The 72,089-nt window shown below is 36.2% G+C and overlaps 2 protein-coding genes and 1 long non-coding RNA gene across 4 annotated transcripts; 1 reads left to right on the plus strand and 2 right to left on the minus strand.

The window, feature by feature from the left end:
- Positions 1–26,117: 26,117 nt before the first annotated feature.
- Positions 26,118–33,959, minus strand: LOC129882614 (peptidyl-prolyl cis-trans isomerase FKBP15-1-like). Its single transcript, XM_055956996.1, has 6 exons — positions 33,825–33,959; positions 33,644–33,693; positions 29,241–29,303; positions 28,400–28,490; positions 27,398–27,502; positions 26,118–26,542 (listed from the first exon to the last, which is right to left on the minus strand). Exons 1-6 carry the CDS (start codon positions 33,886–33,888, stop codon positions 26,466–26,468), a joined length of 450 nt encoding a protein of 149 aa, XP_055812971.1. The 5' UTR covers positions 33,889–33,959; the 3' UTR covers positions 26,118–26,465.
- Positions 33,960–34,202: 243 nt separating this feature from the next.
- On the plus strand, positions 34,203–37,603 carry LOC129882613 (receptor-like kinase TMK4). Its single transcript, XM_055956995.1, has 2 exons — positions 34,203–36,654; positions 36,930–37,603. The coding sequence occupies exons 1-2, from the start codon at positions 34,362–34,364 to the stop codon at positions 37,469–37,471; spliced, it is 2,835 nt and encodes a 944-aa protein (XP_055812970.1). The 5' UTR covers positions 34,203–34,361; the 3' UTR covers positions 37,472–37,603.
- Positions 37,604–54,121: 16,518 nt separating this feature from the next.
- LOC129882615 (uncharacterized) lies at positions 54,122–62,326 on the minus strand. Of its 2 annotated transcripts, XR_008765808.1 has the most exons (5): positions 60,280–62,326; positions 60,089–60,174; positions 59,905–59,995; positions 59,244–59,290; positions 54,122–54,367 (listed from the first exon to the last, which is right to left on the minus strand). It is a non-coding gene; the product is annotated as an uncharacterized LOC129882615 (long non-coding RNA). The 2 variants fall into 2 exon arrangements; XR_008765809.1 differs by lacking the exon at positions 60,280–62,326 and having other exon boundaries at positions 60,089–60,262.
- Between the last annotated feature and the right edge of the window lie 9,763 nt (positions 62,327–72,089).

Below are 72,089 nucleotides of genomic sequence, written 5' to 3' on the forward strand. Positions count from 1 at the left end.
CACCAAAATTGAAGGTCTAAAACTCAAGTTATAAGGTTTGAAGTTGGGGGATGAGGCCTAATCAATCTAGTTTTTAATTAAAAGGCCAGGCCAAAATGACCATCGCGAACGCGGCCACCGTGGCTTGTGAATGCGGAGGTCTGAAGACTTTCCCTTCGCGAAGGTGACTAGAGGCCTGCGCACTCTAAGGAAAGAGGGGAACTGCTCCGCGAATGCAACTTTTAGCCCGTGAATGCAGAGAGGAAGAGGCTAGACCTCCGCAAATGTGGCATGGCCCCCGCGAATGCGAAGGGTCCACTGTCTGAGATCCACAAATATGTCCCCTTGGATCCGCAAACATGAAGGCCAAAAGTGTCCTGCATTAGAACTGTTGCAACAATAACTTTGGGCATTGTCCAAGTGTCCGCCAAGGTGCTCGGAATTCATTCGGAATCTCATGCGCACAAAGGACATATGCTACCCCATAAAATTCAATGTTCCAAACTTAATGACTTAGTAAAAATTTCCATCTGAGTTCAAATTGACAAAATGTGGGTCCCACACCCCAGTTCCACTTTTAGCCAATTCTATAAAGGGACGCGGGATTAGATCATAAGCCTCGAAAAGCACACAAAGGGTCATTCTAGAAAACTTAGAATTCCAGAAATAACCGCTCTAACAGAAGTTTCATCCGAGTGTGTTTTCTAAAAATATTGGCCAAGGTCAAACTAAGCCAAATTTCAAAGGCTAAAATACCTAATGGTACAAACTCGTATTGAAAGCCTCGGGACTCGTGCCGACCATTCTACTAGTATAAAATGACCGATACGGAGCTGATGGAATCATCAAAATTTTGTTTTGAGGTTGTTTACCAAATTATTTGATCGAAATCAACTTTTTAAGTTTCTAAAACTCCAAAATGGGGAAACTGACATAAATTATAAATGAACGACTAGGCAATCGAACAATCAATTCCTGCAATTCATAAAGGACTTGGGTAGCTATACAAATTCTCTATATGATGACAAGAGGGAATTACACAAAAATAACCTGGAGTGTCATTACAAAACCCTAACTTTGATCGTAATAATTGAAATCATATTTTATACTTGTTTTTTTTCAATTTAGCTACGGCTTCTTGTCAAGTTATAACTTACTTGAATAGGACTAGTATAGGTTATTTTCTTTTATTACTCTTGTAAGGAGAGAGTATTCCTTATTTATGTTTTCTTAGTCGCTATGTATCAAGAGGAGTCCTCTCACATAGGTGCATAATTACTAGGTTTACATTTTCATAGTATTGGGGATAATCGACTAACCTTAGTTAGTTAGTCGACTAATGAACCACCATAGGATCGAAGGTAAGGTTTATGTTCCCCTCTTTAAACTTTTTGTGTTTATTTATGTTAAGGCTTAGGGGGTTTGTGGCTCAACCCCTGACCGCCACGAGGGGTGAGATCCTTGGGTTAGGTCAGTTTAATAAAAGAAAATTGAAATCATATACGTAGGGCGTGAGAAAGAACTAAGTTCCTTACTTCGATAATATTACATACCTTTAAAGCTCTATAAATATTGAAGAAAAACCCTAACTTGAAGAAAAATGGTCTAGAAATTCTTTCTTGAGATTTTTGAATTCATTTCTTGAAAATCCTACGGTCAATGACTAATGTTTCTATTAATGATTCGTGATTATATGAAAAACTTTGAATCGGAAAGACTAAAATCCTTGGAGAAGAACTTACCTTAAAGAAGAATTTTGAAAATGATTTGGAAGAACCTTGCTTGGAAGTCTTATGCTTTGATTTTCCTAAGAATTTTGTCTTGGGGTTTGAGAAAGGAGGAGGAATTAAAAGATGAAAATCTGATTGTTTAGGGATTTATAGGAGTTAAGAAGTCCTTTTTAGGGTTTTCTTATAAGGACAAAAATGATATTTTTTAGTATTTTCCCTCGGCCAAAACGTAATTGCACTGCATCATGTTAGTAAAATAATCATAACTCTTTCATCCAGACTCCAAATGATGCAAACTTTGTGTTGTTGAAGACTCATTCACCTTTAATTTGTTAGGTTATGCGCCATGTAACTCTTAATGTTCTAAGAGATATGGTCATTTGAGGTTGACCCAAAATAAAATCTTAAATCGAAACTCAATCGACAACAAAGCTTGCAACTCAACTTTATGTTAAAGGATTCTTATGACCTTAACTAATCTACAAATCTCTTCCCACACTAAAGAATTGACCTTAACACCTATGCACAATTAATAATCGCTCGGTAGAATCCTAAACACATATGCACAATTAATAATCGCTCGGTATGATCCTACTCACTATCACTTCACATAAGTCTAAGGGCAAGTTCATCTCAAAGTGGGATGGACCATATGTCATACAAGAAGTGTATTCAAATGACGCTTACAAGCTTATTGATGTAGATGGCATGAGGATCCGTCCTATTAATGCAAAATTCCTTAAGAGGTACTACCTTTGAGGAAAGATGATGCTCCTTAACCCATGAGCATAAAATATATGTTACTCGTGGAAATCATGAGTATAAATTGTGTATGGCTCAAAAAAAACATCTTCTATGTTGAAAGCCTAGAAAGAGGCGGCCAAGTCAAAAGTTCGGACATAAAAAAAGAATACTCTTTCAAAAATATATTATGACTTGATCCTCTTCACTGAGGTACATATGCGATTAGCGTTACATTATAAGTTCAATGGCATGAGTGTCAAAAATATATGTTCCTATTTGATCTTTCACATGAAAGTTAAAGCTACGAGTATCTTTCATCTATCTTAAGCCTTGCACCAAGTATTGGTGGCTCGATGGGAGCAAACCCCTATGAAATATATATGAGCTTCTTTAACATAAGTTGAAATCTTCAAATTCTTTAGGTCTGCAAGTTGAAGTCTCAAATTAGCCAAGTTTTCTAGTTGAAGTCATCAAAATACTTAAATTCTATAAATTGAAGCATTAAAATTTGCAAGTAAATTTTTTTTAATGCGCAAACTTAAAGAAAGAAAGAATTGTCACGACCCAAAACCGAGTATGATGGCATTTGTCCTATCCCACAAACACAAGTTAGCCTAAACTCAACTATCATAGCAAATAATTCGGAAATATTTAAAATATCAAATAAATTAAAGAAGAAGTCTTAATTGAACTAGAATAATCCCCAACTTCTAGTTGTCACATGTAAAGCCACTAATAATTATTAAATAAAAGATAAATACAAGTATCAAATGTCTTTATATCGCAAATAGAATAAAGCATAAAAAAGGGACAAGGGAGATCATTAGGTGTCAATCAGCTACCTCTCAAAGTCGCCTCAAAGCCTCGGAGGATAAGTGATAACTCAAACTCACTGTTCGGGCTCAGAACCTACACAAGTGTAAAAGCAAGGGGAATAAAAATAGGCAAATCTAATAAAATTTAGGAAGTACTTTCATCCCAACTGAACCTCCATAATTACAACCTACACAGAAAATCAGCCCAACCTAGAGTTGACAATACATAGTTCATATGAGTTCCACAATCACAGGTAAGCTATCATAAGACAAAATCACAAGTATCACATGGACCACACATAAAAGTCAATACAACACAGATAATTATGCAAGGATGCTCTTACACAATCAATAATCGAGCATCAGTCACACTCGCCGAAAATAACCTCGGCATCACACTCTCGCCGAAAGTGACGTTAGCATCACACTCTTGCCGAAAATGACCTCGATAACACAATCCTGCCGGAAATGACCTTGGTATCACACTCTCACCGAAAATGACTTATGCATCACAACATATCCATTTCCTCACAGTATTTAGGGGAAAATGCAATTGGCATGTTCACACAATAAGTAAGAACGACAAGTTCAAGAAATTCACAATCACAATGAAACTATCAAAGTATTTCATCAAATACACATTCATATGAAAATTAAGGCATTTCACACTTTCTCATCACTAGATTAACACATATTCCATTTTATTAACCTATTCTTTTAACTTGAGTTAATTCATGTAACAAAATAACCCACAATCTCATTCCCATTACTCCCCAGCATATACAAGAAATGGAATTCAAGAACTCTACAAGATTTAACGGAGTTTGAAATGTTCACTTGCCTTAGTCAAATTACGATCAGTTAACCACTAGAGCCTTCCTTTTCTGAATAGTATCCAAAATACAATAATCTATTTAAATAATGATTCACAATAAGATTTCAGAACCAACAACACCAAAATCATGATATTCTAGCAAAAGGGTCAAAATGGCTCAAAAGTTTGATTCTGAAAACAAGGTTCAATTCTGGAAATTGTTAGATGAAAATGTTCCTTAAAGCATTTGAAATCCATTAGACAAAACCATTTCAAAAATGGAGTTGAATTAAACTCAAAATCACTATTTTTCATTTGAAAACCCAAGTTCTTGAAAATCTCAAACTTGCCAATAAAAATCTCAATTTTTGATGTTAGAATCACATTTGATAATAGAGAATTGAAGTTCTAGGGTCAAAGACACTTACCCAATTGATTCACAGAAAAACCCTCTTAAAAAATCACCCCAAAAAGGTGTTTACATAACTCAAAATAGTGAAAATGGTGTTTAACCCCGTAATTAGTCCCACTGCTTGCGATCGCGACAACTGCTCACTAAAGCAAAACCCGCAAAAGGGACGACCCTCGCAAAAGTGGACCAGGGTCGCTTTTGCAAGCTTAACTTTCGCGACCCCCATCTAAATGTCGGCCCTCACTTATGTGATAGTTTCTTTCACGACTGGCCCCTCGCGATCGTGAGGCCAACGTAAAGTCGCAGCAACATCACTTAGAAATATTCTTTGAAAATACCCTCGAGATTAGATCGAACCCCGTACACACAAACCACACTTGCTACCCCACTAAATTTGATATTTCAGACTCAATAGAATCCTCTAAATGTGGATTCGAGGTCTCCTTGACACAAATACATTTAGTCGTAACTAAACTAAACTTTAGGCTCAAAATAGAAAATCAAGCTCAAAACCTCTGAAAAATTCACCAAGACCTCACTTAGGCCTAAAATAACCTCTCAAATCCAATAGAATTGTCTAAAAACCATTACGAGCTTCCAAACTCCAGATGTTGACCAAAGTCAATTCTAAGGCCAAAAACTCATCAATTTCCAACTTAGGACCAAAAATCCACGTTACAACTACAAACCTACTTTTGAAAATTCTCCTATACTAATTTCTATATTTTGAAGCTGATGAAATTGATGGAATTCCATTTCGAGATTCAAAACTCTGAAAGACACCAAAAACCACTATTTCACAACTTAAGCTTCTTAAAACTCAAAACGTCCAAAAATCACAACTTTTCAAAGAATTTCTAAAATCAATGTCACAAACTGATCAAATAAGACTCGGAGCAAGCATCGAAAGGTGTAAAATAATCATTTTATGAAAATTTCCAAATATAAATTTCAAGGTCATTACAGGAACTTCCATTGTTTTCCTGCTTATTGGCGTACAAAACATGGTTGAATTTGAATTATTATGTCTTGAAACTCAAAAAAATAAAGAATAACTTCAAGTTGGAGAGTTTAATAAAAGTCACAAAATTCATAATATAAGAAAATAAAAGAATTTTATTACCATAAAATCATCTAATGTATCAATCAAATTCTAAAGGAAATGAATGAAAGAGGACAATAAAGAGAAATCTAATCTATGTATAATTTATAATTAATTAAGTCTTGATGCATAGCGTACAAATGCTCCTTCTTCTCTCTAAAATATTCGATAAGTTTGCGTCAAAGCATGCATTAAATTCTTAGACTACAACTGAGGTTCCTAGCTTGTATCTATTGTCTTCATCCTCGGTAGCTTCTAAATGGACTTTCAATTCCTTCGCTTTTCTGCTCAACTCTTCTATCATCTTCTTCACCTTATCTAATGACTGATGAAGGGAGGACACCATTTTAACTTTCGTATTCTCTTCAAGCATAACATTTGAGAGCCATGCTCCTGCTACTAGAAATGACTCTTTTCTTACAGCTTCCATATTCATATAATATAAGGTTGATCGTGATTGATTATATAAAGTATCAAGCTCAGAGAATGAGTTCAATAACTTTCTCAAAGATGAGATATTCACATCCTTGCAATTCATATCCTTGATAATTACTTAGACTTCATCTTCAAAAGAAGAAGTGCAATCTACATCACTCTTAGAAAGTTTGTCCTGAATGACGCTCCAAAGAATAGAGATAAAATTCTTTTGAGAATCTAGGATGACTTTATTATTATCAAACATGGACACAATGGATGTTGAATGGATGTTTGCGTACATCAGACTCCAAACTTGCTTTGGCTTTGTCACGACAAAAATAATTTGTCCATTTTCCCACTTTAGCCATAAAATGAGGTTTCATTAGATTTGTCCCAGATATAGACTCACCATTATCTTGTGACTTTTTCTGCTGCAGTGCTGCAATATTTTTCATTTGCATTGAAAAAAAAGGATAAATGATGAGTAAAAACATAAATAAAAAATGATGAAGATATACTCGGTAGAGTGAAGATCTTAATCACACCTATTTCATAAGAATTGTTCTAGTTCTCGAAGGGATATTTGTATCATCACACAGTTCAACCACATATGAAGTAGTATCTCTCAAATTTCTTGGACATTATTTTACTCTCTTGCAACAATAGTCCCCACTGCTACTCTCATTCTCATCTTGAGATAACTTGAGTATGTGTGTTCTCTTTTAATACCGGTAGAGGCAGTTAAGACCTCTTTTTTCTATGTTGTTGGGAAAACTTGGCATCAAAAAGAGGAGGCAATCAGTATGAAGGACTTCGTTCATACATACTTCATCAGAGCCCTCCAAATGTGTGATCGAATTCATTTCAGAAACATTCACTAAAGTCTGCAAGTGATCGTTATAGAAATTCACATGAGTTTTCTTCCATCAAGTTTGATAGTTAGTTCTAGAGGAGTTTTACGCATTAGGTGTGATTGAAGAAAAGGTTTCTCATGACGTAAATTGACTCATAGAGCAAATTCATCAAAATGCGAGTTCCTTGTTCAAAGAAGCACTATGAATGTCATTCCTTATGATACCGAAAAATATTCTGGTAAAATCCAAATTGATGACTAAAGTGATGTGGACTATATGGCATAATGATAAATGAAGTTTTACATTTAAGAAGGATATAGTTGAAGTGAATACTCATGAAATAGATTGATTCCAACACTGATGCATTATCATTATCCACATAAAAATATCGATATGTCTTATCTAGAATGGTAGATGTTCAAGAAACATTCGCCCCACCATGGATGTATTTTCTCGAATAATATTTGTCAAAATACTTTGTGCCACTCTCTCTGGAGTATTCCAACATAGTGGAAACAAAATGTCTATTGATAAATACATAATGAGTCTTGAAATAATGAGCAAGTCAATCATAAACGTAGTGCATGAGAATCATACTTTAAGTTGATCCAGCTGAAATGAAGATGTGATATTATTGAGGTCGTTGTAGATATTATCCAATACCAAAATTTCAAGGATGGCCTTCCTCTCACATGCCATCTTGAAAGCCCCTGGATGAATGAAGTCACCTTTCTATTGGGTAGAACAAAAGTGCAACACCAACAAGATAAAAGAGTTGACAGATATGTGTCATCTCTTTTATCATATTTCACCTCAAGATTAGGGATTTTAGAATATGACCATCTTGTTGTATCAATAAGCCCCGCTAGGGTTATGTGTCAATTCAGGGCGAGCAGATTTATTTTCATGTCTCAATAGAGCAAGTCTGTATCTTAAAGGTTTCTTGCACCAAAATTTTATTCACTTGCTAAAAAATATTTCTTGGTTAGCATCCCAAAAAGAATGAAAGGCACAATCAAATATTCACAAGTTTGAGAAATGTATTTTTCCCTTTTTTCATCTAATCTTCTAAGTTCCCTGGCCTAGGCACCATTTCTTCATAAAAAATACCCCACATTGGTAATTCTCCAAGAGTATGTAAACCGCATAGAGAAACAAATAGTTTCCCTGATGGATGCCACAAAGAAAGCCACAAACTTGCATACTAACATGCTAGTGGAGTATGAGTCAAAAGTCTAGTTAGCTCCATCACATCTTCAGTTTCAACTACAAGATGCCTAAGTTTGATGGAGGGGAGGTGAATTGTCTAAAAATCACCTTCCTTCAAACTACAAAGGATAGAAGAAGTCATTAGGGACAAAACTTGGGCATAATAATAAGCAAAAAAATAAAAATAAAAAAATCTTGTCAAGTGAACTTTTTGTCATTCTTAAGATGAGGACAAGTACCCACCCCTTTGTGCCATAAGATCACCTTTAAATTTACCTTTCTTAGGAAGGGGACGGGGATGGGTATTCATCCCTTTGCACCATAAGATTACTTTTAAATACCTTTCATAGGATGGGGATGAGTATCCATCCCTTTGTGCCATTAGAATACTTGTAAATTTACCTTTCTTAATGCGGAGATAAGTACCCATCCCTTTGCACCATAAAATTACTTTAAATTTATCTTTCTTAAGGCAGGGATGAGTATACATCCCTTTGTGACGTAAGATTACCTTTAAATTAATCTTTCTTAGGGTGGGGATGAGTATCCATATCATTACACCCTAAGATTACCTTGAAATTTACCTTTCTTAGGACGGAAGTAAGTACCCATTCCTTTGCTCCATAATACTACCTTTAAATTTACCTTCTTTAATGTGGGAATAAGTATCCATCTCTTCACACCTCAAAATTAAATTTTCGTGTACGATAAAGCTCTCCAGTAGCCTCCACAAAATATAAATATTGCATCTGTTGGTCTATTAAAAAAATACAAAAGGAAAGGAATAAGACAAAACACACACGAAAATATGTATACCTAGCACTTTGATGCTTGCACATCGAACTCAAGGAATGTTCGTAGAAACGAGCTCAAGAATTTCTAATGTTGAAAATGAAAAAAAAGAAGACAAACATCTACTTATAGATGCTAAGTGGCGGTGACAGGAATCCTTCTCCTAGAATGACTATAATTCATTTCTGACTAGGACTCTGAAATAATACAAAAATTTGAAATCTAGTGGAAATTTGTTTTTTTCATGTTCCAATTGGTCTATTCGTTGTTACAGACCAAGTATCTATTTCTTGTTCTTTTCCTATTTTAATTGGGAAAGGCTAGTGGAAAGTGGCAGCAATATGGTTAAGTGAATCAAATAAAGTGAGGTCTTTTTTTTATTATTAAAGGGACCTAACTGAAGGATCCCCGTGGAGGTCAGGGATTGAGTCACACACCCTCAAGCCTTAAAATAAATTAAAAAGAAAATTCAAGGAAGGGGCCATAAAACCTTACCTCCGACTCTATGGTGGTTCATAAGTCAGCCAACCTACTAAGACCGGCCAACTCATCCCCAATATTACTAAAAATGCAACCTAAAAATCTATGCACCTATGAGAGGACTCCTCTTGATACAAAGAATCTAGGAAAGCAATAAACAAGGGAGACTCTCCCTTTACAAAATAGTCCTAACTACTACTAACTACAAATTCTTCAAAGAAGCTATAACAAATAGATAGAGATATCCAAATAGAAAAATCATTAGCAGCATCAAGACAATAAAAAGAGAGAGTTTATGGTGGTTTCTTGATTCTTAAGTCTTCTTCTTCTGAAATTTGCAAGTCCTATTTTGTCTAATTCAAAGTAATCTTTTGCTTCTCGAGGGAGTTGTTCTGTGAAGTACAAATCAGGAACACTACACTTACGACTATGCTTGGACAAGAAATCAGCTATGAAGTATGTTTCTCTATAGATGTGGTTACACTTGAATACTTGGAACTGTCTGAGGATATTGTTGAGTTTATCAACATGCTGACTGACTGATCAAGAAGGTTTAGCAAGCTGTTTTACCCACCTGATTAACAATTCTGAATCCACCTCCACGATTACCATCTTGTAGCCTAAGTTTAAACACCAGCAAAACCCAAAGATTGCAGCCTCCATTTCTGCCTGATTGTTAGTTCCATCCTCCATAGGTACTGCATAAGTAAAGATTAGATCACCTCTTCTGAGGATCCCCCGGCTCCTATTTTGCCTAGATTTTCTAGAGCACTTTCATTCAAATTCAATTTCACCATGTTATCTGGTGGTTTAGTCCAATAAACAATAATCACCTTCATCTCATGAGTACATTTATCCAACATAAGGATCAGGTCCTTCCAACTACTAGGCCACTTAATGTAAGGAAAACAGTGTTAAGAAGATTAAGAGTGTCCTTATAGACTGAATACTTGACTCTGGCAAGATTGGACTTTTTCCCTCATACTTGCAAGCACACCTATTCTTCCATAAGTTCCAACATATAAATATAAGGACAAGCTTTTGAGCTTGATTTTTGTACTTTGCAGACCACTATCTCATTATTAGATTTCTGAAAGGAGTATATTCTTTAGCAATACAAAAAGAATCTAAAAAAACACTCCACACATGCTTAGAAAAATGTCCAGTAGTAAAGATATGCTTTATGTTATCCAGTCCAGGTCTATAACAACAATAACACTCAACTGGATTGTGCCCAAAGGTGATAAGTTTTTTATTTGTGGGGAGATTTCCTCTAAGTGTTCTCTACGGGTGAAAGGAGCACTTAAAGGGAATGCATTTATGCCAGGCATATGAATTGATAATGGTCCTTTTCCTTTTATCCCTTATCAAGTTACAAGCAGAAGAGCAGCTAAACTCTACATTACAATTTGATTTCCAGATTGGTGTATTAGAATTTTGAGGTTGATTCTGAATATGAATGGTAGAGACAAACTGTGAAGGGACCATCTGAGTGATCTTGTCCACATCCCATTGGCTATCTATGAGAAAAGATGACACTTTGGTGTTGTTTAATCTATAGCTTTCAGTTCTGAAATTGGCTAGGGGACCAGTTCCCAACCAATTGTTCCACCAAAACAAACAAGAGCTAGAGTGAATATTCCATTGGATGAAAGGTTCAATCTTTTGCTTATTTTTCATCAACTGCTTCCACACCAAACATTGACCAGTATGCCATTTTTTTTAGTGATAGGATTGGATCTCTTATAGTACTTTACTTTTAAGAATTCACCCTATAAGGTACTTCTAGTTCTGAAAATGCACCACTATTTGTATTGGAAAGAAAGAGTCACATCAGCAATCTGTCTTAATCCTATCCCTCCTTCCTCAAATGGATAGCTTAGGTTCTTCCAGGATGACCAGTGATACTTTCTTTAATCATTTTTCCAACCCCCAAAAAAATTAGCAGTGATGAATTGGATTTGCTTGATAGTAGTTGTAGGAGGAGACATAGCAGAGAGGAGGTGAATAGGGAGAGGTTGTATCAGATGCTTAACAAGAGTAGCTCTTCCCCTAAAAGTCAATATTTTAGCTTGCCATTCAATGATCCTAGAAACCACTTTAGTAATTAAATAAGAGTAGTAGATAACTCTTTGTCTACTAATATACGAAGGGAATCCAAGGTATATAATTGGACTATTCTTTTGGTTGAAACCAGTGATCTGCTTGATCTAAAAATTGTTGACTTAAATGCGTTGGATGGAACCATTAAATGACTCTTATCTATATTGATAAGTTGTCCAGATACCTTTTCATAGGCATCCAAAGTCTTCATGATAAGATTCAATGTAACTTTCCTCCCAAAAGAGAAGATAATTACATCATCTGCAAAACAAAGGTGATTGATCTGGGGACCTTTCTTCTCCATATAAAAACCATAATATTGAGGATTCTGATGAAGATTATTCAAGAGTCTTGACAAATCTTCATCTCCTAGAATAAAAAGTGTAGGGAAAAGGGTATTTATAATAAATTAATTAAATGTATCCATCGTAAACTTTAAGATACATGACATACAATTATCGTTTAATTAATACTTCAAGCCTAATTTTCAAAAAATATCTCGACAAGACTTGAAGTAAGGTGTAATCATTTAATATTTATTGAATATAAATTCATAAAATGATTCAAATTATTTTAAATTCAAGATATATTAGTCCAAATAAATATTGTGCAATAATATAATTGAATTAATTTTTTATATCTAATAAATATAGATTTAATTAAATTTCAATTTTATTGGATTAATCCATTAATTTGGGTTACAAAGGATGAGCCCACTTTGCTGAGCCCAATATGTCATCACATCCTAGAGGCCTAGTTTGGTATCATGTGTAAATGATATGGCATGTCAAGTCAAATGAAGAATCCAATAGAATCATGTCACGTGTCAAACTGACCTGGCATGGCTAGCCAAATCAAAGGCCAATAAAAATGATCCACATGTGTATCTTTGCTTCTTTTATTACCTTCACAGTAAACTTTATAGGCAACACATTGATGTTCATGAATTCTTTGTTGTCACCCATCGGTACAAATTTTCTCCATCTCTGGGTTCCTGCCTGTCTTTTCCTTTGCGAGGATCATAAATAGGCATCAAACCTTTTTCAACAAAAGACGTGCTCAACTCTATATCGTGAGCACGAGTAGTTAGATCTTCGAAGGACTTTGGCTTAATTCCATGTAATATGTAGAGAAGATTCCAGTGCATTTCTAGGATACACATTTCTATTGCAAAAGCTTCATTGAGCCCATCTTTGTAGTTTAGGCTTGCGTTTCTCCACTGATTGATGAAGTCGATAACTGGTTCATTCTTCCTTCGGGGAGTATTTGTGAGTTATATCATGCTCATCGTATGCCTTATGCTATAGAAGTGATTAAGAAACCCATGCTCTAGTTACTCCTAGCTATTGATTGAATTAGGTTCAAGATTTGTGTACCAATTAAAAGCATTTTCTTTTAAGGAGTGAATGAACTACTTGACAAGATAGTCTTCATAGGTCCCAGCATTATTACATGTCTCCAAAAAGTTGAACATGTTGCTTTGGATTTTTTTTGGCCTCAAACTATTGAATTTAGGGGGTTGTTAACCGGCAGGCATCTTGAAGCTATCAGTCCTTGTAGTATACAACTTGACATACACAAGGGAAGACTTGGCAAAGACTTCATACTTGTCTTTGATGGTCCCTTCGATTAACTCTTTCAATTGATCAGGTGGGATCATCCCTTCAAAAGATACTAGCATCTCCTTGGCAGGCAGTGCGTTCTTCACAAGATGTTTAGTCTCTTGAACTTCTATACCCTTTCTAGGCTCATGGCTAGATTCTCCATCCATTAAGCCATCCATCTTGTCTATAAACTTATCGATCTGAGACTCTTAATTGTGCATATTCTAGGTCAATCCTTCAACCATCTTCTCTAGGTTTCCAAGTTGTTCCTTCATGGATGAAGCATCAGTTACTATCAGTTGTATGATTGTTGGGGATGTTGGAGAGTAGCAAGGGTTTTTGCGTAAATTGATCTTTAAAGGGCTCACATCACGCGATGTACGTGGAGAGAATCTATTGGTTGAATTATATTCTTTCTTTGTGGTCTCTCAAGTAGAGCTAGAGTCCTCATGATTTTCTCAACAACACTCCTTCCTCCTTCTAAAAAGCATTTGTAGAGGATCTTTCTCCTATTGGGTTGAAGATCCAAAAGCATGAGTTGATGTGAGAGACACTTGAAGTTTATATTTCCCCATCATGGTGGTCTTTCTCCTTGTAATCTCTATACCGAGGATCCTTTTCACTTCAGTAGAGAACAGGGAGTCCATAGACTTAGAGGAAGTACATTAGGAATTGAACATCTTAGAAGTTATTTTGATGTTCTTTGATGATTGAAAAGTTGAGATGAGAGGTAGAGATTGTCCCACCGGACATGGTAGAATTTGTAGACAATAAAAATTACTTCAAGAAAATAATAATCAAGACTGAGAAATATTACAACAATTGTAGTATTTATTTCACATGTAATTTTACAATCTCTATGAATTCGACAAAAGGGAGTTGCCCAGATGATATGCATCCCTCACTTCCAACCATAAAATTGTGAGTCTAAGTCACCAAGAAAGCAAAAAGATGGGAGCTAATCGGGAAGGGTAAAAAAGATCTCTATGAATACTCAGATATTTTTTAGGAATATAAATTCATGTGGCTTTGACCTTGATTTTGAATTAGGTAAACTTATTCTTGACTTGTACTTGGATTTAAGAGCCTTTGAGTTTGATCTTGAATTTCATGAATTTGATTTTGACTTGTACTTAAATTCAAGGGATTTTGAGTTTATTCTTAAACCTGGGGGTCTTGATTTAGTTATATTTTGAACTTATAGATGTAAAGAAATTTGTTGTGTATGATTCACGATCTCTCTTTGACTTCTTGTTAGAATTCTGGTAGATTTTCTGAATTATGAGGACCCTTATTTATAATTGTAGAATGGAAGAGTTGTGACGAGGACAAGCTTCCATTGGGCCAACCAGATTTAAGTGACATGTGGAGGAGTTGTGATGAGGATAGATTTATTTCGACCAATCAAATTTAAGTGTTATACTGATATTTAATTGGTCGTAACATGTCTTTTATACACATGTGACATATTATTATCACATCTCTTTTCCATTCAAGAGTTCTTATGCGTTTCGGTCTTTGATTCGGCTAATCATGTTATGTCATGTTATTTTGACATATGGTATGATCCTATTGGATTCTTCATTTGACTTAGCATGCCATGTCATTTGATACATGGTACCAAACTGGGCCTCTAAAATGAGATGACTATTGGGCTTAGCGAAGTGGGTTCATCATTTGTAGCCCAAATTATTGATCTAGTCCAATGAAATTGAACTTTACTTAAGGGAACTATCCCACCAGTTTAGGAGCTAAGTACTTAGATACACACTATTTTGCAATATTATGAATCTTACTAGATTTTGGTGCATCTAAATACATGTATCTTGGATTACATGATGTCAAAATTAGGTGTAATTTGTTCTAGATACACTTTATCCAAGTGGATTTGCATGTATCTGTGATACATAAACAAATCTCGTTCACCTCCCTCCCATCTCGCTCTCTACTCTCCCATGTATCTGATATCATAGATACAAGTGAGTTACACCAGGTACATACAGATACATGTATCTAGTGTGTATCTAGTGTGATTCACATATATTTGGGATACATGACTATCTTGCTCGCCTCCATCTCCATCTCGCTCACCTCCCTCCCCATGTCGCTCGCCTCCCTCCCTCCTTTTAGTATCTTGTAGCAAAAATACGTGTATCCAAGTGTATCTTCCTCAATATATGGTAGAAAACTCTTAATTAGTGGTAAGATACATAATTATTTGAAAGTATATGTAAAGTTAGTATATATGGTACAGATGTATGTCTAATAAGGTAGTTTTTCTTTTAATTAAATTTACATTTCTTGAACTTAAATAATTTATCTAATTATATTATATTTTCCATAATATTTATTTAGACTAATAATTTTAGATAAATATAATTCAAATTATTTTATGAATTTATATCCAATAAATTGTAAATGATTATAGCATCATAATACACACAACTTTATTATACCACTAGTGTCTATGAACGTGCTTTGCACGTTATTCCCTATCAATTTTCATACAAAAAAGAACTCTGATGACCAATCCAGAGTCTCATTCAGACACCCGACTCGAAAGTAGACTCCGACATCCGACCTCGACACCTGACGCTTGAATCGGGACTCTAATTCCGAACCAAGACTTGACGCTGACTTCTAATAACGTTTAATTATACCTCTCGAAAGAAATATATACGATCGTTAGCAATATATTTACCCAACTAAGAGTCGGGGTCGATCCCACAAGGAATAGGTTGAAACATGTCTATTAGCAATCACTTTTGAGTTGTCATTTCTACTTCCCGTAAGTAAAAGTGCATAAAATAAAAGTTGGGGTTTGGGTTTTGATTGAAGAACAATTAACTATATTTTGACAAGTAAACAAGATTTAGTTTGTAAACAGTATGAAGACTAGGCTAGAATTATGATCCCCATAACATATAACTTAATAGATGACTCGTATTCATGATATCGTTCAGTGTATTGCATGCAAAATCTAGTGAGTTATGTAACATCTAATTCACCTCCCGGTCTTTCTTAGACGTATCTCATTTATCTCCTTCCGATCTCAGAATGTATGTTTTACTAAGCCTCGCTCTAGATCACAGAGTACTATCACCTCCCGGTCTCAAGTAACTTAGACGAAGTTTATCCCTTCTTTCGAAGCCTGACTCTCCGAATTACTGTTGTGATAGTCTTTTCCTAATCACTACCTCTTTCCCAGGCAAGCAATGAATACCGGCAAGTTCTTAATGTGTGCACTCACTAAAAAAGACTTTTGAATGAAGAAATCACAATATATGTAAAAACAAATCATGAATATCAATCCTATTTTGCCTATTTTAGTTAAGTCGTCATGATTCCCACAACCCTAGTAATGAATTTAGCTACTCGTAATTTGAAAATCACAATTTAGAAATTATAGACAATAATTATAAACTTACAAATTGAATAAAATAAATTCAAAATCTTGAAGAAAATTTACAAAATATAGAGAAGAAAAGAATAAATCAATTTTCTCCGTTCTTCACGATGGTTCTTCTAAAATTTCCAAGCTATAAAAATTTAAGTCCTAAATTAAAAGTTAATTATGAGTTGTGTGTTAGTTGTGAAAGAATTATTTTTTATGAATTATTTATAGATATAGAAACTCCTAAATAAAATAAATAAGTCCAAAACAAATTGGGAAATCAAAAATCCAAAACGAATTGGATTCTCCGTTTTAGCGGATCACTGGAAAAATTGTTGCGTTAAAGGTTCTTCAGCAAGTGCCATGTGGCAGCTCTTCCTTGTTTCTCAATTTCTTTCCGATAATAAGGTTAGTTATATATGAATATTAATTTAATATTCAATTTAATCTATTAAGCTGTCTGTTTGATATTTTTTTATAATTTTTTATTTTTAATTTATTTTAGCTTCAAATTTCTTTATTTTTGCATCAGATTAATCCTACAAAAAATATCCAATTTAATACAATTCATAAAATTTATGCTAAAAAAACAAATAAAAAATATTAAATGTGAGGCAATAATTGATTAAAAATATGTGTTTTTAGTCTCACATCAAATTCTAGACCAAGATGCAAAACATGGAATATATGCAAATTCTCACCACATATGACACACTTTTCAATCAAGATGGGTCATTTTACTTCTAAGATAGATAGGGTTATTACAACCTATAAAATAAAAATAAGTTATATATAGCGTCAACCATGAGCTTAGGTGTCAAAATGTCTATTGTAAATTTTATTCTCAAGCACTCAGTAGAAAAGTACCACTCAACTCAAGCATAAATTGCTAGTATCAAACAAGTCAAAAAAGTATTCTCTTTTCTCTTCAAAATAAAATAAATAAAAAGAAAATTCCAAATCTAAAAAAAGAAAAGATACTCGATTCAAAGGGACCCCTTCGGAAAAGAACTGAAAAGAAAAATCAAGAGTAGGGAAAGTATGCTAAAAAAAATCTAAAAACCTTCAAAAACTATTTGAACCTAAATAATAAAAGAAAAATCTTTTTGTAGTTTTGGACTATTTTTTTTAAAAAAAGAATCAACTAAAAATAAATAAATAAATAAATAAAATCCTATAACATACTTCACCCTTAAAATATTGGAGGATATTTCACCCATACTTAAAATCATGCTTTATCCCCAAAGCAATTTATAGAAAGGAGATGAAACAGAAGGGTAAGAAATACTCCCTGAGGCCCTTTAGAGCCTAGCTAGCAACATATTTTATCAATTTTAATCAAGGATCACGCACACCCCACACTTAAGCTCAAAATGTGTTCCTTAGCTCCAAATTTGGGTACTCAGACTTTTCCTATATCTGCAAAAGCACAAAAAATAAAGTGACACTAAAAAATATAATTTTTTTTAAAAATAAGAAGCTACACTATTAGTTGGATTACCTTCCACTTTGAACTTATGAATTGCACCCCTAACTTTTTTTCTAATTTTCTACTATGCTCAAAGGGTGGTGGTATAAAAATAAATAAATCAAACAATAAAAATTGTATGTTGTAATTTTTGGTCTTTAAATGAGGAATGTAAATTTTTGACTTTGGCCTAACAAATTCAAGAATATAGACATATTTTTCCTCCTTACATTCTTCCATATGCTCGGATGGTTTGATTAATATCTCATCATCTAAATATAATGTAGAAAAATGATTGGAATGAGGTCTAATACATCCTAACTCGTGAATTGTATTATTATTTACACCCTCATATTTACACACAAAAAATAATATTATCTACTTCCTTACATAACTCTAGTGAACTTTTCTCAACAATGACAACATCAATAGAAGTATGATCAAGTAATTGGCCCTCCAATTTTAGCTCCTCAAGTTGGCCTATAAGTATCTTTTCTTCCTCACACAATTTATAACTAAATTGTTAGGCGTCAAACGCATCAACCTTTACACCCAACTCAATATTAAAATTGTGAATATTCAAGGAAAACATCTCAACCTCATGAATGTGATAAACTCTTCTTTCTATAAGATTTATCAGCACACGTTTCATGCTCTCATGTAGACCTTCAATAGATCTAATAATTTCCTGCAAGGATCCAGACTATCAAAAGTACAAGAATTACAAAAATACTTATCACTCCACACTTTTTCAGATGTCATCTCAAGAAGAATAAATAAAATAAAATAAAATAATAATAATAATAATAATAATAATAAATAATAATAAATAATAATAATAAAGAAAAATATATTGTTATTAAAAAAAGAAATATGACTACAAGAAAAACTAAAATACTAAAGACAATTTCTAAACCATATTCCCCGGCAATGGCATCATTTTTTATAACGTTCAAGTATACCTCTCGAAAGAAATATATACGATCGTTAGCAATATATTTACCCAACTAAGAGTCGGAGTCGATCCCACAGGGAATAGGTTGAAACATGTCTATTAGCAATCACTTTTGAATTGTAGTTTCTACTTCCCGAAAATAAAAGTGCATAAAATAAAAGTGGGGGTTTTGATTTAGATTGAAGAACAATTAACTATATTTTGACAAGTAAACAAGATTTAGTTTGTAAACAGTATGAAGACTAGGCTAGAATTATGATCCCCATAACATATAACTTAATAAATGACTCGTATTCATGATATCGTTCAATGTATTGCATGCAAAATTTAGTGAGTTATGTAACATCTAATTCACCTCCCGGTCTTTCTTAGACGTATCTCATTTATCTCCTTCCGATCTCAGAATGTATGTTTTACTAAGTCTCGCTCTAGATCACAGAGTACTATCACCTCCCGGTCTCAAGTAACTTAGACGAAGTTTATCCCTTCTTTCGAAGCCTGACTCTCCGAATTACTGTTGTGATAGTCTTTTCCTAATCACTACCTCTGTCCTAGGCAAGCAATGAATACCGGCAAGTTCTTAATGTGTGCACTCACTAAAAAAGACTTTTGAATGAAGAAATGACAATACATGTAAAAACAAATCATGAATATCAATTCTATTTTTGCCTATTTTAGTTAAGTCGTCATGATTCCCACAACCCTAGTAATGAATTTAGCTACTCGTAATTTGAAAATCACAATTTAGAAATTATAGACAAAATCTTAATTATGAACTTATAAATTGAATATAATAAATTCAAAATCTTAAAGAAAATTTACAAAAGATAGAGAAGAAAAGAATAAATCAATTTTCTCCGGTCTTCATGATGATTCTTCCAAAATTTTCAAACTATAATAATCTAAGTCCTAGATTAAAAGTTAATTGTGAGTTGTGTGTTAATTGTGAAATAATTGTTTTTTATGAACTACTTATAAATATAGAAAATCCTAAATAAAATAGTTTAAGTTCAAAATAAATTAGGAAATTACAAACCCAAAGGAATTGAATTCTCCATTTTTGCGGATCACTTGAAAAATTACTGCGTCAAAGGTTCTTCAGCAAGTGCCATGTGGAAGCTCTTCCTTGTTTCTCAATTCCTTTCGGATAATAAGGTTAGATACATATGAATATTCAATTTAATTCATTAAGGTGTCTACTTGATTTTTCTTCTATAATCTTTCATTTTAAATTTGTTTTAGCTTCAAATTTCTTCATTTTTGCATCAGATTAATCCTACAAAAAAAATGCCCAATTATGTACAATTCATAAAATTTATGCTCAACAACAACAACAAGCCCAGTATAATCTCACCATGTGGGGTCTGGGGAGGGTAGAGTGTACGCAGACCTAACCCCAATCTTGAAAGGTAGGGCGGTTGTTTCCGAAAGGCCCTCGGCTTAAGAGAGAAGAACAAGAGAGGAAAAACAAGGAAAACAAGACATAGGTTAGTAGAGCCAAGCATATCGAAAACAATATAAAAATATGAATAATGAGAGCAAGAAAGTTAGGGTAGGAAAGACCAAAAAGGAAGGAGCATTAACTACTATAGATAAATAGGATACCCAAAGTAAACTAGACCAACAGATATAAGCAGTAATCAAATGTAGAAATCAAATGTTAACAAACAAATGAGCAAAACTACGACTACTATGGAGAAAAGATAAGCTACCTAGCCTACTATCTTAGTCTGAGTCCTCTACACCTCCTATCTATGGTCATATCCTCGATGAGATGCAACTATGTCATATCATGTCTAATCACCTCTTTCCAATACTTCTCCGACCTTCCTTTGCCCCTCCTGAACCCGTCTATAGCCAACCTCTCGTACCTCCGCACTGGAGCATTTGTGTCTCTCCTCTTCACATGCCCAAACCATCTCAGTCTCGCTTTCCGCATCTTGTCCTCCATCGATGACACTCCCACCTTGTCTCAGATATCTTTATTTCTAATTCTATCCATCCTAGTGTGCCTACACATCCACCGCAGCAATCGTATTTCCGCGACTTTCATCTTCTGAACATGAAGTTTCTTGATTGGCCAACACTCTGCCCCTTACAATAGAGTCGGTCTAACCACCACTTTGTAGAACTTGCCTTTGAGTTTTGGTGAAACTTTCTTGTCACACAACACCTTGGAGGCGAGCCTCCATTTCATCCACCCTGCACCAATACGGTGTGAAACATCATCGTCGATATCCCCATCTTCCTGTATAATAGACCCAAGATACTTGAAGCTTCTTTTCTTTTGAAAGGCCTGGGTACCAAGCCTCACTTCCCCGTCAGCCTCATGCGGCAGGCCACTGAACCTGAACTCCAAGTATTCTGTCTTGGTCCTACTCAATTTAAATCCTTTAGACTCTAACGTCTGTCTCCATTCCTCCAGTTTATCGTTAACTTCATTGCAAGTCTCGTCAATCAGGACTATATCATCCGCGAACAACATACACCAAGGCACCTCACCTTGTATTTGTCTTGTCAATTGATCCATCACAGGGCGAATAGAAACGGGCTAAGAGTTGATCCCTGATGCAACCCCATTGTAATAGGAAAGTGTTTCGAGTCCCCTCCTACCGTCCTTACCCTGGTCTTAGCTCCATCATACATGTCTTTAATCACTCTAATGTACGCCACAGGTATACATTTTGCCTCCAAGCATCTCCATAGGACCTCTCTTGGCACTTTGTCATAGGCCTTTTCTAGGTCAATGAATATCATGTGTAAGTCCCTCTTTCACTTCCTATACTTCTCCAGCAATCTCCTTACAATACGAATGGATTATGTAGTCGAGCGCCCTGGCATGAATCCAAACTGGTTATTTGAAATAGACACACTTCTCCTCACCCTCATTTCCATCATCGTTTCCCACACTTTCATAGTGTGACTTAGTAGCTTGATACCTCTATAGTTGTTGCAGCTTTGAATGTCTCCCTTGTTCTTGTACACGGGAATGGTTGTAATACACCTCCATTCTTCCGGCATCTTTGATGTCTTGAAAATGACATTAAACAACGCAGTCAACCACTCCAATCCTACCCTACCTGCATTCTTCTAATATTCCCTAGGGATCTCGTCAGGTCCGATCGCTCTTCCCCTACACATCCTACGAACAACTCCCTTAACCTCTTCAACCTTTATTCTCCTACAATACCCAAAGTCGTGAAGCCTATCCAAGTGCTCCAAGTCTCCCAACACAAAGTCTCTGTCCCCTCCTTCATTCAAGAGTTCGTGAAAGTATGACTGTCATCTCTGTCTAATGCGGGATTCCTGTACCAGCACTTGACCATCCTCTTCCTTGATGTACTTCACTTGATCCAAGTAGCATGCCTTCCTCTCTCTCGCCTTGGAAAGCTTAAATAGCTTCTTATCCCCACCTCTATCCTCTAGTTCTGCATAAAGGCGTTCAAAGGTTGTCCTTTTAACCGCCGAAACTACCATCTTCGCCTCCTTATTCACTATCTTATACTTTTCCCTGTTCGTTCACTTCTCTTCATCATCTTATCTATCTACCAACTTTACATATGCATGCTTCTTTGCTTCTACCTTTCCCTGGACTTCTCCATTCCATAACCAATCCCCTCGGTACCCACCATGGCGGCCTCGTAAGACCCCTAGTACCTCTCTAGTTGTTTTCCTAATGCAGCTGGCCGTCCTATCCCAAATACTGTTCGCATCCCCCCTACTATCCCACGCCCCCATCATAGCCATCAGCTTCTCCACCATATCTAGGGCACTAGACGGAGTCAAACGACCACACCTAATCCTCGATCGGTCATCCACAACCCTCTTCTTCTTCTTCCTTCTTATCTCCAAGTCCATGACTAATAGCTTATGTTGGGTCGTAAGATTCTCACTTGGTATGACCTTGCAGTCCTTACAAAGGCTTTTATCATCTTTTCTAAGGATCAAAAAGTCTATTTGTGTCGCCGCCCTCGAGCTACGAAAGGTTACCAAGTGCTCCTCCTTCTTTGAGAAACTCGAGTTGGCCACCATTAATCCAAAAGCTTTTGCGAAATCCAGGAGTGAGGCTCCTCCATCATTCCTTCACCCGAAGCCAAATCCTCCATGCACCTCGTCATAGCCCGTTGAAACAGACCCAATGTGCCCATTGAAATCTCCTCCTATGAATAGCTTCTCAGTAGGTGGTATACTGACCACCACTTCGTCCAAGTCCTCCCAAAAGTGCCTTTTTATCTCCACGTCCAACCCCACTTGCGGCGCGTAGGCACTAACAATATTCAAGGTGAGCCCTCCAACGACTAACTTAATCGGCATCATCCTATCATTGATCCTTCTAACCTCTACCATCTGATCTCTAAGCTCGCTATCTACTAAGATCCCTACTCCATTTTTATACCTCGACTTGTCCGAAAACCAAAATTTGTACCCATCCACCTTCTTAGCTTTATGTCCTACCCATTTAGTCTCTTGGACGCAAGCTATATTAATCTTCCTCTTCTTAAGAATCTTAACTAACTCTATGAACTTTTCCGATAAAGTCTCAATATTTCAAGACCCTACTCTCAATCTAAAGTCTCTCTCATCCCCCTTAGCCCCCCAACCCTGGCCCTCGATCCCAATTGAGAATAGACCCTAGTCTACCACCGCTCACTAAATCTAGAAAAGCAGATATACGCTACTGAAAGGATACTCTCAGATAAACGAACGATCAATAGTAGAGCACAAGTTAGCAATAGTCTAATAGTAGTGAGATAGGTACTTAATTAGGCGATGCAAGAAAAATTTATAAGGCTAAAATATAGGAAATGGGCTATTGGAGGTACCAACTCCAAGTAAATAAACCTGTTCGCTGCTGGAAACACTGTTCACTGTTGGAAGCACTGTTCACTCGCCGGAAACACTGAATACAAATATATGGTCAGCCTCGGAATGCAGAGGCGACCACATTGAAGAATAAAATGAAGTCAAAAACTGGTCAGAAACTGCCACACGCGTCGGCGCGTGAAGCACGTGGCAACGCAGATCTGCAGCTTCTGGAGGCGCGTGACAGTGCGTGACTGAGCAGATCTCAGAGGAGCTAACTGGGGTTTGCTCGCTTGAGTATTTCGCACCTCGTGGTGTTGTTGCTTTTCGCAGAACACGAGCGGCAGCAAGCGTAGAGAAATTGAAGAGAGAGTTTAAAATATGAGACAATTAATGATTAAAAATATGTATTTTTAATCTCACATCAAATTTTGACCCATTCTCGATCCAACACTTATTCCAAGACTCGACCCAATATTTGACTTCTGACTCGAGATCTGATCTCAATATTTGACTCTGAACCCGATTAAAAATTCGATCCCAACATCTGATCTCGATACCTGACACCCGGTACTGCTTCGATATCGCACTTTCGGCACCAACTCCCAACTTAGGACCCAATTCAAATCTCGAATCGAAACCTGACTTCCAACCTAAGAGTCAACCCTGCATCCAACTTTTGAGTCGGGATCTGACCCTATCTGACCCTAACATCCGACACGAGACCGACCTCTACTTTCGAGTCGAAATTCAACCCCAACATCAGACCTTGGATCTGTCCCTGAATCTTATCTAGGACCTGATCTCGACTTCCGATATATGACCCGACTCAAATTTTAGATTAGGGACCCGACTTCAGAATCAGAACCCGACCACGAGATTCGACTTTCGAATCAAAATCTAATTCGTACACTCGATCCCGACGATCGATTAAGGACCCACTCTGATACTTGACCTAGGAGCCAACCTCGACTCTCGATCTGAAACCCAACTCCGACACCCAATACGAAACCCCACCCTGACACCTAACTCAGAATTCAACCTGACACCTCAAAATCTTACCTCGATTTCTGAGTCGGTATCCGACACTCAAATTGACATCCTACCTCGATCCGACCCGGGATCTAGAAGTTGGATCTGAAATCATCTTGAATTTAGGAAAAACGGTTAATGACGGATGGTTGTAACTCATTGAATTGTTGATTGAAAATTGTCTTTATTGAAAGATTCTATAATAGATAAAATTATCATTTACTACTTTTATAAAATAGGCAAAATTGTCATTTACTATTTTCTTTAAATGATTATTATTATTATGCAAAATGTAGGACTTTGAAATTAATTAAAGTTATAACTATTAAATATTTACTCCTTAAGGATATAAAAGTCGTTCAATATTTAATGGATATTTTGATCGACCAATATTATTAACCGTGTAGAAATTCCCTACTCATAATTTACTTGAAATAAATTTAATGTTAAGTTTCTAGTATTAATAGGATAATATGTATCATACAATAAACTTAGTCCTAATAGAAATATGTTTTGTTTAGTCCTAATAAAAAATTACATTTATACTCATTAGTAATTTTTTAGATAAAGAAAATTTTAACTTAAAAAGGCAAATAAATAAATCAATTTTTAGTGGATATTTTGGTCAATCAACATTTATATTTGTGCTTTTATAATAATATAGATATAGATACAGATAGATATAACTTTTACTATACTCAATAAATTTATATAAAAATAAAAATAAATAAACATAAGTTAAGTAGTATTTTCAAAATTTATTCTAATGTTCGAAATCTAAAGTTATACTTTTTGAGACCTTTTTCTAATCCTTTTTAGAGAAATAAATAAAATAAAATTGCACAAGATCTAAACTACTACATTTAAAATATTACTTTTTTACAACAAATTTGGAGCAGTAGATTTCATACGAGCTACTACAGTCTAACAAAGTGAGACGAAAGCTTGCTCATCAGAAGGATAAGCAAAGTTTTCGTTCGAAAAAACATCTGATGAAGCATAAAGTCCTTGAACTCTCCTTGGGCCTATTGATCGGCATGACTAGGCAGAAGAATAAAATAATAAACAACAACGAAATTACGTAAGTATACTAAAAAAGCAGAGAATCGAGCAAGGAAAAAATGAAGGGAAATTACGTGTGATGACAGGAAAACATACTATTATAAATCTTCACTTTATTCAAAATTTTAGAAATTGAAAATAAAATTGTGTTTTACGTGTGATAATCTCTGTAAGTAATATTTGGTTGTTTGAATATACTTTTCCTAAAAAAAAGATAAAAAAATAACTTGAATTAAAATTTAGAAAAATATAATGAGAGTGATAATAAGATTTTAGGTGTTTTTTAAATTCTAAATACAACTGTTAGTAAAAAAAGTGAAAAAAAAAATAATTCTCATAACCAAACGGTCCTTTTTAAGTTCCAGTATCCTCCGTGAATAAAAATCATCATCCACTGCCACTACCAGATACTTTTTTTTGAGGTAGAAAAGAAAGAAATAAAACTACCAATGGTACCATAACGTAAAAAGTAAGATGGAAACCCATCCTTAGAGTTCAACGTCCACCCACTTTACTTTAGCAGATGCAATAACTAGTAACAAGACTAGTGTAATATTGCCAGAGACCAATACTTCAGTATCTAACTTATCAAAGAAGCAAATATAACTATTAGATAGCCTAACATTAACAGATCGTTAGAAGTTTCCTCCTTCATACTTGAGCTAACGTGAAGGAGCGTGTAGAGACATCGTGATATCACAGTTCACTATCAGTTGTTGATTTCTTTCCATTCACAGCAACCAGCTCAGTGTCAAAGATAAGTGTCGCACCACCTATAGATTTGAACAGATATAAAAATTCAAGCAAAAGTAAAATAAAATTACATTGTCGAACTTAATTATGGATTATGAATAGACAAATATGTGCTTATTTTATTTATGATCCCAGTATTGTGTTTCTCTAGTTAACAAAGGATATATGTAGCGTCATCTGAATTTAAGCAGAGCATTAAACCCACATGACGAAGAATACCACATAATGCCCCTTCCCCACCCCACCACCCCCTACCTACTCTATAGATATAGAGGTCAATCATGGAGATCAAGACAGTTACTAATCTAGACAACAGACCCAAACTGACTAACTTTAAAGAAAACCCTTTACCATGTTTTTCTACTGTAGCAAATCACATAGAAATCAAAAGCAATGTCATCATAGAAAATTCATTCTGGCGAAAAAAGAACTTTACGATATTTGATAAAATTCTGGAACATTTTTTTGAAGTTCTGTTTATTTCCATGTTTTTGCAAAAAAAAAAAAAAGATTTCTGACAAAATGCTCATTTTCTAGAATTCACAAAAAAAAAATAATCACCAACCGAACCATTTTTTGAAAACCAAAATGATTTTGCCAAAACCAGAAATGTTTGAAAAATTCTTTTGCAACTTCTCCAAAAACTCAAACAAATGCAACCTATTATGTGGAACGGGAGCAATGTCACCAAAAAGGAGAGTACATTTATCGCTAATGAGGGCAGGCTATTAAAACTATTTGTTCAGAACCAGAAATAGACACCACAAAAATAGTTGACTAGGGTACCAAAGGATAATGTCTAACACTAGTGATATATAGAATTAGCTAATGCTTTAAGCAGAATTTCTAAGTTATTAGAGAAGAGCTGATGTTACCTGGGATCTTTGGTGGAGATCCACTCTCGCCATAACCAAGTTTAGCAGGGATTTTCAACTTTCGCTTCTCTCCCACACACATTCCAAGAAGTCCTTGATCCCAACCTGCAAGGTGACATTCAGTATCATATAGCTTGTTCTGTTCTTTTGTTAAGTAGCCCTTTTAGGATAGCTTACAATCATTCACATAATGTGTCTTTAAGAAAATGTAATATTCAATATATCTCCGTCAAAATCTGTGTCTATGTCCTTCAATATCACCACAGACTGAAAATTATCATATTTAATGAATTACATAGGAGGGAATTCAGAATAGGGAAACATAAATCTAGCTTATATGAACTTATACTATAGGCTTGCTTTACTTCATGAGTAAATGTACTACCTTGAAGAATAGGAAATAAAAAAGAGGTTCTCATCCTTCATGAGAAGCCAAAGGCCTCATATCACACACTTATTACGGTGTTGTGATTTTACTTTGTCAGCTTCTATCACACACTCTTTTGCCTTTTTATTTTTCCTTGCTAAGTAACAACCAAGCTCCTTTAATCCAACATTTTACTTTAGTGTGAAGAAAGAATCTCTTTGGAATTTGTTTGGTGTATTGTAAAGATTTTTACACCTATCATCAACAGAAAAAGGTTTACTGTCCAAGGTGTGTTGGGTAAATTTCAAATCGCAAGCTCCCACAAGGTATTAAAAAACCAAATCATCGTGAAAAGCAAGAGACAAAAAACAATAAGCTATCTTTTGTTTTGTAAGCGCTACACCCATTTATGCAGGAAAATACTCACGCTTATCGTTGTCAAGAATTCAATGGCTTTTCGCTAAGATTCTAGCTCCTAACACTCAGGCAGTTGTCATAGAGGGAAACAATCAAAGAAGAAAAAGAAAAAGCAGAAAATGCATCAATGCAATGATAACATGTTTTCCATAGTTCCGAAGGATTAGAAATGAATAAATGACGTAGACTGAGCATTGTTAAAAGAATCACAAACAAACCTTTAATCACTTGACCACTTCCAAGTTCAAATTCAATGGGGTCATTCCTCTCATAGCTGGAATCAAATACAGTTCCATCTGTAAGTTTTCCCTGAAGACACATTAGGATATAGGGTGAATCAATTTGACGTTACCTCTATAGTTTAAATTACTAAATCAATTAGACTCTTCCTTAAAAGTACAAGTAACTTCTCTGCAAACCTTTTCATGTTTGTTTCATCTAATATGCCAATGCTATTGCTCTAACCCTGATTCTTTGTCACATGGTATTTCCTTCATACTCCCTCTATTTCAGTCTATGTGACACTATATTTAGTAACAGAGGAGTATATTTGTCACATGACATTTCCTTAACTGTTGGAGATGGGTGATGTAGAGTACTACACTTTAAGGAATAGGAAATATCTAATAGAAGCTCCTCTTTAATTGGATATGCTACAGTATCATGACTGAAAAAGACATTATCTCTGGTGTAAAGGTATGGATCCGTACTACTCTAAGCTTACCAAGGAAGATGAATAAAAGCAGATGAAAAAGGGGGGAAATCTTAATAATAAAGTGAAATCGTTCTCCTCACTAGCCCATTCTTATATTTAATAAGCATGAATATAGTTTTCTAACATAATTGGAAAGAAAACCTGGTTATCAAAGTAAGGATTGCCCTTTTTTCCTTCAGATAAAGGTAAGTAAGGATTGCCTAAAAGGAGCAAAGACAATAATTTATTAATCCACCAGTAGGGATGGCAAGAACTTAGAAACACCTCATTCTTATGGGTATCTTTCCCTCCGTCCACAATTAGGAGCTTTTAAATAGTTAAAGTAGAGAAGCACTTCTACTCACACTGTAGTGTACTGAGACTCTATCGCCCTTGTGAGCCTGAAGTTCGCAAGATTTTGGCTTAAACTGCAGCAGATGAACGAAGAAAACAATAGGTTAGTGCTTAGACTACAGAGAAGGAGACACACAAGCATTACTGCTATCGACATCGAGAAACACAGAGGAGTGATGACTCTACAAATTCAGTGTGTAACATCATAATAGTGAAACATTTGAGAACCAATAGTTACTAAGATTTCATGAGTATAAATAAATTATGCTTTTCTCGGTAAGTCGATTTCCCTTTCCTCTCTCTTCTACTCAGATCGCCTCTCTCTCCCCTTCACCGTCCCTTTTTTTCTCCCCAAAAGCAAACCCTAGCTGCTACTGTGCTAGGGTTCAGCGAACCCATCTCTTTCTTTTTTCCTCTTTTTTCTTCTTCTTGCCTCTTCTACATAAAGGACTGTACACCATCAGAACTCCAGTGTAACTTTGGGGACAGCAAGCTCTGTCTCTGGTACGACTTGGTCCCTGTTTCTTTCCTCTTCTTGTGGTCTGGGAGTAAAGATAAGCATTGGACAGCAGACAACAACACTAAACAGAAACTTCGAGTGGCAGTAGTGCTAGGATACCTACAAGCTTTGCCCAGGTTCGAAATTCATATTTGTTGTCTACTGCGTGATCTTTCATCTCTTATACATGTTCTTGCTGTTCTTTGGTTTTTGGATTTGCTAGTGTGTTATAGACTCTCTGCTTGATTCAATATTTTAGTAGAATCTTTATCTTGTACTTGTTGTCTAGGTTTACTTTTGCCTAGTGGCTTGGAGGAATGATGGTGGACTAGGGTCTTGTCTTCAATTGAGGCCGGGGTCGAGGGGGAGTAGGGGTAAGCGGGTTATAGGATCTCATAAACTAAGAATAGGGTCATGGAACATAGGGTCACTGACAGGGAAGTCTATAGAGCTAGTGAAGATTCTCAAGAAGAAAAGGATTAATATAGCTTGTGTCCAGGAGATTAGATGGGTAGGTACCAAGGCTCGAGATGTGGATGGATTTAAGTTGTGGTACTCATGAGGCTCGAGGGATAGAAATGGAGTTGGTATTTTAGTAGACGGAAACCTTAGAGAGCAAGTGGTGAAGGTTAGGAGGATCAATGATAGGATGATGACTGTTAAGCTAGTCGTTGGCGGGGTGAATGTGAATATTATTAGTGCTTATACTCCCCATGTGAGAGGTAGTGAGAGGCATACCAAACTCCGAGAAGATTTTCATTGGCAGAGATTTTAATGGTCATATCAAGGCAACTTCAAGTGGCTTTGATGATGTACATGGAGGCTTTGGTCTTGGGTAGAGAAATGGAGGTGGAGCTTCGCTTTTGGATTTTGCTAGAGCTTTTGAGGTGGTAGTTGCTAACTCGTGCTTTCTGAAAAGGGAGAACCAATTGATTACCTTTTGTAGCACAGTAGCCAAGACGCAGATAGATTACGACCGAGGATTAGGTGGGGTGGTTTGACCCCATTCCTTGCTCATGAGATGGGGGAGAAGTTGATTGGTATGGGCGCCTGGAGTAGTAGCAGGGATGTGAGCAACATGTGGGATATAACAGCTAATTGCACTAGGGAAGCAACTACAGAGGTGATAGGGATATTGAGGGGTAATTTTGGTGGTCATCAAGAAGATTGGTGGTGGAATGGAGAAGTCCAAGGCAAAGTGGAAGCAATGAAGGTTGCTTATACTAAGTTAGTGGAGTGCACAAACGAGGAAGAGAAGCGGACACTTAAGGAAGTATATAAGACGACGAAGACAAAAGCTAAGGTAGCGGTCACGAATGCTAAGACAGCAGTGTTTGAACGCTTATATGTCGAGCTAGGGGACAAAGGTGCGGATAAGAAATTGTATAGGCTTACAAAAGCGAGAGAAAGAAAGGCTCGCGATTTGGATCAAGTGAAGTGAATCAAGGATGAGGACGGCAAGGTGTTGGTGACGAAGGCCTTTATAAGCAAAGATGGCAAACTTACTTTCACAAACTCTTAAACGAAGATGGGGACAAAGACATTGTGTTGGGTGATTTGGCGCATTCTAATAGACTACGGGACTTTAGGTACTGTAGGTCTATTAGGTCTAAGGAGGGTAGACGCGCTATTAGCAGAATGAGAAGGGGAAGAGCAACTAGTCCCGATGAGATCCCGATGGATTTTAGGAAGAGCACGGACAAGGCAGGTGTAGAGTGGTTGACTAGGTTGTTCAATGCTATACTTAAGACGACAAGAGTGCCCGACGAATGGAGGTGGAGTACAATGGTTCCATTGTACAAGAACAGGGATGATATCGAAAACTGTAATAATTACAGGAGTATCAAATTGCTAAGCCACACTATGAAGGTTCAGAAAAGAGTGGTGGAGATAAGGGTGAGGAAGTGGGTGCCTATTTCTGAGAAACAATTTGGATTCATACCAGGATGTTAAACTACTAAAGTCATCTATCTTATGCGGAGCTTGATGGAGAAGTATAGGGAAAGGAAGAGGGATATTCATATGGTGTTCATTGACCTAGAAAAGGCTTATGACAAAGTCCCGAGGGATGTTCTCTGAAGGTGTTTGGAGGCTAAGGGTGTCCCAATGGTGTATATTAGGGCAATAAATCACATATATGATAGAGCTAAGACTCAGGTGAGAACGGTGGGAGGAGACTCGGAGTACTTTCCAGTGGAGATGGGGCAACATCAGGAATCAGTCCTTAGTCCTTTCTTATTTGCCTTGGTGATTGATGAGTTGATGCGATCTATTCAGGAGGAGGTTCCTTGGTATATGTTATTTGCAGACAACATAATATTGGTTGATGAGACACGGGACAAAGTTAATGCTACGTTGGAGGTTTGGAGACAGACTCTGGAGTCCAAAGGGTTCAGGTTGAATAGAACCAAAACAGAGTATTTGGAGTGCAAATTCGATGGTGTGGTAGATGAAGCAGACGCAGAAGTGAGGCTTGTCACACAACCTATTCCCAAGAGAGAGTTTTAACTATCTTGGAGTATAGTGGGAACATCGACAGTGATGCCACACATCACATTGGGGTGGCATGGATGAAATGGAGGCTTACGTCTAGAGTCCTGTGCGATAAAAAGGTACCGCCCAAACTTAAAAGGAAAGTTTTATAAAGTGGTGGTTAGACCATCCCTATTGTATGGGGTGAAATGCTGACTAGTCAAGAACTCTCATGTTCAGAAGATGCATGTTGCGGAGATGAGGATATTAAAATTGATGTGCGGTCATACTAGGAGCGACAGAATTAGAAATGAAGTTATTCAGGAGAAGATAGGAGTTGCCCTGTGGCAGACAAGATGAAGAAAGCGAGGCTGCGATGGTTTGGACATGTGCGAAGGAGGTGCGTTGACACCCCAGTGAGGAGGTACGAGAGAATGGTTATAGGGGGGAATCGGAGGGGTAGAGATAGGCTGAAGAAGTATTCAGGAGAAGTGATTAGACAGAATTTGGTGCAACTTCATATTACCGAGGACTTAACCCTAGATAGGAAGGAGTAGAAGACACGTATTAGGGTAGAAAGTTAGTAGGAGGAGGGAATTAGTGGAGGATCAACATATTGTGTTGTGTATCGTGTCTTTATTATCACACTTTTTTGTTGTTAGTTACTTCTTCATTGTAGACTTTGCTATTAATTGTTATGCTGTCTTTATTGTTTCTTATTCTTTTACTTGGGTTTGAGGCACTAGAGCCGAGGGTCTTTCGGAAGCAACCTCTCTACCTCCTCGAGGTAGTGGTAAGGTTTGCGTACACTCTACCCTCCCCAGATCCTACTTACTGGGATTCCACTGGGTATGTTTATGTTGTTGTTGTTGTCCATATAGTTGGAGCACTGGATTTGAAAAATATCTTCCCTAGTTCATTCAAAAGAGAAGTGAGTTTCAATTTCATAGACACAAGAAAAAAGTAATTTTACCGCAAGCTAGATCAACAATACATGCAATTGAAAAATACCCCGTGAGAGAGAAAAACATAGTTGTATTCACATAGCACGACAAAATATATTTATTTAAACAAGGGACAAGTTTGAAATGTAAGAGATGTGCAACAGACTAGCTATTCTCTCCTATTCACCAATTGTTCTCTGTCAAATACACCTCGTCATCATAGCTAACCACCATAAGAGTAGCTTTTCATTCTCCATTCATGCTCTCCATCCACTCAGCTCACTGAGAATACAATTGATGTGAATTTACACTTGGTTAGGGGATTCACCAAACCAATTAAATAACCTAAAACTAGGGCAGAAGCAAGAGATCGCGAGGTTCTTTCTTTAATTGAAGAAGTTCTAACAAAAACGAAACTACATAGATGATCAAACACAGTTCACTCTTCGATCAGTTATAAGTAACATGAATCGAAGAATAGAAATGCCAAAAAGTTTACCTTCACACCGATCTGCAACTCCGTAACATCGCCGGACTTCTTAGCGGTAACTGGCAAATAGAAATCGAAACTTAGAACGTTTGAATTAGTATTTGATTTTCAGGTCAAGAGAAAACTTAGCGCATTTACAGATCTCATACAAAAATCAATAGCGTGTCAGAATAATCTTCAAATAGATTACCTATGGTAACAAGAAGAAAAACAAGGAAAATTGAAGTGGCATTGAATGCGCGGCCGAACTCCATTGTCGATTCTGTTTCTTCACACTGAGAAATCTCCTCCTCCTTAGTTTCTTCCAGTAAATATAAGGGTAGATCCCCAACAACACCACAGATCTCCGACGTAATAAAAGAACCAGGGGACCAATCATTATTTTCCACGTCATCAATCATGCAAATGACTGTACAACGCGTCCACGTCATCAACAGAAAATGACCCAAAATAAACTTTTTGGTGGGAAAAGAATCAATAGTACGGTGTCGTTTGGTGTTAGGAGGATTGGAAAATGCTTTTATTTTTACCAAAAGGCAGAAAGCTACTATTATGGAAGTGTTGGAAAGTTGTCATAAACGATCTCTCGCCATGCCATACGTTCTCTGCTTTCCTTCCTTAATTCAAGCATTCAACACAAAGCCAAACCCTTTTCCTCTTTCTCCTTTCTCACAAATCCTAATTGCCCGAACAATGAGGTGAGAGAAAAAGAGAAAGGTACGCTATAATGGGTAAAAAAAGGTACAAATTTTATGAAAAAATCCCCTGCTGCCTCCTCTTCTTCCTCCTCATAGCGGTTGCCTCACCTAATGAGTTATCCACAGTCGTCCGTGATGGTTCTGCCAATGATGCATCTATTATGGCTAAATTGGCTAAGTCTCTTATACCAACACCACCTGGCTGGTCAGGTTCCAACGTATGTAAATGGTCAGGCGTCTCCTGTGACTTTTCAGGCAGAGTTTCTTCAATTAGCCTCATATCAAAATCTTTGGGAGGCCAATTACCACCAGATCTTAATCAACTTTCTAATCTTCAAACCCTTAATATCCAAAAGAACCGCATTTCGGGTTCCTTACCTTCTTTATCAGACCTTCATTCTCTTCAAGATGTTCATCTTGATTCCAATAATTTTACATCCGTTCCTCCTAATTTCCTTTCCGGACTAACAAATTTACAGAAGTTTAGCATTGATGACAATCCTAGTCTTCCTCCATGGAAAATTCCTGATAGTTTGACGGACTCAACATCCTTGGCTGATTTTTCAGCATCCAATGCTAATATATATGGTCAAATTCCAGACATTTTTGGGTCATTCCCTAGTATGGAGAATCTTAGGCTTTCGTATAATAATATTACGGGGTTCTTGCCGTATTCTTTCGCTAAGTCTGGGATTCAAAACTTGGTACTTAATAATCAAAAGCTTGGGCTTTCAGGAAGGATTGATGTTCTTGGTTCTATGGAACAGTTAACTCAGGTTTGGATCCATGTTAATAAGTTTACAGGGCCAATTCCTGATCTTTCTCTTTGTACTAATTTGGTGGATATTCAGCTTCGTGATAATAGTTTAACTGGAGCTATTCCTGCTTCTCTGATTTCCCTTCCTAAGCTGGCTAATGTGTCTTTGCAAAATAACATATTTTTAGGCCCAATTCCAGGTTTCAAACCAAATGTCCAAGTCACCCTTGGAAACACAAACCATTTTTGTAATCCTTTTCTAGGGCCATGTGATCCACAGGTAACTGTACTGCTTGATGTTGCTGGAGCCGTGGGCTGTCCGATGACACTAGCCGAGTCTTGGGCAGGGAACAATCCTTGTAAAGGTTGGAACTATATTACATGTGATGCTAAGGGAAGTGTGACTGTAATCAATTTTGCAAAACAGAATTGGGTTGGTACAATATCTCCTGTTGTTGCTAATCTCACCAGTCTGAAATCATTGGTCATGAATGATAATAATCTCACAGGTCCTATTCCAGTCAGCCTCACCAGTTTACTAGAGCTGCAGCTTGTCGATGTTTCCAACAACAATATTTCTGGCAAGATCCCAAAATTTCGTTCAGATGTCATTGTGAAAACATCTGGTAATCCATTTATGGGGAAAGATTTTCCCCCAAGTGCTCCACCTGGTGGAAGACCAAGTCTAAGTTCGTCTGGTGGGATAGATAATAATTCACTTTCTGCTGCAAAAGATGCACAACATAAATCTTCCATCTCTACATGGGTCATTGTTGCTATTGTTATTGTTGTTGTTGTCTTAATCATAGTTTTGTGCTTGGTGATATATAAATACAAGCGTAATGGAAAATCAAAATTGAGTAAAGGCAAGGAGAAAAAATTGAAGAATGGTTCCCCTAAAAACGTGAAGGGTTATGGTGCAATTCCAAGCACGGCCAGTCAAAGTAGTACTTCAAATAGTGAAATATATGTATATGATGGTGGCAATGTAACTATTCCAGTGGAACTTCTGCGAGAGGTGACAAACAATTTCAACGAAGAAAATATATTGGGATGTGGTGGCTTTGGGATTGTTTATAAAGGTAAACTCCATGATGGGACAGAGATTGCTGTGAAGAGGATGGAAGCTTCTATAGCGAGTAACAAGGGTCTGAACGAATTTAGAGCTGAAATCGAGGTACTCACAAAGGTTAGGCACAGACACTTAGTGGCACTTCATGGCTTTTGTGTCAATGGATATGAGAGGCTTTTAGTATATGAGTACATGCCACAAGGGACGTTAGGCCAGCACTTGTTCGATCATGATCAATTAGGATTTCTACCTCTCACTTGGAAGCAAAGATTAACAATAGCACTGGACGTTGCCAGAGGGGTAGAGTATCTGCATGGTTTGGCACAACAGAGCTTCATACATAGAGATCTAAAGCCTTCTAACGTACTTCTTGGAGATGACATGAGGGCTAAGGTCTCCGATTTTGGATTAGTTAAAAATGCACCTGATGGCAAGTACTCTGTGGAGACGAGGCTAGCAGGAACGTTTGGGTATCTTGCACCAGAGTACGCTTGTATGTACAACACTTCTTTTATATTGAATGAATTAGTTCCATTTAAACCTCTGACTTACTACAGAACAAACAAAGGAACTATATGTCTGACTCGTTATAATCTGATAATAAGTGTAAAGAATTTAATAGTTAAAATGCATGAATAACTTAATTATCCCTAATAAAACGAACTAATTCTTTTAGAATTTCATAGTATTTGTTAGGAATATGATCATATTTTAAGTTTACACATGATAAATATATATTCTCATGACATCTCTGTCTATTTGAACTAGCCACTGGAAGAGTAACTACGAAGATTGATGTCTTCGCCTTTGGAGTGATATTGATGGAGATACTCACGGGCAGAAAAGCACTTGACGAGAACTTGCCAGAAGAGAGAAGTCATTTAGTGGCTTGGTTTAAAAAGATGGTTGTAAACAAAGAGAAGATTGTAGAAGTGCTAGACCAGACCCTGGATCCAGACGAGGAAAATTACCAGAGCATATACAAAGTAGCAGAGCTAGCAGGACATTGCACAGCTAGGGAACCATCTCAAAGACCAGATATGAGCCATGCGGTAAATGTCTTAGCTCCTTTGGTAGAGCAATGGACTCCCACTGCCACTGCTGGAGATGATAGTTTCAATATTGACTTCACTATGAGCCTTCCTCAAGCCCTGCAAAAATGGAAAGCTAATGATGATTCCATGCTCTCTGAAGACACGTCTTATGGTGACTATACCACATCCTCAAGGACTTCACAGTCCATAACAACAATCAGGAAGGTGGCAGAGACAGACAAAAACACATTTAGTTATACAAAGGAACACCAGTGAGTAATGTAAAAATACTTAAGTTGTGACGAAAAGACGTGTATATTAATGTTAAGGAACTGATAACATAGATATGCACCTTTCTGTCTCATTTTCCACTCTCTCTTTTTCTTTTTTTTTTATATATGATTATTGTTACTGCTCATAGAATTTATTTTCTTCTCAATTATGGATCAGGTAGACATTTGGGTTGTAGATTTTGATTCTCTAACAAGAAAAAAATGATGTTGGGACGAAGGAGGTAGCAGAATGTTGCATACTAACATGACTGGGATTATTAATACCATTATGTGTTGGAAAATATGAATAATAAACATGGAATTGAAGGCTTGAAACACGTAAGAAATGTTTTCCTAAAAACGATATTTACTTCCTCTCTTCTTTGAGATTGTTATGGGATTATAAGCAAATGGTTTTAATGGATGTTACAAGCTTATAAATTTCTATACTAAGCAAATAGTGAAGAAGTTCTATTGGAAAGTAACTGAGCAAATAGTGAAGAATACTATAGAATAAAAAAAGGGCAGCCCGGAGCATTAAAGTTTCCGCTATGCACAAGGTCCGAAAAAGGGACTGACCACAAGGGTCTACAACTTTACCAATTACTCCAAGATTCCCCTTTGAAGAATACTATAAAATAGAGTAAGAATTGTGAAATTTGAACTTTGGAAGAAGAGATTATTTTTTGCAGAGGTTTGAAAGAAAAGTTTTTTCTTTTTAAATAAAAAACCGTTGCAACCATGGGAAAAATCAACACACCCTTTTAATAAAAGACACATCCTTTCATTTAACTTTTAAATTTAAAAATAAATGAATAAATATATTTAAACAATAATTTTCTAACAATTCTCCGCTTGTTTTAATATAAATAAAGACTCAATCAAGTTATATTTATGCATAGTATAACATATCTTTTGACTTCAACATTACCTTAATATAGTATTGCAAGATAAAATTAAAATCTCATGTAGCCTAATAGCTTTGAACATGTTATTCCTTGTGATTGCACCGGTGACATTATACACATAAATAGTTGTTCTTGCTTTCCACTGAAACACACTTAGCACTTTTGTGGCTATGTGCTATCTAAAATTCATGAACCTTTATGAGAGTAACTCCAACTCTTAATTGAAGCGGCAACACTTGAATGTTCATAGGTGAAATTCATGCAATGTCTTTATCACATTTGAAACACTTGTTCCTTGAAATGAACCTCATTAAAAATATTATAACTCAATCCTCTTATCCGTGAAAAAAGTACTTGTATATCTCATTTTTAAGTACTGCAACGTCTACTTATCAAAACTTGGTTCTGTCCTTCAAACTCAAAACTACTAATTTTATACTGAAGGTATAATTGTTATTATTGGTTGACTTAATTTAGGAGTTTTAATCCAATTAAACTCGAAGTTGTTCTCACCAACTCTTTTGTAATAGTTTAGTAAATGGATCAACGCAAAATATTTTTTGACTTCACAAATGTCCGAGAGATACTTTCATCTTTAATTAATTTTCTCACATAAACAAGCAGAAGACATATGTGTATTGACTTTTCATTGCATATATTGCTATATGCTTGAATTAGAGTAGCTTGACAATCACAGTAAATTGAAATTGAGATCCCACCTTTTGAGAACAATGGAATTTCTAAAAGAAAATTCCTTAACTTCTCAGCTCTTTTTTCTGCTTCTACTAATACAACAAATTTTGACTTCATGGTTGAGTATTTTATGCAAGTCTTGTTTTTTTGAATTTTCAAGAAATTGCACCTCCTCTTAAGGTAAATACCTAACCAGTAGTAGATTTGTTGTCTCGTAAATTTGATATCCAACTTGCATAGGTATATCCTTCTAAAATAGCAAAAAACTTTGAATACCAATACATAAATATTTAATTTTCTTAAGAAACTCAAGAACCAGTTCAATAGCTTTCCAATGATCAATACTCTGATTACTTGTAAATCTGTTTAATTTATTCACTAATAAATGCTATGCCTGATCTTGTGCATCGTGTAGCATACATAAGACTTCTAATAGCACTTGCATACTCAAGTTGAGCCACAACTTTTCCTTCATTCTTAATTAACTTGATGCTTGGATCAAATGGGTTATTAACCTCTTTTATATTTAAGTGACTAAATTGATTTAACACTTTTTCAATGTAATGAGATCAACTCAATACATAGCCCCCACAATTTTTTTTTAAATCTTTATACCCAATAAGGTATCAACATGTCCAAGATCCTTCATCTCGAATGAGAAAGATAGAAACTTCTTATTTTCTAAAATTTCATTCATATCATCGCTTACAATTAACATGTTAGCAACTTATAAACAAACTAGCACTAAATAATTATACAAATTTTACTATAAACATATTTATCAGTTATATTATGTTTAAAGCCAAAAAATAAAATTACTCTATCAAATTTTTAATGCCATGTTTAGGAATCTATTTTAATCCATACAAAGACTTAACAAGTTTATAGAAATTATGGTCATTTTTCGATAAAATGGACCCTTCGAGTTGTTCCACATAAGCCTCCTAATCAAGATCACCATTTAAGAATGCTTTTTAATATTCATATGATTGACATGTAAATCGTAAATAGATGCTAAACAAATATAATCCTAATTGAAGTTACTCTTGCTATGGGTGCATATGTATCAAAATAATTAATTCATTTTTTGTCGAAAGCCCTTCTCCATTATCCTAATTTTGTAGGTATTTAAAGTCCCATTAGTATGGTACTTTCTTCGAAATACTCACTTATAACCAATAGTTTTAGAAGTTAGAGGCAAGTTAACAAGTACTAAGTGTGATTTAACATTATTAAATTTATTTTATCTTTAATAGCTTCTTTCAAAAAAATTGCATCTCTCCATAGCTTTTTTATAAGATTTAAGATCATCTTCCACTTTACAATAATCAGAATTTTTCTCACAACTATATTTTTATTATCTTTAACAAGATTAAAATTGGGAGTCAATCTCATTTGATCCAAGTAATTTTGCTTTTCGAGCTCTAGTGTTTTTCCTTTGTTCACTAGAGTGATTACTAACTTCTTGTGAACTAGATTGCTCAACAATCCTTTGAGGTGTTTCTTCTATGATTACATAAGTCAATGAAAATTGAAATAGTTTATCTTAAGTGAAAAGATGTTCAAAAAATTTCATATCTCTATATTCAATAAATGCATTCAACTCTAAATTAAGAAGTTTCTATTTGAGGCATAACCTACAAATGCATACTTGATCTATCTAGGACCCAACTTGGTCCAACTCAAATCATTGTTCTTGTAATATGTAAGACACCCCCATACTTTAAAATATTTTATATTAGGTTTCCTTTTCTTCCCCAATTTATGTTGAATAATTTGATTTTTCATTATAGGAATCCTATTAAATATATGGTACCCAAGCCAACTAATAGGTATCTCGTACTAGGCGTGATACATAATCCAACTGATAAATTGTACCAAGCATGGTACCCGATCCAATCGATGAATCACAATTTTTACACAATCACAACCAGAATGAATACAACCACACTTAAAAGACCATAAGCAATTAGGACAAGTTCATTGCATGAGATTGCCAACAAGATATCATTCACATTCATCTCTTTATTTCCTAAACATGCATTATACAAGCAATACATATGGAACAAACAACTCGCCACCCACCCACAGACACACACATATATATAGCTCGATGTTGTAACCTAGAGTACACATTCATTCCCAAGAATTTTCATCCCTATTTCCATTAAATAGTACCCTTCCCGGTCGTTTTGTTCCCCTTTGATTACCACAAGCCCCAAAAATTTGTTATAACCTAGTAATTTCCTTATACTTAATCCTTACAAGTACCATCAAGCCATCTCAATAAGAATTATCAAGGTTAATGATCAAGAACTAGACAACCACCCTTATTCATAGAATAATCATTACCTACTCAGTGCATTTCCACCCTAAACAACAATAACCAACATTCTTTAACCATTCAGATTCCATGCTCGAAGGCCTAAGCATGAACTCTCTCGTGAATCTACAAGAATATCATGAAATGAAATAGAGACATGTCTAACTACTCAGTTAAGCATAGTCTACCTAGGCTCGAAGAAGCCGGTGCAGAAGTTTGATCACGAGCTTTTAACTCTTTTTATGAAGCCTTAGCTTGTTCTGGGTCTAAACTAATAACATAAGTACAAAATATTCCTAGATTATAACTTAATCTCAAAGCCCAGGCCAAACTCATAATGTTTCCACCCAATCCAGGGCTTTCCCACCATTAATTCACCTAAAATTGTTGATCTCATGGTTATACTAGTGAATTATGGTAAATAAATCAAGAACAAGCGTCTTTACAAACAACCCAAGGTCTTACATCCCAAAATCCTTATTATCCACACTTTTTTCACCTTAGGATGAACCCAAACCCTCACCTAGGGCCACAAATACCGCCTCTAAGGCCTAAGAATCAAAGTACCAAGTTAGGAGAGTACTTTACTTACCTTTACGGATAATTTAATGAAAACCTAAAGAAAATAGTCCTAGATCACTCTTGCTCTTCCACAAAACTCACTTACAAAATAATGAGCGGTTCAGAGAAATTTTTTACATATTCTATGACTAGCCCCACTATAGCGGCCCAATCCCGTTAGAGCATGCTCCATAGCTAAAATACCCACTATAGCGGGGATTAATCATGTTGCTATAGTAGCGTGTCACCTGTTATGGCGGCCTGTATGGGATAAATGTTACGACCCATCCCCGTAGGCTGCGACTGAGGTCCAACTGGGACCCCCGTATATATAACTATCAACTGTAACAACAAATTTAAGACTCATACATGGGGACCCCAATGGGTCATACATTTTTACATACATGTAGCCGCTTTTATTTGTCTCTTGGAGAGTTACATTACTCAAAATATGAAATGGCGTGCAAGACGATAAGGCTGTCATAGCGTAATAATATTACAATACGCCGTATAGGCACAACGGGAACAACTTACAAATGACCCACATGCATATGTCTACAAACCTCTAAGAATAGCAACCATGTCACATGGCGGGATAGAGCCCCCGTCGTATCCCTGAATAAGCAAATATATACATCCAATACTAAGTACCAAAAACTCGGCTCTGGTACAATAGAGCTTCTTCTAAACTGGCTGAGCGGAATTCTAAGCTGGCGGATTTCCAAAACCTGTGTCTATACCTGTGGGTATGAACGCAGACCTCCAAAGAAAGGGGGGTTAGTACGACATATGTACTGAGTATGTAAAGTACAAAACATCATAAGGAAATTACAATTACCATAGGGGTGCAGGGGACAAGTATAAAATTTAACAAAGTATTGTATGTACCTGCACCTTACAAAATAAAGTCATGTATATCATTATCACATACCGTATTCGTCCCTCTTGGGGATTCGGTGTTATAAATGCATCATTTTATCATCATAGACATATGTATACTATTAGCGTTGTGGAACATATAGCCCGATCCATATATATAATAGGTTAGTGCCGAGGAACGTTTGGCCCGATCCATATATATAACAGGTTAGTGCCGAGGAATGTACGGCCCGATCCCTATACATATAATACGTTAGTGCCAAGGAATGTATGGCCCGATCCCTATATATATAACACGTTAGTGCCGAAGAACATTTGGTCCGATCCCTATATAATATAATAATGCATATATATACACGTAAAACTTGGTAACATACCAAACATCCCTCAACATATTATCATAAAGTATGTCCAAGAGCCTTTAGGTCTAGGAACTTACACATTCAATCATTATTTAGTACGTAGAAGGCTCGAGGGTTGTAGTTCAACTACTTTAAGACCCTTACCATTCAAAGGTGAGTACAAGTCATGAGTTACTCCCGGAACCTACAAAGGGAATTACCTCTAACTCATATCATATATCGCTTCACTTACATTAAACTATTTCAAGAGGGGGAAGGGATAGACTTCACATGTACTACTTTTCGTCATGTCGATGACTTACAAGGCCATAACTCAACTATCGCAGGAGTTCGAACATCGAGAAGTGAATAAGATTTATGAACCATACTCGGGGTTCTATGAATGAAATTATTCCCACATTACATATACAATCCACTTAAGACTAAGACATGCCAAAAGAAAGAAGAGATAGGCTTCATATACCTCTTATGGATTCTTCTTAGTCGTGCTTGTTTCATCGTCCTCTGAACCTATTTAACACGAAAGTAATACTGATATTAATAAATTTCAACTCTCCATCCCCTTAATCCAAAATCAAGCATCCATAGGAATCATTTCCTTATTTACTCTTCTTGACTAGTCTATTCGTTAATTACGGGGTTAATGGAAATCGAATAGCATCTCCCCTATAACTTGCCCTATCCGATCTTTCAATTACACTCTCCGTTACTACAGCCAACAAACAATAACAATTAGCAGATCATATACAATTAAAACATGGAAATGTTACAAAATACAACCTTCAACAAACTCGCTTAAAACTACGATACCGAAATAGGGTTTTTAGTCGTTATTTCATAAAATCTTTAACCGTACGAAATGGAGGATCGTGTGGCTGCAACCAGAAGCTCACACACACCTTTTGGAATGTTTTCCATCCCTTAAACACACAATAAAATCACCTGCAATCCTAGCATAACAACCACAACACCCTACTCAACATTCGATTTAACTATGACGACCTTCGTTTAGTTTATTTCCAATGTCAAGCATCCTTGTGTAATTTTTATAGTTACATCCACATATATTATGTGTAATACACTATATAACTACACAATAAACTCCAAATTTAAAGGAAAACCCTTACCTTACCCGAAATTGACCAAAGCTTGCCAAATTCGCCTCAGAAGTTCTCTAGTTGCGACTGAAATTTCGTGGCTGCTTTTTACCCTTTTGATGCTTCTACAAATAGAAACTTTACATTATTAACACATTAATATCATGTCAAAACCCTTACCAAAATGTGGGATAAGAGAATCAATCCATACCCTGCTAAAACTTTCTAAAACTTGTCTCGAAAGTTCTCTTAATATGCTGAAAATTAGCGGACTATTTGTATCTCTTCCTTGCTTTCCCAAAATGAGATTTTACGTTATTAAACACGCTATATCAATGTAGTATACCATAAATAATTAATTCATGGAACAAAATTGGGAACCTTACCTTTTTCTCTCTTGGTCATCGCTCCTTTCTCTCTAGGTTTAGGGTTCCCTTTTCTTTATTCTTGGCTGAAGTATTTTTGTATATGGAATGAATTTAAGAGTCATAAAACATGTATATATGGTCTGCCTTGGAGGTGACATGTGGCATCCCCCAAGGGGTGACACGTGGCAGTCCCCCTAGGGGTGACAAATGGCAGTGGGTTCCACCCCCCAGCAGACAGGTGAGTCATCTCCTTGCTTGAGCTACTTCCACGTGGCACTTCCTCCTTATGCTATATGGCACTCTATTCTTACTGCCATGTGTCATCCTCTTTTCTCCCTCGTGGGTTCGTAATCTCGTCTTACCTTAAGAACCCGTGTAATCCCAGCTATGCAAGCTTAGTATATACTCAAGTAGCTCAAGTATGTAAAACTTCTAAGTTCATAGATTACATAGGTGAGTCGAGTCCTACGACTAATTACTTGGCCTCCAACTCTTATCGACTTCTCATGACCCTATTTCCAACCTTCCCTACTATGGGGTATCACATTCTCCCTTCCTTAGAGTTATTTGATAGCGTCATAGATTATCCGGCTCACATGATAACTTTTAAGAAGATTAAGAGACATTCCGAGCTCCAGAGTGTGGGGTGTAACATAAAAATTCAAGAATCTATGAAAAAGTGCCTATTTTTCAACACACCTTCACAACCTTGACGCTCCAAATCAATCCCTTCACATCAAGTTAAATACAGGAGTTCTACTCACTCGAATTCATTTCCGAAAAGTCCTGCATACTCTTTAATGTCTTAGTTAATATAAAAATCAACCCAATCTTAGACATTTTACCCAATCCTTCCCCGGGTTGCCCCAAACTTCACCTCGCTCATATTTCATCTTAGACTAGTCTAGCCTAAAAATTTCACTTGCTATTGTGGAAGTTTTCTAACCCAAATTCTTTCACCATTATCTCACTCATAAGAACAACAAGGTTTATTACAATATTTCAAGAACTATACAGACACGATTCGTCCTATGAAAGGTACTAAACCTCCACAATACAAGAGAAATCTACCTCTACTAGCTTTCTACCCTAATACGCGACTTCCACTTTTTCCTATCTAAAGTCATGTCCTAGATAATATGAAGTTGAATCATGTCATGTCTTGCCATGTTACTCCAATACTTTTTTGTCTTTCCCTGTATGACCCTAAAAGTTGAAAAGTCCTAAAACGATGTCCAAAAGATGAATTTCCCAGAAAACTTAGCTTTTTGGCACTAGATGGCCTTCACGAGGCCCTCTATGGGCCATGAAGAGGACCACGGGACATGAAGGTCCACCGTGTTTCATGCCCTGTATATTGAGTTTCTAAGATGGTGACCACTAAGGGCATCACGAGCCTTGGTGGACCTCTGTGGTGACACCACTTGTAGGCCTCTCTCAGGCTCCTCACTACGGACACCCTTCACAGAGTGTATTTCCCTCCACAGACTGTGAACGTCTCTGTGGAGGAAATCCTACAAGCCCCAAATTTCTCATGTTCATGTCCAACACTATGGATGACCAACACGGGACTTAGTTCCCATAATGGATTGTGGTGTGTCTTATGGTGGGCTCCTCCTTTCAAGACACTTTTTTATTAGTCAATTCCTTCACCACGATTATGACCACGAACTTTATTTCTAATCACAATCCAAAGTGAGGTCCTATCCAGGTGCCCAATCCAGTTTTAAAAGAAGGGTATTTGGGTCTTTTCTTATGTTTCATTAATAAATGAGGATGATTTTGTAAATAGATTCTCACCTATTAACTAACCTAAGTATCCTTAACTCTCCCTTTCTCACCATAACTCCCAAATCACAAAATCATCTCTCCTAGATTCCCTCTCAAGAGTCTTCATCTCCATTAAGCAAATTCAAATGATTTCTTCAAGGTCAAGCTTCAATTCATTTTAGTCTACAGTTCCTAAAGATCAAGGTACATGGGACTTCATCCGTGGGTACCTTTCACTCATGAAATCCCAAGATTTCTCTCCAATTTTATTTATGATTTCTTCAATCAAGAAGCCCTAATTTCATAATTTGCATTGGGTCTTCTTAAGTATGATATATTTCAATGCTATTATGATATATTTCAATGCTATTAACTTGTACATAATTTACATCATATTGCATGATTTTAATATGAATTGCAATGACCCATTTTATGTGCTAGTTTAAGGATGATTTACGAGCTACGATCATGATTTTCAAGCTAAGTTCTATGAAAGTTTTATCAATGATGTTTTAAAGATGTTTTTAAGCAAGATGTTATAAATTATGTTTCAATGATGTAACATGCAAAAGTTATAGTGCAATAAGTATAATTCTTGCACAATCAAATTAAAGAAGTTAAAGGTTGTTATAGCAAATTCCTCACATATTTACGATAAAGTTGATAGATGAGCTACTCTTATGTTATATTTTATAAAAATGGATTGATATATATATTATTATCTTTTATAATGATGTTAAAGACTATGTTTTCATAAAAGTTTTGTTGAGATACTGACTAAGCACCGAGAGGACTTAAGGTGGGGTTCGGTCTTGTATGTTATTGTAGCTATCCAAGAAAATCCTACTAGCAACCTTTAATCTCAAACTACACTGCCCGTATAGGTTCAAAGATGCCAATATAGCAAAGCTAGTGGATCCATATAGCAAAGTTAAAAGATTTACTTAATAGAGTATGCCCTGGCAAGGTAGCATCCCCAGTCTCAATGTATGAGTCATTAGATTCCGTGTATTAGATCGCATGGTCTTATATGTCTGTTAATGGTCCTATCCTACACCAGTTAAAGCAAGTTATGAGTTTTTATGATGATAATGAGATTTTGATGCATTGACTAATGAGTTTAATATTTTAATGTTTCATGGTTTTACTCATCTTTTAAAGATATTGGTCTTCCATCTCATGATTTATATTGATTATGTTTTATATTTATTAGTCATGCGTCTTTTCATATACTTAGTATATTTCATGTACTAACGCATACTTTTGCCTACATTATATCATAATGTAGGATCCAACGATCACATTCATCCTCCTCCCACTCGTGGATAGAGTTCATTATTGTTGTACTGTTAGTAAGTACTCATGTTCCAAGGATAAGACATTTTACTTTCTAAGATCTATGATTTTCTTTTACCTTTTATATTGGGTAAGCTAGGAGATTGTCTTATGCCCCCATCTAGTAGTAGAGGCATGTTAGATAGTAAGAGTTTATGTTGTCACTTTCTCAATTCGAGACTTATACTTTTATTGAGATGTTGCTTCCATATCTTTGATCTTTCTTATTTACTTTATTAACCTTATATGTGCTCATAAATGATATGCTAAGAGACTTGGTTGGGGTACTTTGAGATTCTAATCGCGTGTCACAGCTAGGCCCTAGTTTGGATCATGAAAAACTTAGTATTAGAGCATAGGATTTAAAGTGTACTAGGGAGTCTAATATGCCACATCGAGTAGTATCTTATTCGCTGATGTGAAGCATGCCACATCTATGGATAGGAGGCCATATCTTAGGAAATACTTCGTTTCTTTCATGATCTCATTGTGCTATAGAAATGAACTCTAATGTTTCCTCCTCTAATATTTTCTATTTGAGATTACAAAATCATGCCTCCATGAAGATACTGATTCCAAAGGAATATTGAGGGATAGGAGCAAGAAGCTCCAAATGACCCTTTGAATGAACAAGTGACTAATGCAGAGTTCCAAGCCGCTTTTAAGATACTAGCCCAAGCCGTGACTACTCAAGTGAACCAAGGAGTAGTTTGTCCTCCAGATGTGTGTACATTTTCCTCAAGGGTTAGACACTTCACGAGGATGAACCCTTCTGAGTTTCATAGATCCAAGGTTAATGAAGATACCCAATATTTTATTGATGAATTGTACAAGATTGTTGATATCATGGGAGTATCTTTAGAGGAGACGGCAAAATTGGCGACCTACCAACTCAAAGGTTTTTCTCAAGTGTGGTACAATCAATGGAAAGCTAAAAGGGTTGAAAAGGGTCTCGTAGGTTGGAAAAATTTCAAGGTTGCATTTCTAGACCACTTCTTCCTACTTGAGTTGAGGGAGGTGAAAATGTTGGAATTTATAAATTTCAAGCAAGGAAACATGAGTGTGAGGGAATATGCCCTCAAATTCAAAAAATTATCCAAATATACTTCTTATTTGGTGGCCGACCCTCGTGCTCGAATGAGTAAATTAAAGGGGAGAATGTTAAATCACTATGCTCATCAAGGAGACGGATATTTCTAGGCTCATGAATTATGTCGAGAAAATGAAAGGGGAGAAGCTTAAAGAGAGGAAAGTAAGGGAGTCCAAGAGGGCTCGATATGAACGTGGGTTTCTCAATCTAAATCCAGTGGTGGAAATGTCATTTCCGACAAGGACAAGGTTCTTTAAACACTATGGCTCCAAAATTTGAGAAGGACAAGGTGCCTAATCCTAAGGCACAAGGAGGAGCTCAGGGTGGACAAGTCATCCATCCATGCAAAAACTGTGGGAAAAACCATAGGGGAGAGTGCTTAGCGGGATTAGATATTTGCTACAAGTGTGGAAAGCTGGGTCATCATGCAAAGAAGTATAGGAGTGGGTCTAGACCCCAAGTTCAGACTTAGGCTATTAGTTGTCCAAATCAGTGTGCTACTACCTCGGGTGGCGGTCAGTGCCAAAATATATTTTATGCCCTCCAAACTCGTCAGAAGTTAAAGGATTCCCCCGATATTGTGACTAGTATGCTAAAAGTATTTGACTTTGATGTTTTTCCATTGTTAGATCTGGGTGATACTCTATCATTTATTACTCCTTATCTTATTATGAGATTCATTATTAGTCCCAAGATCTTGCTAGAGCCTTTTTTGGTCTATACTTATATTGGTGATTCAGTTGTGGCTACAAGAGTATAGAAATCGCCTAGTTTCAGCTTTTCATAAAATCACCTTAGTTGATCTTCTAGAGCTTCATATGATCGATTTCGATATTATTCTCGGTATGGATTGACTTTATGCATGTTATTCTTTTATATATTGTAGAACCCATATGGTTAAGTTTCAATTTCCTAATGAGCCAGTCTTAAAATGAAAAGGTAGCAATTTTGTGTTTAAGGGTAAATTTATTTCATGCCTTGATATGGTCACTTTGAATTCTTGGTTATGCCTTTTGGACTAACGAATGCCCCTACAGTGTTTATGGATTTGATGAACAGGGAGTTCAAGTAATACTTGGATATGTTCGTTATTGTGTTCACTGATCATTTGAGGATTGTGTTGCAAATTCTCAAGGACCGACAATTGTTTTCAAAGTTTAGTAAATGTGAATTTTGTTAAGGTCAGTTGCCTTCCTTGGTCACATCGTCTCCGATGATGGAATTATGGTTGATCCAATGAAGACCAAGGTGATTAAGAATTGGCTTAAACCATTGTCTTTTTCTGATATTTAAAGTTTTTTGGTCTTAACCGGTTATTATAGACGGTTTGTGGAAGGTTTCTCTTCCATTGCATCGCCCTTAACTACTTTGACTCAAAAAAAGGTGAGATTCTAATAGTCCGAGACATGTGAGAAAATCTTTCAAGGGTTGAAGGACATGCTTACCTCTACTCCAGTGTTGACTTTACCGAAAGGTTCTGATGGTTTTTTTGTGTATTGTGATACTTCATGAATTGGTCTTAGTCGTATTCTAATGCAAAATAGTAACGTGATAGCTTATGCTTCTGGGCAACTCAAGGTGCATGAGAAGAGCTACCCAACCCATGACTTGGAGTTAGCAACGATAATATTTTCTTTAAAGTTGTTGAGATACTACTTATATAGTGTCAATGTGGATATTTTCACCGATCACAAGAGTTTGCAGTATGTGTTCACTCAAAAGGACTTGAATCTTCAATAAAAGATATGGCTTGAATTGTTGAAGAATTATGATATGAGTGTGCTATAGCATCCGAGAAAGGCAAATATAGTTGATGACGCTCTTAGTAGATTGTCCATGAGTAGTTTTGCCCAAGTCGAGGATGAGAAAAATAAGTTGGTTTGGAATGTGCATAGATTAGTCCATTTGGGTGTTTGATTGATTGATTCCAAGGATGGTGGTGTGATTGTTCAAAATGGTTATGAATTATTTGTTGTAGTGGATGTTAAGGAAAAACATGATAGTGATCCTACTTTAGTTAAATTAAAGAAAATGTTGCTGAAAAAGCCATTAGGCTTTCTCCCAAGGGGAAGATAGTGTTTTCAGATATCAAAGATGATTATGTGTTCCTAATGTTGATGGCTTGAGAGATATGATATTTTCCAAGGCTTATAGTTCGCGATACTCTATTCATCTGGGTTCCATAAAGATCGAAATTTGAGGAAAGTATATTGGTGGAATAGCATGAAAAGGGATATTGTGGAGTTTGTGGCTAAGTGTCCAAATTATGAACAAGTGAAAGTTGAGCATCAAAAATCAGAAGGTTTGTCTCAATACATTGATATTTCTACTTGGAAGTAGGAATCCCTAAACATGGACTTCATTACAGTTTGCCTCGTACTCGTAGGCAACATAACTCTAGTTGGGTGATTATTGACCAGATGACTAAGTCGGCTCATTTTCTTCCTGTTAAGATTCATATACAGCTGAGGAGTATGCTAGATTATATATCCGAGAGTTGGTTAAGCTTCATGGTGTCCCATTTTCTATCGTTTTAGATCGAGGTACTCAGTTTACATCACAGTTTTAGAGATCATTTAAAAAAGGCCTTGGTACCTGAGTAAAGCTTATTATAGCGTTACACCTTCATATGGATGGAAAGGCCAAGCGTACCATTTAGACTCTAGAGGACATGTTTAGATCCTGCTTTATTGATTTTAAAGAAAATTAGGATGGTCATTTACCGCTGATAGAGTTTGCCTATAATAACAATTATCAGTCAAGCATTGAGATGTCTCTATTTAAGGCTTTGTATGGTAGAAGGTGTAGATCTCCTATTGGTTGGTTCAAGGTAGGATAAGTTGCTTTGATAAGATCCAACTTGGTATTTGAGGCTATGTAGAAGGTTAGACTCATTAGAGAAAGATTAAAAACCGCCCAAATACGACAAAAGTCCTTTTCGGATGTGAGAAGAAGAGAATTTAAATTGAGGTTAATGATTGAGTTCACTTGAAAAATTTCACCTATGAAGGGTGTGATGCGTTTTGGTAAGAAAGGTAATGGTAATAAAGGTAATGTAATATCACGGGTATGAGAAAATATAGAGTATGACATAATAAGGTGAATAATTAGCCTTGGTGAATTCATTGATAGATCAAATGGATTTTCATTATGGACATTATAGACTTTTCCCTATTTTTATGGGGGAATGAATTTAGAAAGTTTTGGGGCTAGGTTTCTAATCTATTTGATCCCCAAAGACCTTAATTATCCTCATTAATTCACTAATCACCCATCCTAAAAACCATATCTCTACAAAGGCTCTCTAGACCTCTATTGAAGACCTACCAAGGATTCTCTCAATTTCTTCATTGATCTTCAAGTTTTTCTTCAAGTTTCTTCACAATTTGTATTCAAGGCATGTGGGTTTTATCCATGGGTACCTTTCACCCATGGAGTTCAAAACATTTCTTAAATCTTCAATGAATTTCAATTACATATTTGAATCTTCTCAATTTCAATTTCAATTGCATGAATTATGATGTATCTTGTGAATTCAAATCTATTTTTGGCAAAAATTGATGCCAAATATATTTATTATATTGCTAATTAGAGCTTAGGGTCTCATTATAGGGAATGAAAACACATGAAAAATTTGGAAAATCATCAGGGAAACCATAGGGTAGCGCGCCACCATCGTGCCAAGACAACCCCTCTAAAGTTTGGGACTGGGGCGGTATGCCAGAAGTGCGCCAGGCCTTGGTCTCTGAAGTTCGAGGCATGGGGAAGCGCGCCAGCAAGGCGCCACTACCCTGATTCTTCCCTACACGCCCCCTTTTACATATTTGAGCCCTACCCCTCATCAACTACTCTTTTCAAGTACATAAATTATGTTTCATTTATGAGTTAACCTCTTAACTAAGCATGAATTACTACTCAATTACGTGATGTTGCTTTCAAGTATGATTTCAAGTATGGTTCAAATATGAGTTGCATGCAAGTTTATGAAGGAGTGACTTAGGATTCTTAATGAGGAAGGTGACCTAAGACTCTAATGATATTGATACAAGAAGTATTTTTTAATGATAAAAGGCCTACACCTACATTACATGATAATAAACTTAAAAGGTAACTCAAGATTCTTCATGGGTGACTTGAGGTTCTTAATGAGCTATTCCTATGAAAATGTTAGGAAGTATGGTTATGAAAATCTATGATTTATGCAAGTATGGTCTATTACTATGATTATGATATGATATGTATTCCGTTGATTGATATACTTAGTACCGAGAGGACTTTGAGGTGGGGGCTCAACCTAAGCCTTAGTAGTAACCTCTAGTCTCTTAAACTACATTGCCACTGTATGTTGCCTCATGTCTTAGCTAGTGGATCCACATATAGCTATTAATGATGACAATGAATAGACAGAGTCTACCTTGGCAAGTAGAATCCCTTCTTCTCGATGTGGGGATCATTGGATTTCATGTTATAGCTTGCATGTCTTAATGTCAGTTACGGTTATCTCCCACATATGTATACTCTCTTTTATGTTATTGATGATCTCAATTATGTCTCTTAATTCTTTGATCATTACAATTTCTCTCATGACCTTATGTACCCTCTTCTATACTATGTATATTATTTTGATCATTGCATCTTATGCTTTATATTGCATGGCATGCCCATATACTTAGTACATTCAAATGTACTATCACATACTTTATTGGCTACATTTTATCATTATGTAGGATTCGAATATCATATCCAACCTTCTACACGTGGCTAGTGAATTGTTATCTTACAAAGTTGGTGAGTCCTCATGTTTCCGAGGGCAATCTATGAGTTGGTTTATTTTTTTTAACACTTGTTATATAACTTTGAGGGTGAGCTAGGGATATGTCTTAGACCCCACCCATGTTGACTAATAGAGGCTTGTCGGACATATTATGTTAAGTCTATATTATCATACTCCTATACTTTTATGACCCATGAGTTGATATTTTCTTATGCCATTTCCGCTTTAATTTATCTTACTGCATGCTTATGATATGTCAAGAGGCTTGGTTGAGGAATCTTGTCATGACCCAATCCTGTAGGCCGCGACTGGGGTCCGACTTGGACCCTCTTATGCGTATCTATCAACTACCCTTAAGTTGAACCGTGTGTGATGTGATGCTATATACAAACCCCAATGGATCAAAACTTTTTTTCAGGAACCTATAGCCTTATTCACCTGTATCATAACAGGAAAGAGCATGCGAGACGATGAGGTTGCCATACCACGAAAATATTTGCAATACATCGTATGAGCACAACTGAAACAAACTTAAAAAAACCCACATACACATGTCTACAGACCTCTAAGAGTAATAACTGCATCATATGGTAGGACAAGGCCCCCGCCGTACCCCTGAATAAATAAATATGTATATTAAATGATCAGTATAAAAAATTAGGCTCCAGAACAGTGAAGTACTTCCGACATAGCTGAGAGGAACTCCTAAGCTGATCGATCTCCAAAATGAACATCTGTACCTGCAGGCATGAAACGCAGCCCCCCGAAAATAGGGGGTCAATACGACATATGTACTGAGTATATAAAGCATAACATATCATAACTGAAACAACAACTAAAATGGGGATACAGAAAACATGTATAATAGTTGACAGATTATTGTACCTGCAGCTTAGGACATGCAGTCATATACCTTATCATACCCTGTACCCGGTCCTCTAGTGAACTCGGTATCATAATCATTTCATCATAATCATGTGTCGTCATATCATCATGTATATCATTTTATCATGTTGTCGTATACGACATCATATCATTGTATACGGCATCACAGTATATCTGGTCCACTCTGGGCTCGGGGTCACAAATGTATCCCTATATTTTCATATGCATGCCTATATAAAATATCCGTCCCTTTAGTGAGGGACTCGGTGAAAGAGTAGTGTACGTCTATAGCGTACCATCATCATACAGTAAAATACGTCTAGGAATATTCAGCCCAATCCGTAATTTAAAACAATGCCGAAGAACATACGGCTCAATCCACATTTTTCTATTATATTATCATATATATATATCCAGCCCGGGATGCGGTGACGAGCATCATCACATACGGCGTCATCGTATGCTTTACTTCATCATATACGGTATTTCATCCTCATATACTTCATACATATATATATAGCCGGCCAAGAACTCGGTGAACGAATAGTAAAACTAGGCACGACCGCTTTCCCAGCCCCCTTATGGGACTCGGAGAAAGATGGGTTATAGTGTGCTCGAGAAGAGTGGTGAGAAACTATATGCAACTAATTCATCATTGGAGACTCAATAAAACAGTCAAGTGAATCGTTACCTGAAGATCAGAGTAGTAATCGTCTTAAGTATCTTCTAAACATCGTTACGGAGCATATCAACTAGAGTTTCAAGAATCGTAGACGTGTATCGAGACAATGTTAAATAACTTATGGAAGTAGAGACATTTGTCGTCGCAAAGACTTTAGGAATAGGAGCTGACACATTCAAGTATTATTCAGCAGATAGGAGACTCGAGGGCAGTTCAACTATTTTAAGAATTCTAATACCAGGTAGTAAATAAAAGTCACAAGTCACACGTCCTTTTTAGTTTCCCAAGTTATTTCTTCATGATTCTTATTCCACCACGGCACCTTGACAAAAGCTATGTCTTTAGTTCGCACCCCTTTTAATCTGCCGATCTAGGATGGAAATAAGTTGCCCCTCGTAGGATAACTCCTTGTTACATAGACCTCCTCCCCGGGAAATATTCTGGGAGGGTCATTTATATACTTACGGAGTATTGATCTGTGAAAACTGAATGTATTGCTTCAAATTGGATAGTAGGTCCCACTCATAGGCAGCTTTATCCATCATAACCCATATAAACTTATACTTCCGTAGAGTGTGAGGCCAGCTTGGACTATAACCTACCTTAGTTACCTTCCATTTCCGAGTCAGGATTCCCATCCCCCGTAACAAGCTATCAAGCCTCTGATGCTCCACTTCGTTTAAGCTATTATACAATTCCTCTTAATTCAACTTGTAACACCTTAGGAATGCTATCTTACTCTTTTACTCAGATCTTCTTTCCAGTTTTAATACCAAACATTATGTTGTAATTCTTACACAAATGTGTGTAGGTACTTGGAGAAATTCAAAAAATGCCTTAGTATCGCTATACTAACGGCTTACCTCCTTCAGTCGAGGTCAGGGCTCCACTATGGCTTTTTTCCTTAATATCGATTATACCAGTCATTTCTGGTGTTCATCCTATCTTGTCGTTCGTTTTCACTTTCGCTACCCTTTGACCTTTTATTCTGAACTCTCTGTATAAAGTTGTGCAAGTCCTTCTTACTCGTTCACTATTTGCCATTCTATTCTTCTTAAATCACCTCGTATCCTTCAATTACTTCTTTACTAGGCTTTCCTTATTCTCATAACGATCTTCATTATATTCACATAGTATCTTGTTCACATTCAATCTCATAGTATAACACTATTTAACCTTCTTCACGATTTTTACTATGGGTTACTTACCCTTCTTAGTTAGTCTTATCCTTAACGTCTCACAAGTTGTCTTATTAATACTTCACATCCGTCACCGTCCTTTGTCCCTTGTACTCTCGTCTTCATTATATTATTAGTTTTTTTAACTATAACTTGTCATAGTTTATCCTTATGTGCCAATTTAGTCGGTGCCTTAATATATCGTTCTATTCAGATCTATCAGTCTTTCCTAAATCAGCTTAGTTGGTTTATAGGTCCTTTCCAACTTTGTTCTACTATACCAGTATTGAACTCCTAGTTTCTATTGCCATTAATTTCGCAATTAACTTATTTCTCGAGGTCGGCCATACTTGTTTAGTCAAATCTCATCATTGTTGTGAGCACAACCTTTCAAGACATACTACAGCCCTATATCTCATTCTCTTTTTATTTCTACAAAAATTTAGGCAGAGTTTCCTCTATATTTCTTACTATCTCAACACCTGCACGCAGAAAATACCAACAATGCCTCACAGGGCATACATGTATATATTCAGATCATATCAGATTACAGCCACACAAGGCATACATATATAGTCATCTCATCTCGCAGCCACACCGGGTGCCCATAATTAACAGTATGGAAATGGACTTACCTGTTATGTCCACTCAAGCTGCACCTGTTACACTTTCCTGTTTACCTTTTCTTTCACTTTTCAATTGTATATGTCAATCGCATTTCAATACCTTACCTGATATATGTCTTTTGTGCCTTTGCTTACCTGCGTACTGTGTAACTTCCGATATCATCAGTTGCTTGCTTCTATCGATGTGGTCCTCCTGCTAAAATCACCGGTTAGTATGAGGGATTTCATTCCTTATAACTCGGCTCTATCGTACGATCTTAGATATGAAAGAAAGTAACATTCTAAATGTCCTGTAGCCTCTTGTCTATAGATGTGGTGCACAACACACCGATAGACAAGACTCTACTAGACATGGTTTGTAGACATTCTAAGGACGAACTACTTTGATACCTCTTCTGTCACGACCCAATCCCGTAGGCCGCGATTGGGGTCCAACTTAGACCCCCTTATGCGTATCTATCAACTACCCTTAAGTTAAACCATGTATGATGTGATGCTATATACAAACCCCAATGGGTCAAAACTTTTTTTTAGGAAACTGTAGCCTCATTCACCTGTATCATAATAGGAAAGAGCATGCGAGTCGACGAGGTTGCCATACCACGAAAACATTTGCAATACATCGTATGAGCACAACTGAAATAAACTTACAAATAACCCACATACACATGTCTATAGACCTCTAAGAGTAATAACTGCATCATATGGCAGGATAAGGCCCCCGTCGTACCCCTGAATAAATAAATATGTATATTAAATGACCAGTATCAAAAATTAGGCTCCAGGACAGTGAAGCACTTCCGACATAGCTGAGAGGAACTCCTAAGCTGATCGATCTCCAAAATTAACATCTGTACCTACGAGTATGAAACGCAGCCCCTCGAAGAATGGAGGGTTAGTACAACATACGTACTGAGTATATAAAGCATAACATATCATAACTGAAATAACAACTGAAATGAGGATACAGAAAACATGCATAACAGTTAACAGATTACTGTACCTGCAGCTTAGGACATACAGTCATATACCTTATCATACCCTGTACCCAGCCCTCTAGTGAACTCGGTATCATAATCGTTTCATCATAATCATGTGTCATCATATCATCATGTATATCATTTTAACATGTCGTCGTATACGGTATCATATCATTGTATACGGCATCATAGTATATCTGGTCCACTCTGGGGCTCGGGGTCACAAATGTATCCCTATATTTTCATATGCATGCCTACATAAAATATCCGGCCCTTTAGTGAGGGACTCGATGAAAGAGTAGTGTACGTATATAGCGTATCATCATCATACAGTAAAATAAGTCGAGGAACGTTCAGCCCAATCCGTAATTTAAAACAATGCCGAAGAACATACGGCTCAATCCACATTTTCTATTATATTATCATATATATATCCAGCCCGGGACGCAGTGACGAGCATCATCACATACGGCATCATCGTATGCTTCACTTTATCATATACGGCATTTCATCCTCATATACTTCATACATATATATATAGCCGGCTAAGAACTCGGTGAACGAATAGTAAAACTAGGCACGACCGCTTTCCCGGCCCCCTTATGGGACTCGGAGAAAGATGGGTTATAGTGTGCTCGAGAAGAGTGGTGAGAAACTATATGCAACTAATTCATCATTGGAGACTCAATAAAACAGTCAAGTGAATCGTTACCTGAAGATCAGAGTAGTAATCGTCTTAAGTATCTTCTAAACATCGTTACGGAGCATATCAACTGGAGTTTCAAGAATCATAGACGTGTATCGAGACAATGTTAAATAACTTATGGAAGTAGAGACATTTGTCGTCGCAAAGACTTTAGGAATAGGAGCTGACACATTCAAGTATTATTCAGCAGATAGGAGACTCGAGGGCAGTTCAACTATTTTAAGAATTCTAATACCAGGTAGTAAATAAAAGTCACAAGTTATAATTGGAGCTTATAACTGGAACTACCTCCACCTCATATCATATGCTATTACATTTATACCTAATATATTCCAAAAAGAAGAACAAACAGGCTTTACATATACTACTGTTCATGATCTGGCAGCCTGGAAAGGCAATAACTCAACTATTACCGAAGTCTTAACTTTACAAAGTGAATACAGTTTATGAATTACACTTGAAGTTTCACGAGTGGAATTATCCCCACATTTCATATACAAACTATTCATAGCTTATACCTAAGACATGCCCAAAAGAAAAGAAGAATAGCTCTACATACCTGTTATGGGTTAGTCTTTGTCCCGGTCGCCTTGTCGTCCCGTGAACCTAGGTAACATGAAATCAATATGAACATCAACCTCTTTAGACCTTTCAGCATCTTACATTACTTAAGACTATTCATAAACCCCATTCCCTCGCTCGCCTTCTCAACTAGTTCCTTAACTAGTTAAGGCGTTAACGAAAATCGGACAGCACCTCCCCTATAATGTTTCCTATCCGAATTCCCAATCATGTTCCTAATATCTACAGACAACCAACAACATAACCATAAGCTCGTATATATAGAAAACTTTGCAACATTATACATTACAACCTCCGAACGACTCGCTCGAAATTACGATATCCAAAATAGGGTTTCTAGTTTTTATTTTGCGAAACATTTAATCGTACGAAGCGTGGAATCGTGTGGCAGAAACCAGAAACTTCCACACCTATTTTATAACACATTTAGACCCTGAAAAACACACCACACAACCAGCAGCAGCCTCCAAACACACCATGCCTCACTTCGACTACAATTTAACTACGACGACTTCCATTTAGATTGTTTCTTTCGCTGAGCATCCCCACAATTTTTTTCATACTTTCAGCAGTATAAAAGGTACATAATACACTCCTTAAAAACCCCATAAAGTCTAAATTTAAAGGAGAAACCTTACCTTACCCGAAATTGGCCAAAACTCATCAAAACTTGCTTCGAAAATCTCTTGTCATGCTGAAACAGAGTGGACTGTTTTTGACACTTCTTCGCTGCCACAAATTATGATTTTAAGCTATTAAACATAATTATACAAATGTGGGATACCGGAAATAATTCATTCACGGAACAAAATTTGCCCTTACCTCTTTTCTTGCTCAAACCCGTAGCCCTCCTTATTTGTTCTTCAAGTTTTTCCTTCAACTCTCTCTTGCTTGTTTCGAGTGTCACGCTGAAGATATGGTTCCGTAGACATCGTATTATACATATATACATCTCCATGTGGTTGAGGAATACCATAGATAATTAATTCATGGGGAAAAATTGGAGGACTTACCCCTTTTCTTCCTTAGTTGCCGTAGGTCTCCTTTTTCCTCTCTAAGAGTTTTTCTAAGTTCTTGGCTGATTTTTTTTGGATAATGAACAAGTTAATAGTCATAATACATACATGTATATGCTGGCTTAGGAGGTGACACATGTCATCCCTATTGGGTGCCACATGTCCAGCCCCTATTGGGCCACGGATCCATGTTATGAAGGAGGGGCTGCCACATGGCAGTGGGGCCCACCTCCCCCAAGCAGATGCATCACCTACTTGACCCTAAGTAGGTGCATCACCTGCTTGCTTGAGGTGCTACCACATGTCGCTCCTCCATTGGCTGCCATGTATGGTCTTTTCCCCTTCCTCGTGGGTTCGTAATCTCATCTTATTTTAGGAGCCTATGTAACCCATGCTATGTAAGCTTGGTATGTCCTTAAGCAACTCAAATGTATAAGACTTCTAAATTAGTATCTTACATAGGTAAATTGAGTCCTACGACTCATTACTTGGTCTCCAATTCCTTACGGATTCTTATGACTCTATTTCCAATCTTCTCTACTATAGGGTATCACATTCTCCTTTCCTTGGAGTCGTTTGATAGTGTCGTAGCTTATCCGTCTCACATGATAATGTCTAAAGAACTTAAGAGACATTCCGAGCTCGAGAGTGTGGGGTGTAACAGATCTTCAGGGTTTCGATCATTGTGTCACATCTTGGCCCTAGTTTATGTCATGACAAGGAAGCTCAGTCCATGATATATTGGCCCATATCATATTTTGAGGAAGATTGTTACGGTGGCTTATAAGTTGGATTGCCTTCTAATTTGGCATTGGTGCATCTGGTATTTCATGTGTCTTTGTTGAGGAAGTTTGTTGGTGATCCTATCTCTATTGTGCCATTGGATAACATTGATGTGAGGGAGAGTCTCTTATATAAGGAGGTCCCGCTTGAGATCTCAGATCGGTAAGCTAGAAAGTTGAGGAACAAGAAAATAGCTTCAATTAAAGTGTTATGGAGGAACCAAAAGGTCGAGAGTGCTATAAGGGAAGCCGAAGCCGATATGATATCTTAATATGCTCATCTCTTTCCCTCTGTTCCTAGTTATGGTTTATAGTTCCTTCATTATGTAATCAGCCCAAATCATGTGTTTTAGTTGTTCTTATGGTTCATATGCATTCATATTCATAAAATGAGTTTTAAAGTCACGTTTACGCTTGATATTGAAGATTTCATGGTTTTATGGATTTTTGAGATGTTTTGCATTAATGATGGGTTGTTATGTTCCTTTCTTATTCCATTCATGCTAGATTGAGTCTCATTCGAGGACGAATATTTCAAAAGGGGAGATATTGTATGACCCCAGAAGTTGAAAAGTCCTAAAACAAGGTTCAGAAGATAAATTTTCCAAAAAAATGCAGCTTTATGCCATCAAGTAGCCTTCACAAGGCCCTCTACAGGCAATAAAGAGGACCACAGGCCGTGAAAGTCCACCGTAGTACATACCCTACATATTGAGTTTCTGGCGGTGGTGATCACGAATGGAATCACAAGCCGTAGTGACACCCCGTGGTGACACCACCTATAGGCCTCTATTAGGCTCCTCACTATGTCCACCCTCCACGGCCCATATTTCCTTTCAAAGACAGTGAAGGTCTCTATGGAGGAATTCTTATAAACCCCCCTACAAGCCCCAAATTTCTCAAGTTCAACTCAAACACCACGGACAAATACCACCGGTCGTAGTGACCATAACGGATAGTGGTGTGCCTCATGGTAAGCACCTCATTTTAAGAACCTTTTTCATAAATGAATTCTCTCACCACGATGGTGACTGAAAACCGTATTGCTCAACAAGGTCCGTGTTGAGGTCCCGTCCAGGTGCCCAGTCCCAATTTTAAATGAAAGGCAGTCTGGTCTTTCCATATGTATCATTAATGAATAAGGACAATTTTTGGGACTAGATTCTTACCTATTAACTAACCTAAGTACCCTTAACTCTCCTATTCTCACCATATGTACGATCCCAAATATTGAAAAGTTAAAACAAAGGAGAAATCTCAAGAAAAAGAACAAAATTCAGGTCTACGACTCTTGTTACGGATCATAGTGATTTCTACGACTCGTAAGAATGAGTCTTAGAATAGGTCCTTGATTTGGTGTAGGGAAAATCTAGGATTTACACCCTACGACTCAACAGAATAATTCATAGGAGTGTCTATGATTCGTCGATTCAACTCGTAGGAGAGGTTCAAAACATAGGAAACCTGCAGGTTCTATCACCTGCAAGACTACTGATAATGATGATTCATAAACAAGATTATGAGTCGTAACAACAACTCGTAAGAAAACTTCAGAGACCCTCAAACTTGAAGGTTTTTTAGACCTGCAGGACGGGTCAAGTTGACGAATATTAATCATGAAGATGAGTCATTGTTATGACTCATAGAAGTAGTCTTTTGAGACTCCAATCTTAGGGTTTTCCATACCCTATAAGATGATTCAAGACTACGACTCATAGACATGGAGATGAGTCATAGGGACTAACTCGTAGGTCCAAAACCAGAATTAATAAAGGGCAATGTTGTCTTTTCCCAAAGTTTGGTCCAATGAACCTAAACACTTTTATGGCCAAGTTCAAAGTCTATATATACCTAATTCTTCAAATTCTCCTCCTATTCCATTCACTCATCAAATTCTCCCTAAGGAAAGACTAAGAGATCCTCTCAAAGCTTCTTCTCCAAACTTCAAGCTAGGGTTTCAAAATCATCAAGGTTCCTCTTTAATTCTAGGTTGATTTTATCAAGGTATGTGGAGATTGATCTATGGGTTCTTTTCACCCAAAGAGTCCCAAGGTTTTCCTCAAAAATCTCATGAAATTTCATTATCTTTAAACTCTAATTTTGATGAATTGTATTAGGCTGTTTCAATTACGTTTTTAATTGTTATCAATGATTATTATAAGTATGATTCTACCCAAATTTCATATTTTCAAGTTGAATTATGAATGCCCATGTATGAAGCTATTTTCAATGATGAGTTACATGAAGAATGATTATGAAGCTCAATGAATTCAAAGTATTCTCATGGTTTTTATCCAAATTGACTATGTATATGAGTTTTACTCTAAATTCATGTATGAATTATGATCATGGATTACAATTATGTTCAAGATATGTATTCTCATGCAAGTTATGGAAAAGGCGATTTAGGGCCCTATGTGGTGATTAGAAACCTAATGACATAAATTATGTAAGTATGATTTGTGACGATGAAAGGCCAATACTCACATTGCAATTATGTTATGAAATGAGCTATTCTATGAGACCTATGATCAAGTCTATGATATATGTTAATATGATTACTATGTATGTTATGCATTTCGTGGGATTTGTCTTAGCACCGAGCGAACTTTGAGGTGGAGGCCCTACCAAAAGCCTTATAGTAGCCTCAAGGTGCCACCGTAGGTTGCTTTAATGGCCTAGCTAGTGCATCGATATATACCGTATGTACATGACCCACTTAGCAGGGTAGAGTCTACCTTGGCAAGTAGATTCTCCTTTCTTTCATTATATGGGGAGACATCGGAATTCCATATTATAGCTCGAATGGTCTTATTGTCGGTTATGGTTCTATTCCACATATATGTATACTTTTCTTATATTCTCCTATGATCTCAATATGTCTTTTAAATGTCTTGATCATTATGTTTTCCTCATGACTTTACTTATCCTTTCTTATTATGTATGCTACTTGATCATTGCATGCTATGGTTTCTATTGCATGTCATGCCCACATACTTAGTACATTCAAACGTACTAACGCATATTTGTTGCCTACATTTTCTCATAATCCAGGGGTTGAGGATAACATTCATACTCGTGGCTAGTCAAGTTCTATTCAGCAAAGTATTGGTGAGTCCTCATCTTATTAAGGGCGAGTTATGACTTTGTTCTATCCTGAAGAATTTTTACTTCATTTATGTTTGAGGGTGAGATAGAGACATGTCTTATCCCTCGCCCTTCTTAGTTAGTAGAGGCATTAGGCGGACAAATGTTTTAGAGTCTATGTCGTCAAGTTACATTCTTCTTTTATGATTCATGAGTTAGACTTTTTTATGTTATTTTCACATTTACTTTACCTTATGTAAGCTTAATGATATATCAAGAGGCTTGGTTGAATCCCTTCGGAGTTTTGATTCTCGTGTTACGACTAGGCCCTAGGTCGGGTCGTGACACCATAACTCCCAAATCACTAAGTCATCTCTCATAAATTTCTTCTCAAGAGTCTCCTTCTTCATCAAACAAATTCAAAGGATTTCTTCAAGGTCAAGATTCAATTCACTTCAGTCTAGGGCTCCTAAAGGTCAAGATATATGGAACTTCATTCATGGGTACCTTTCACCCATGGAATCCCAAGTTTTCTCTCCATTTTCTTTATGATTTCTTCAATCAAAAAGCCTTAATTTCATGATTTGCATTGGATATTCTTAAGTATGATATATTTCAATGTTGTTATCCTACTTATGCATAATTCACATCATATTGCATTTTTTTTAGATGAATTGAAATGACCCATGCTAGATGTTAGTTTCAAGTATGATTTATGAGCTATGATCATGATTTGCAAGCTAAGTTCTATGAAAGTTTTATCAATGATGTTTCAAAGATACTTTTAAGCAAGATGTTATGAATGATGTTTAAATGATGCAATGTGAAAAAGTTATAGTGCAATAAGAATAATTGTTGCACAATCAAGTTAAAGAACTTAAAGGTTGTGATGGAAAATTCCTCACACATTTATGATGAAGTTGATAGATGAGCTACTCTTATGTTATATTTTATAAAGATGGATTGATATCTATTATTATCTTTCTTAATTATGCTAAATACTATGCTTTCATAAAATTTCTGTTGGGATAATGACTAAGCACCGAGAGGACTTTAAGGTGGGGTTCGGTCTGGTATGCTATTATAGCTACCCAAGAAAATCCTAGTAGCAACCTTTAGTCTCAAACTACGTTGCCTGCGTAAGTTCAAAGATGCCAATATGGCGAAGCTAGTGGATCCACAAAGCAAAGTTAAAGAGTTACTTAATGGAGTATGCCCTAGCAAGGTAGCATCCCATGTCTCGATGTGGGAGTCATCGGATTCTATGTATTAGCTTGCATAGTCTTATATGTAGGTTAATGGTCCTCTCCCACACCAATTAAAGCAAGTTATGAGTTCTTATGATGATAATGAGATTTTGATGCATTGACTAATGAGTTTAATGTTTTAATGTTTCATGGTTTTACTCATGTTTTAAAGATATTGGTCTTGCATCCCATGATTCATATTGATTATGCCCTATGCTTATTTTTCATGCATCATCTCACATATTTAGTGCATTCCATGTACTAACGCATACTTTTTGTCGATGTTTTATTATAATGTAGCATCCGACGATCACGTTCATTCTCCTCCCGCTCGTGGCTAGAGTTTATTATTGTTGCACTATTGGTGAGTCCTCAGGTTCTGAGGATGAGACATTTTACTTGCTTAGGATTCTATGAGTTTATTTTATCTTTTATATTGGGTGAGCTCGGAGATTGTCTTATGACCCCATCTAATAGTAGAGGCATGTTAGATAGTAAGAGTCTATGTTGTCGCTTTCTCATTTCGAGCTCATGTTTTTATTGAGATGTTGCTTCCATATCTTTGATCTTGCTTATTTACTTCATTTACCTTATGTATGCTCATGAATGATATGCTAAGAGACTTGGTTGGGGTCCTTCGGGATTCTAATCATCGTGTTATGGCTAAGCCCTAGTTCGGGTCGTGACATGCCCCTACCCTTTCGCGTATCCCTTATATTCAATATCCTACACCTCCTCACTGGGGCATCAGTGCACCTCCTATGCACATGCCCAAACTATCTTAGTCTTTCTTTTCTCATTTTGTTCTCCATCATGGACACTCTCATCTTCTCCCAAATAATCTCATTCCTAATGTTATTACTCTTAATATACCCACATATTCATCTTAACATTCTCATCTCCATAATATGTATCTTCTAAACATGTGAATTCTTGACTGGACAACACTTAACTCTATACAATAAGAATGGTCTAACCATCACTCTATAAAAATTACCTTAATTTTAGGTGGTACCTTCTTATCACATAACACTCCAGAGGCAAACCTTCATTTTATCCATGTTGTCCCAATGCAATGAATAACATCATCATCAATGTTTCCACTACCTTGGATGATGGACCCAAGATATTTAAAACTTTCTCTCTTGGAAATAGTTTATGTGGCAAGCCTCACTTCCACATCTTCTTCATCCAACACAACATTGAATTTGCACTCCAAGTATTTTATTTTGTTCTTGCTCAATCTAAATGCTTTTGACTTCAGAGTTTGTCTCCAAACCTCCAACCTATCATTAAATATGTCCCTGATCTCATCAATTACTACTATGTCATCTGCACATAAAATACACCATGGAACCTCCTCATGAATAGACCGCGTTAGCTCATCCATAACAAGGCAAAAATAAAAAGGCTAAGCATTGATCCTTGATGTAGCCCTATCTCAACTGGGAAGTGTTCCAATTCTCCTCCCATCATTCTAACCCGAGTCTTGGCTCCATCATACATTTCCCTTATCGCCCTAATATAAAATATTGGAATACCTTTCCCCTTCATACACCTCCAGATAACATGCTTCAAACCTTTGTCATAGGCCTTCTCAAGATCACTGAACACCATATGTAGGTCTCTCTTTCTTTTCCTATATTTCTCTACCATTTTTCGCACAAGATGGATTGCCTTAGTAGTTGATCTCTCTGGCATGAATCCAAATTGATTATCGAAAATGGACACCCCTCTCCTCTCCTTCATCTCCACCTTTCTCTCGCAGACTTTTATAGTGTGGTTTAGCAATTTAATACCCTTTTAATTGTTACAGTTTTGGATATCATCCTTATTCTTGTACAATAGGACCATTGTACTCCACCTCCATTCATCGGGCATTTTATCTGTCTTAAAAATAGCATTAAACAAACTAGTCAACTACTTTATACCCGCCTTGAAGTGCTCTTTCAAAATTCCATTGGAATCTCATTGGGTCTAGTCATTCTTCCCCTACTCATCCTATTAATAGCATGTCTAACCTCCTCATCTCAAAAACACCTATAGTACCCAAAATCCCAAAGTCTTTTAGATTGCGCCAATTCGCAATGTTTCTGTCCCATTCTTCATTTAAGAGTTTATAGAAGTATGTTTGCCACATTTGCTTAATGGAGGTCTTGTCCACCAAATACCTTTCCTTCCTCATCCTTGATACACATCACTTGATCCAAGTCGCGAGCTTTTTTCTCTCTCATTTTTGTGAGCCTATACAATCTCTTATCCCCACATTTGTCTCCTAGATCAACATACAAGTGTTCAAAAATTATCGTCTTAACAGCCGTGACCTCCGACTTTGCTTCTATCTTTGACATCTTATAGATTTCCTTAAGTATTTGTTTTTCATCCTTGTCAACGCACTCCAACCACTTAATAAGAAACTTTCTTTGTTTCCACTTTGCCTTAAACTTCTCCATTCCACCACTAATCACCTTTACGACCAGCTAGGTTTCCTCTTGATACCCCTAGTACCTCTGTAGCTGTATTCCTAATGCAACTAGCCTTCATATGTCAAATTTTGTTCCCATACCCGCTATTATTTCAAGCCCCCATACCAATCAACTTCTCCCCCATCTCCCGAGAAAGGGAAGGGGTCAAGCCACCCATCTAATCCTCGGTTGATCGTAAAGAGTCTTCTTACCCCTATCCCTCTTAATCTCCAATCCATCACCAAAAGCCAGTGTTGGGTAGTAAAATTCTCACTCGAAATAATCTTACAATTCTTACAAAGGCCTCTATCACCCTTCCGCATAATTAAGTAATCAATCTAAGTCTTAGCTACCATGCTACGAAAGGTAACCAAATGATTTTCCCTCTTCAACAAACACGAGTTAGCAATTACCAACTCAAAGTCTTTAGCAAATTCTAGAAGTGACACTCCACCTCCATTCTTATCCCCAAAATCAAAGCCTCCATGCAGGCCCACTTGAGGCGCATAAGCACTAATAACATTCACACTAAGTCCACCGACAACTAGCTTAATCGTCATCATCCTATCATTGATCCTCCTAACCTCAACCACATGCTCCCTAAGGTCCCCGTTTACTAAAATACCTACTTCATTTCTATCCCTCTAGCTTCTTGAGTACCACAACTTAAACCCATCTACATCCTGAGTATTGGTACCTACCCGTCTAGTCTCCTAGACACAAGCTATATTAATCTTCCTCTTCTTAGAATCTTGACTAGCTCTATGGACTTCTCCGTCAGTGACTATATGTTTCACGATTCTACTCTCAGCTTAGGAGGGCCTGAACCCCCTTTACCACTACTATCGCTCGCTCCCGGCCCCAACGGAAGACATATTTCTAGTCCACCATTAGTCTCCAAAGCCACCAAATAAGATTTAAACTACAAAGAAATATACTAAGTACAAATAAATCAAGCGAACCAATAGGCAAACACGAGAAATCAAGACCAATGACCACAAGAAAATCCAGAACAATAGGAGTTCACAAGAATCTCAAGCAATTTGGGTGTGTTAGTAGGCACAATCAATTCAAACAATTTAATAGACTAAACAAAAAATAATATCAAAAGATGAACTAAAAATCAGTTAAGATAAACTAAAAATCAAGCAAACCAATCACTAATAAGGACTATAATGGAGATCGGGGTAAACAAGAAAGAATATAGGAAACAACTACTTAACCGAAAAAAACACAAGTAACACTGAACAAGTTAGATCACAAAACAGAAATAAATGACCCCAATTACTAATTTGAATTTCAAGCAATAGCTTAACAACACACAAACAAGAAATGATCAATATAATACACTAAAGACACCAACTAGCCTGAGTAACAATCAAGGACAAGTACGTCGAATTTTAAATTATTGAAACAGAAATAACAGATTGTGATAAAGAGAAATGAAGCAGTAGAAATCATCACGGTTTGAGCAGATTTCTTGAATGATTCGTTGAAAACGCAAGAAATAACAAAGCAGATCTATTCATAAGAAACAGAAAATTGATAGAATTATGAATATATTTAGTTGAGAAGAAATCTAGTACTCATCCGAGTGTGAAGGAATGAATTATTCCATTTTGGCTCACATCATTATCATTGCACATGATGTGACATGAGAACTTACCTCTAGCGTAGCGTGCGTCCTTCTTTTTCCCTTTCGTTTTCGAAAATTCACAAGGTTATCATAAATTGATGCACTTAAAATTATTATATTAATATTGTCTCTACTATATCGCACATTTCAATTTAAATAAAACAAAATGAACAGTATGCGAAAGCATCTTACCGGTTTAAGAAAAGGAAAAAAAGCATAAATACAGACAAAATTATAATTGAACTTTCAATTATACATATTGCAGGATTTCTATATATTATTCTCCTTTAACTATTTAGAACTAAAATTATTAACCCTCCAAGAGGAAATAGAGTATATGTTTCAAGTAAAAAAAAACTAGAAAAATTAATTTTGCAGTATAATATTACAATTATTAAATTTATGAAAAGTAGTTAAATGTTATTTATGTATTTGAAATAGCTCAAAAACTTTATTCTTCTACCTAGTAGATTAAATTCGTAATTCTTCCATATCTTTAACATATATAAATAGCTAAAAAAAATATGTTCCTTCCACCTGTTGGATCAAATTTGACTCTAACTATTTTCAGGCATAAAATTATTCGTCCAATAATGTCACAATACAAGACATTTAATTAATTTCTTACTAAATATGTGACCCTTATTTATTGGTACTAATTTAGAGTACGTGCTTTACACGTGTGCATTGCGTCAATTAATATAAAACGATAAGAAGAACAACCATTTAAAAAAAACTATAACCTTATACTAAATGCATAATTCGTTCAAATAATGAAAAGAAATGTATTATATTGATAAAATGATTGGAATCAATATATTTTGAACACGTATTAATTGGTTATAGAAAAATTTACATAGGAAGGCAAACATGTGATATGTATTTATTGTACATAAATATAGTTTAAGCGAACTACAATTCGTAGATATAGTTATGATTTTATACCAAATTTTTATCTCTTCTCTCCCTCTCTTCGTCCCTCGCCTCTCTCCCCTCTCTCTCTCCACTATCGCTCGCCTCTCTATCCGGCGTCTTTTGCTGGCCTCTTCATCTCTTCTTTTTTTTTTGCATATTCTCAAACGTCTATTACATCGTGCTTTTTAATGTATGTGCCTTAAAAAACAACACCTTCATTTATGTGACTATATCACCAACTATCTTTTCTTCATCATTTTTTTTTAATTGAGCTATGTAATTTTGATTATGTTAGAAAACGTTTTAATGTAATTGCAAATATCAATTACTCACTTATCTAAAAATAAATTAAAATACTTAATATAAAAATTTAATAATCAAAGATGCTAATTAGTCTTCTTTTCGAATTAAAGTGCCGTGTAAATTAAAGTGTCCTGTAATAAGTAATTTAAACATAAGAATTATTACAGTTTAATATTTTTAACTTTAAAATTCTAATGATATATTATTCTCCTATCATATATTTTAGGACTCTTTAAATTTTAAAAACTATGTTTTTCTCTTATATATATTTTACGACTACTTAATTGATTAATTTTTTTAATACCTCTCACCATATATTTTACTGTTACCAAATATCTTATTTTTAAAATATTTTTTTTCCTAGCCGAGAAGATGATTGAAAATTTTCTTGCGGACTTCATATTGTAGTCCTACGGGCAGTCAAACATGTACTTAGTGCCTTTATTATTGAGTTTAACTCCTTTTTTCAAATAAGAGAATAATTATTATATGATAAAAGTTGATGAATTTTAAAGGTGATTCCTACCTGAATTGGAAGTGGACTAATCTTGTTGCTTCCATATACTTCAACGTGCACCTTTGTGCTTATATTTGGTTCTACGTATCCCTTATGTTTTGCTACATTATTATTATAGTTCAAATATTGAAGTTCTAATTGATTTTAAATTCTTAAATATTTTTAAAAATAATAAAATGATAATTTTATTTATTATAGTCTTTTAATGACAACATTAATAGTAAACTTTAATTTTTAAAATATATATATATATATATATATTTTCATATATTTATGACTCCTTAATTATTAATTCTCTTAATACTTCTTACCATATATTTTATTCTTACCAAATATTTTAGGACTCCTTTATTTTTAAAATATATTTTTTACTTTACCATATATTTTGGTGAAAAGACGATTTTGTCTAAAACGAAGTCTTTTAATAAAGAGCAAAAAGTTCAATCAACATTTTAAGGATCTTCATACTTTTAATAAAATATAAATACATAAAAAAAATTGACCCAAATCGAACACAAAATCAATTTTAAATTAATGCAACTAATTAATACAGTTCCTTTTATCCTCTCGTTATCTTTGTTCATGCTCCTGCATCCCACACTATTTAAAGATCGACAGAACTTGTAAATACAGACAAAATCTTTAAAAATTGTCCAGATGTCTTGGCTAGATTGTTGACAAACCACTTGTTCTTCCACAATGTATCAAAGGACGCATATTTAATTAAAGGGTGAAAAATTTTCACCTCCAACTTTGTTTTTAAAATCAAACTTCCTCCTCAACTTTGAACAATAATCAAATTCTTCCTTTTATCCTAATTAAAATTTTAAAATATCTATTATATCCTTTCATTAT

This window comes from Solanum dulcamara, chromosome 3 (assembly GCF_947179165.1).
Source record: "Solanum dulcamara chromosome 3, daSolDulc1.2, whole genome shotgun sequence".
Classification (NCBI taxonomy): Eukaryota; Viridiplantae; Streptophyta; class Magnoliopsida; order Solanales; family Solanaceae; genus Solanum; species Solanum dulcamara.

What these genes read in the sequence shown, in the direction of transcription:
- LOC129882614 (XM_055956996.1), bottom strand. Translation starts at nt 33,888, where the DNA reads ATGGAGTTCGGCCGCGCATTCAATGCCACTTCAATTTTCCTTGTTTTT. An exon ending in TTTTCTTCTTGTTACCATAG is followed by an intron (nt 33,694 to 33,824) that starts GTAATCTATTTG and finishes TCTATTTGCCAG; the next exon opens with TTACCGCTAAGAAGTCCGGC. An exon ending in AAGTGGTCAAGTGATTAAAG is followed by an intron (nt 27,503 to 28,399) that starts GTTTGTTTGTGA and finishes GTCACCTTGCAG; the next exon opens with GTTGGGATCAAGGACTTCTT.
- LOC129882613 (XM_055956995.1), top strand. Translation starts at nt 34,362, where the DNA reads ATGGGTAAAAAAAGGTACAAATTTTATGAAAAAATCCCCTGCTGCCTC. An exon ending in TCTTGCACCAGAGTACGCTT is followed by an intron (nt 36,655 to 36,929) that starts GTATGTACAACA and finishes TATTTGAACTAG; the next exon opens with CCACTGGAAGAGTAACTACG.